Here is a 61,396-nt window from a genome sequence, read left to right as displayed (position 1 = left end):
ACAACATACTATACTTTGACTTTTTTATGATAATTTGAACAACATACTATGACTTTTTTATAATATTTTAGACGACATACTATACTATGACTTTTTTATGTTTTGGACGACATACTATACTATGACTTTTTTATGATATTTTGGACGACATACTATACTATGACATTTTTATGATATTTATAACGACACCCTATATTATGACTTCTTTATATTTTTGATCACATACTATACTATGACTTTTTTATGATATTTTGGACAACATGCTATACTATGACTTTTCTTAAATATTTTGGACCACATATTATACTATGACTTTTTTTATGACATTTTGGACCACATACTGTACTATGACTTTTTTATAATATTTTGGACCACATACTGTACTATGATTTTTTTATGATATTTATAACGACACCCTATATTATGACTTCTTTATATTTTTGATCACATACTATACTATTACTTTTTTTGTTTGATATTGATGGCATACTACATTGAAATAATCTCTTAAGCTACATCCCCTCCTAGTGGCTTGATGATGAATGAAAACATTTCGGTTGACCGTAATTTATTTGCCATTTGACAATGAAAACAACCCTATATATTATTTAAAAATGTGTGAAACAGTTAGAATTAAACACAATAAAAACGGCTTTTAAACATCTTTGTTCTTTCTCAATTCTCCAGTATTCATTTTTTTGTCATGTTTTTAACCATATCATATCTTACCTTTTGCTTCTTCTTCTTCTTCCTTTTGTTTTTTCATTTTTCCACTTCCTATACTGCTGTTGCTGCATGCCAATTTTTGTCTTCTGATTGTTACTTTTATTCTGACAAAGTTAAACCACTTCACTTGCAGTTTATTTCAGAACAACTGGCATGTGTTCAAACTTTATGGCACAAGAATTATATATCACAGTTGTACTACATCAATCCTCCACCAAAAAAAAACAAACAAACAAAAAAAAGAAATGTTCAAGGCCAAATAAGAACCAGGAGCCACTTTGTTGTGCTTTCAGAAATCCAGGCATCCTAACTGCTAAATTCTGTCAATGCTCATGGTTCTGGTTCATGTTTAAGAAAATACACTGATTGAGCAGAAAAATAGAAAGCTCCATACACTGTCATGGAAACAGTCCTGGTGTGCGTGTACATTTCTGGTAATGTGTTTTGTGATGCTGCAGTTTGTGACTTTGTGCTGGAATTTGGTGCTTAAGTTTCAACATTGTTTAAATATTGACTATAGATTGAATGAACTCTTCTCTTGCACGCTGCCAATGACATTAAAAACAGTATAAAGCCAATCATTACAATCATTGCATTTACAATTATAAAACTCTGGTCATTAAACCCATCAATCATCTGGAACAAGTCAAATAGCTGCACAAACAAGAGGAATCATCAGAGGAGACAAAATATCCCGAACAAGAATCCTTAATGATCCAAAGTGGCAAATACACTGATACTTACAGTATTTCCCAGCAGTACATACACTGATGGTTTAACTGGTGCTTCTTTCACTATGTAAATAACAGCACTCATACTGACAGGCACATTTCAATATATACACAACAGCCTTAGTTATTATCACAAGTGTCTGACAGAGTTCATCCCACAGTCCAGCACCACTGTCAGTCACTGTTCACCCGCTGACAGTCATTTCAATAAATGAGCTGAGACAGAATCTGTGACCACGCTGCGTCTTTGACTACATCGCTTCTTAATATCAGCAGCAGTGAAAATCTTCCATCATAAGTCAGTACTACAAGGACTCCTCCTCAGATTCACTGTCTGTGTTGGGCTTCGTCAGCAGCTCCAGCTCCTCGCCGTCCTGCGACAGAAAACATATGCAGAGCAGATCAGAGTGCTGCTGAAGAATCCTGTGGACAAACCTGCAGTATAAAACGTATCTGCAGCAGCCAAATGTACTGTTTCACCTAACCATGACTTTCTATAATTTCTTTTCCCTGCAAACTGACCTTTTCATGATATTTTTTACGGCAAACTATAGTTTGAATTTTTTGTGACAGTTTTATCACATACTATACTTTGACTTTTTGATCATTTATAAAGACATACTATAAATTTTTTTTAACTTGCTACAACGTGACTTTTTATTTCTACATATTTTTTGACATGCTGTACATTGACCTTTTTGATTTTGTTTCACATTGCTTTTTTTAAAAATATTTTTTCACCCACTATATTATGATTTTTTCACATGCTATACTATGCATATGGCAGAATTTTTTTTACTTACTATACTATGACTTTTTATGATATATTTGATGACATACTATACTATGACTTTTTTATGATATTTTTCACACACTTAACAATGACCATTTCATTTATTTATTTATATACTATACTATGATTTTTCATGTTTTTATGGCATGACCTTTTATGATATTTTTTTCATCATATTTCAGAAAAATGCTAATTTAACATATCTAAACACAGGAACTTCTGGTCTACCTCTGCCTCAAAGATTATTTTTTGTGTGTTATTGTGTGATTTTGGTGAATCTGAACTAACAGAAAAAAATACCAAAGTCACACAATAACACAGACAAACTAACTGATTGAGGCAGCGGTAGACCAGCAGCTCCTGTGTTCAGGATACCATTGTCAATGGAGTCTGTTGGCTTCGATAAGAGCACAGATAGGGAACTGAAGCTGTTAACTGCTTCCCTGTTGGAATGGGCCGTCTGACGGGAAGGTAAAGCAGTGAAAATACTCTCAACATATTGTATACTTAAACTGTTATAGACTATTAGGTGGGATTTGTTTTAGGCAGCTAAAATACATTTTGTTGCTGACCCCTCCACAGTAGTGCATTGCTCAGCCTCAGTGACAGCACTCCAGCCTGCTTCTCCAAACTGGGGGCATGCCAACTGACATCCACTGTTTGTATTACACTGACTATGGAGAAGTATCTCATACAAGTCCACTTTAAAAAGTCTGAACGATCCCTTGAACATCTCAGTATCTTCACTAAACACTAAAGGCTGATCCATTCAGTTTTGCGCCGATGCTCTGCCACTCACAAGCCCTTCTGTTAATGTCCTGATAGCTGTTTGGAAAACAGTTCTTTATTTCAGGGAACTCAAAATCTGCAAAGATGAGGGTTCTCATCCATTAATTTGCACTGCAGTGTGCAGAAAAAGTTAAAGACAATTGAACTCTGGCAGCAGGAGGGTGTGTGAGTAGGACGAGCACAACCGAGGCAGTTTCAGGGGATTGCATCTCCTTGTTGCTCCACCTGTCGGCTCATGCCCCTCCCTACCTGCCTCCTTACCTCTCACTGAAAATAATAATTTACTCTGCGGATCAATTGCTTCTTGTCTGAGAAGACCTTAACCTTCCAAGCTGGACACCACTCACGCTCCAGGTCCTGCTTACTCTAGCACAGTGTCCTCATAAGGACGCCACAGAGATCTGTCCTGTTTAATAGCTTCCTCTTTCAAAATCCAATAAACTACACTGACCTAATGAAATTACATGAGGTAATGCAGCGGCATGAGTCTGAATGCTGTTTTCATAGCAGGGAATCGGGTTTCCTCCTGAGCTGAAGAAATCACATTATAGAGCGCTGAGAGCCAAGCGTCCTACAGAGAGCTCGGTATGTGTGTGGGAGGAGAGGAAGGGGCTTACATGCACGTTAGGTGAGTGACACAGCTGTGAGAAAAGCTTGTGTGCGTGACAAGGGAAGATTTGTGTTTTACTCCCTACCCCTCTGGACCTCTCGAACACCTCTCCGTTGATGACCCGCAGCTTTTCCTGCTGCAGGCTGTACTCCAGGTCCTTGGGCCGGCTGGCGTTGTAGATAAAGATGGCCAGCAGGACTGTGGGAGCCTGGAGGAAGAAGTCCAGCGAGGGGCGGAAGTCAAAGAGGAAGAGGGAGAGGGCGGTTACCACCACGGTGGTGATCTGGCCCGTCAGCACGTGGAACATGTTGTCTCTGAATTTCAAGATGAAGGCCACAGATAGACCCAGGGCAGCTGAGGAGAAGACAGAGGAGAGGTTGTTTTTTTTTTTTTTTTACCTTATTCACACACACTCCTTGAAACTTGGTCATCCTTAAGGAAGTTTATTGATGTTCACAGCTCTGCAGATATTATTTGGAGACAGTTATTCAGTCACTGTCCTTACCACAAGAACAGCAGCATTGACCTTTGCTCAAAAGTTTGAACCTACAGTTTCCAGATAAATTATTTGTTGTTGGTAATGCAAGAAGTCACAAATGATGCCTGCAAAATATCCAGAAAATTTCAGCACTGCTTGTCTGTTTAAACAGCCTGCATTTACATTTAGTAGCCAGGGTGGACATAATGTGATTGTGCAACTAATTACAAACAGTTTTTTATGTTTTGTTTTTTTTGACAATTCTCTAATGGCAATTTTCATGCGTAAATTGGAGTTTTAATAGACTGAATCTAGAGGAGAAGGCAGAGAAAGAGGGAGGGACTATGGGAGAGAGGGAAAGTGAACAACGGAGCAATATAGTGGAGAACCAGGGGTGTGAAAGAGAGCGCAAGTCAGAGAGGGACAGAAAATGAGAGTTTCCTTCTGCCTCCCCAGCAGTGGGAGAGATGATTTTAACATGCAGCAAAGAGTGGTGATCATCATCTGCGCACATGCGCACTACACGGCCCAAGAGGCACAGGTTGCTTTGCCAAGCCTGTCGTGCATGAGACGACAGACTATCAACATAAGGAGGAGAAGAATGAGAAGTGGTGCGAGAACACACGTCAGCCCTTAGCTTGTACTCAATGTTTTAATATTAAGAAATATATAATATAGATTTCTTTTACAGCAGAAATTCAGTTTTTTTAATCAGGCACTGGAACAGAAACTGTGCAGGTTCATGTGGGTCGGGCTGATTTTTTGGGCCCAATCAGAGCCCTGGTGTGCTTAAGTCACAATGGTAATGACAAGCAACTGTAGGTTTTCAGTTCATTTGCTCCAAAATATGAAAACATGATTTTGAGCAGAATCACGTTTTCATCAATGATTTTACTTCACATTGTGTTTTGGCAGTGTTTGTGAAATATGATGTGAAACATGCTGTAACAATGTCATGGCTGCCATTTTTATTTTGTTGATTTGTGCTTGATAGAAGTCTTTGCCAGCATGTGTACCTCTGTCTCTGTCTCTGTCCACACCAAACAAATCCTCAAAACAACTTGATGCAACTGGCTGTGATGGTTCACACTGTTACGCTTGGCACCCAAATTAGATAAGCAAGACAGGTGACTTATTTTATACACTGTTTCTCTTCACTAATGGCGCTGTGGTCGTTGATTTAGGTCCTCTGACGATGCTTATGAAGCTCAGAGACTTGACTAATATCAGTTTGCTGCAGGCGTCCATGTTTCCCTGAGCAGCAAGTTGAAAACTTGCAATGGACGCAGCATCATATCTGTGTGCTACATATGAAGCTACAGCCAGAAGCTGGTTAGCTTAGCTTTGCATTAAGACTGAAAACAGGAGGAAACAGCTAGCTTGTTTCTGTCCAGAGCTAAAATAAAAATCCATCCACGAGCACCTCTAAGGCTCACTGACCTACATGAATAAATGTAACCATACTTATAGACTGTTAACTCACCAGTGACGAGCACCAGTAACAGGGAGTACATGTTATGTCCATGGAGGAGGCCACAGTGCACAGTGAGGCCTCGAGCCTCACTGCCCAGCCCGAGGGTCAGACCATTAAACACCACACCAAACGCGTACCTACAAAACCATGAAGCACATTATTCAGATTAGAACTGACTTCAGCCACACATCCTCTGCTTTATTATGTTCTTCACTGAGTCACTTCTCACAGTTTACTGTTCTGGATGAAGATGCTCTCAGTCAGCTGGTCTCCTTCTTTGAGGATCTTCTCATTGTAGATGTTGGCCATGGCGGAGATGAAGCACTGGAGGAGGAGCAGGATGTGACCCACACCCAGAGACTGAAGCTTCTGCACCACCCTGTCCCTCCAGGCCTGGCCGGGCAGGGACGACACCCACGACTCAGTGGCACTGTGGAGGGGGAAAGATATGAACAAGGATAACAGAACATAACTGAAGAATAAACCAGGCTGTGAACCTGGTGAAACTGGTATTTATAAAGGAAGAATGTGTGCACCTCAGGGGGGCGTCAGAGCAGCGTACACACAGTTTTAGCTGAGATAGCAGAGGGTGATGTGATGAGGAGGAGATTAAAAATAAATTAGGAAACAGTAACATTGTTTTCAGGTTGTTTGCCAGTGTCATGTTTCTTTCATTACTTTGCAGTCAGCACAGCATTCTGTAAAATCTCATTCAGAAGCGGTCATAAATTTAATTTTAAGGTACTTCTGAGAGATGAATTTCATCATTTTTTATTTACACTTGAGCATCATTCACGTGTGAATTATCTTTAATTTGATCCTAAACTGACAGGCACTTTGTAGAGTCAGTGATGGTTGAGATTTTATCTCAACGATGTTTGCAGAACCATGTGATGAATTAATGGTACGGACGTTATAAACAGCCTCAGCCTTGCAGCTGCTTGAAGAGACCCACCATGCAACATAATATTGTTGCTTAAATTGTACTTACTTTGCTGTACTTCTCATTAACGGGTCTAACGGGTGGAGCAGGAACAACTATCAATATGCAAACAGATGTTTGAAGGCCATTTATGGCAACCCTGGTGGTAAAAATGAGGCTCAAGCATGTTCACCCTACGCCCACAATGACTGAGATTTAGAAAACAGAATCAAGCGTGCGTGTGCCTTTATAAATCTGACGAAATCCTTATGTGCGTACACAAAGAATGTTGTGAATCTACAGTTTTTTGCATCTGGCCTCAGGTCTTGACAAGAAAGAAACACATGGAATAAAAAAAATTGATATCTCTGGTTCTGCTGCATCAATTCTGATCCTCAGGACATCTACAGGTATCACACACAGTTCATGCTTTTAAGACCTTTTCAGGATAATTTTAACCTGATTTAAATTTTATTTTTGGACAAATCATCTGTTTCTTATTCAAGCATGACAGGTAAGTATAAATGTAAGTAATGTGTCCCTGTGCAGAGGCAGATTATTAGCAGGTACAAAAGATAAGATTTTTTGGTGGGTTTAAAGATTAGACTTTCACAAAAATAAATTAAAATATAGACAAGTTAAATAAGATCAAATGTTTTTGGCAATTCAGACCTCGCAAATTCAAATTTAAGACCATTTAGCGCCTTCTGAGGCTCAAAATTTATAAATTAAATTTAAGGAATTTGGAGACTTTTTAAGGACCTGCAGTCACTCTGGATCTTTCTTTTTAAACTGTCCATCATGAGTCTGACAACATTATATGAGAGCACTCTTTTCATCCATCTGCCGTTCATCATGTTACCTGCTGTTCCTCATCTGCTCCAGCAGCTGTGTGTAGAGGAGGCAGGAGTTGGAGGGGGTGGAGAGGGGGTTTGAGTGGAGACCTGGAACAGCCACAGAGTTTTGGCTGCTCCCTGATCCCGTCGTCAAGGAAACAATGGACAGGAAGAGGATGAATAACGCTGCCCACTGAACCCAGGACAGGCGCCTCCTACAGGAGAAGGTGAGAAGTGAAAATGTTAGTTTCTTCTGTGGTTAACATGAGCTGTGTTTAAAGTTTTAAATATACAGAATTAAAAGGTGTTGTGTATGAAGGGATGCACAAGATGTCGAACTTGATGAGATTGTGCACCAGTAAAAAAGGCAACTTTGAGTATTTCACTCAGCTTAAGTGTTACTATTGCAGTGGAACAAGTACAGTACATTCAGTAATATTGTCCAACAGATTACAAAGCTCACTTTAAAGCCACTTAAAGCACATTTTTAGAAACAAAATGTTAAAATATTTGGATAAACTTGAAGACATCTCTTCTAGACGAGTCACAAAAAATAAACATGGGATGGAAAAGCAGCAGCATAACACCAGGAAATGAGATAAAGTGTCAACAGATGCACACTCAGCACCTCTCAGCTACAGTCAAACTCACAATAACAGACACAGCGTCCTGCTGAAGACAAAACATTACAGGCTCGTTGACACTTACTTCAGAACAATTCTGAAGAGCACAGCTGTGGTCAGGATGACGAAGTTGGAGAACAACACTGCCATGGCCTGGGGACAAGAGGAAGAACAGCTGGTTCAGAGATAAAACAGAGAGACTCAGTGCAGGATGTTTTGTAAAAGCTGGAATGAGAAGTTTAAATCTGCATTTAGAGAATTTCCACTGGAGGTAAAAGAGGTTTTCAGGTGTGGTTTGCATGTTAATAGGGGTTGGATAACTGGAATGCATTTACATTTTCCAAATGTAAAGCTTTCACACACAAAATTCAATTAATATAAATGGTCCTATAACAAAATATGGAAGTCTTTACTAACAGGCTGCAGGTAAGTCATCACATAGAAGATGATGAGGTTGTCGAGGAAGTAGAGGAAAGCAGGCACAGCCCACTTTAGGGAGGTGAGGAAGGAGGAGCTGGAGGAGCACCCCAGCTCTCTGCACGATCGTCCCTCTGAGGAAACAGACAAAAAGAGCAGATAAACAAACCTTAAAGATACACTATGCAGGATTATACCAAAAACACCGATTACAAATTCCACTTCTGTTCCAATATGACAATATTCTGAATTTGATACGGGTCACATAAACAGCTTATTTCGCTTGGATTTTGTGTATTATGTCTTTTTCCAAATGTAGCATTTTCCGATTAAGACATGTGGGTTATGCCAATATTATTCTGGTTTTAGGGGCATTCTTCTGACAACGTATACAATGCAATCAGAATATGTGTCTCAATTCAGGTTTTTACGCCAATTTGTGTCACACGGCCTGTTTATGTTCGGCTGTGTGGGCACTTATTGATGCAGTGACACACAAACCAACTCTCCAACAGTCTGTAAGGCTGAGGCAGAGATGCATGCGCAAAAGAAAAGCCCACATTTCTGGTCGGAGGAAGAAACACACCTCCTATAAACGCTGTGAAAGACTTGCATATCAACACGATTTTGAATATGTACAAATATGGCTACACCGTCCTTTTCAATAAGGTGGACGAAAGAGGCAGGATGTGTTTGCATGGTCAAACAAGTCCACCACCGGAAGAAACCTTTGAGCAAAATGGCACAGGCAGCTCCAGCTGTTCCAATTCCTCCAATTTTTACATAATAAACGTCATATTAGAGGACGTTAATCTGAGTATTTACAGCTGCACATAACTGGGAATATTAGTGGAATAGGGTTTTATTTATTAGGCATGTAAACAACTCAGTTGGAATACTGTCTTTTTGGAATAAGAGCAAAAACTGGAATATTTTGTGCATGTAAACTTAGTTAGTGTATAGACTTACACTAAAGTAAACCCTCTCATCATCACTCATGACCCACAGGAAGTGTGTGGCAGTGTATTTATCTGTAGAGACTCTGCCCTCTGCCTGTTTTGTTTTGTTGTGTTTTTATTTTGCTGTGGTCAGGACATTTATAAGTTTGCAGCCAGTAAGAACTTGCAGGTGAGGTCGGGACTTTAGAAAAGCAGGTAGCTATCAGGTAACGCTAATAGCAGCACGCATCCAAGAGGAAGCTACGAAAGTCACCAACAAGGTGCCAAAAAACCCACAAATACAGTGAGGCGAAGCAACAAGTGGAGAAAGCTTGTTTCAAACAACAGTAAATCTGGGGTCAGCTTTCACTTTCCATGCGAGCACTGAAGGAGAGGATGGGGATGAAGAGCAGCATGGAGCTGGCCCGTGTTCGGTTGGACAGGTTGGTGCTGGCATTTAGCTTACTTAGCTACCTAAAGTGTCGGCTCTTCCATTATAACTAATGTAACATTCCTATGACAGTACAGTAGCTTGCTGTGTATGAATAAGCAGTGCAGGCAGGAGGGCCCAAATTTAAATGTTCAAACTGGTTGAACCAACAATTCCTGGATAATGTACCTTTAACATCACATACGCAAACACACTGAGACAACTTCAACGTTTACCTCGGACGATCACTCTGACTGACATAGCCAGGCAGAAGAGCAGTTTGAGCGCCTCAGCGAGTAGATTGACGGATGCAGGGAGGAAGTCATACTTGTTCTCTGCAGATTGACCACAAATGGAGACACAACGCGTCAGTGGAAAAAACATCTTATAGCATGTTTATCTAAATGTGTGCTGACTTAAATACAAAATTGACATGTCATGTTAACTCTCTGTGGGAAATAAAAAATAGCATCCAGTGAGTCACCAGCATTGGCGGAGAATTTGAGGAGCACGATGCGACTGGTCCCCAAAGTTACAAAGCCCAGGCCGAGGGCCAGAGTGTAGGCCGACGAGCGGGAGCACAGCCTGCTGCAGCAGTGGCAGCCCATCATGATCGGGACTGGAGCTCAGAGCAGTCAGACCTGTTGTAACGCAAACACAAACACAAACACACACACACACACACACACACACACACACACACACACACACACACACACACAAATAGTGGTAGTATCAGACTGCTGCCCAGTATGTTTGATACTCAGAGTTTCAGTTGCAGAATTGGCATCACTAAAGAACTGGAAGGCTTGGTGTGTCTCTGTCCAACACTACTGAGATCAACATGGTCACTGTCAACAGCTCAAAGTTCCTGTGGCTAAAAATCACCTGGTCTCTGCTGTATGAGCTGTTTAGAATTTGTTTTTAATTCTTTATTGGTTTTTAAATCACTAAATGGATCTGTCTGACACGGTCAAGATATACCGGTATGTGCCTGCTAGGTCCCTGAGATCCTCTGACTCAAACCTTTAGATCGTTTCAGAGGTCAGAACTAGAAGACATGGAGACGCAGCCTTTGTTAATTACGCCCCGAAACTCTGCAACAGTCTGTCTGAAGGTCTTAGAAGCTCTACATCTGTTGAATCTCAAGTCAGATCTTTTTACCATTGCTTTCTCCTGAAATGTATTTTTAACTGATGGTTGTTTTTCTCTTGTATTAGCCTGTAGTTTTACTTTATCTTTTATCATACGTTTTTATCATCTTTTTTTCCAGACAATAAAATAATTTAAAAAGAACAACAACAACTATCAAACAAACAAAAAAATTATAATTAAACGTCTATCGAATAAAAAGAAAATAAATAAATAGAGTAAAAATAAACAGCAGGGATAAAATACGGGAAAAACAATGATTACAATGAAAGTTAAGACTAATGTAACTCCAAATAAAAAGCCAGATTAACAAGGTAGGTTGAGTTAAGAGGGGCATAAACAACAGAAAGCACTCTCACTGGTACTTTTATAGGTCACACATGAGGAACATGTCAAAGTAAAGCAGTGGAGGACCTCAGTGATCTGGCGGGAACATAAAATGAAAGAAAATCTCTGATGTATGAAGGAGAAAGGTCATTTAAAGCTTTAAATAAAAGGAAAAGAACTTTAAAATCAATCTGAAAAGACACAGGTAGCCAGTTTAGGGACTTCAGCAATGGGGGGTGTGATCCAGTTCTTAGTTAGTACTGTAGCTGCTGCATTCTGGACCAAAGTAAGTACACACTATCTTACTGCTCGTCCTCTAACAAAACACTCTGCCTTCTGTTTCAGGCCCTGCAACAAAAAAGTTCCACCTTTAAAACAGGTCATATTTTTCATGGTCAACTGAGAGAAGTCAACGTACGCTGAGGTCACTTCACTGTCTTTGTAAGCAGGACAGTAAAACAAAAAATGAACCTCTTTTACACAATGAACAAGCTCTGTCCTCCTGAACCTGTGAGCCCCTCAGGCTAATAATGTTCCTGAGTGTAACTGTGCACACAGGGATCTTTGTCTTTTGTTTAGATTATACTTCATATAAGGTTCTTCACTGTAGCTTTTCTCTGTGAGACAGTACTGTAAGTTAATGATTTGGGTTAATACCACATATCAATGGACCATTGTTCTGTACATAAGGAACATTTTGCTGCTAATCCACTGGGTTTAGTTGTTCGAAAGTAATCTGATCGGATTTCAGCTATCAATAGGATAAAATCTTAAAAATAGGTTGTTCAAATGAAAGATTCTGAAATCGGTTGAGATCACATCATCCAGTCTTGGTTTTGTTGTTCAAAACTTTTAAGTAGGATTGGGATTCCTTTGATCCAAAAAAGGGTTTATTCTGATCCCAACAGGAGGCTGGATTCAGGCTGGATTTCAGGAACAGAATGTAATAAAACTTTTTACAAAAATAAAATAAAATAAAAAAAATACACATTTATATATATCTTGCATTTAAGATGTCAAACAGTTACTGTAACAAAATAAATAAGTAGAATTTACACTATCCATTTAATACTTTTTGTTTGATATTAACAGCTATTTGGGGGGTTATTTTATGTATGGGGACAACACCCTTTTTTAAAACTCTACTGGGCTGAAAGGCTTACAGTTTACAAGTTACAGTTTCTAACAACTCTATTTCATTCTCTTTGGTAGAACCTATGGTGATAAGTGGTAATTGCGTGTGTTTGTTGGCAGACTGCGTACACTGTGATATGTATGTGGTTGGTAATCTTGAAAAGTCTGTTTCTGGATCAGGGTGATCTGATCCAACGTTGCTTTGAGAAATCAGCACAAAAGTAAAATGGCTCAGCTGATCCTGGGCAGCAAAATACGGGATTTCAAAATCTGGATCTTTCTGATCTAGACTGAATTTTCTGAACAATTGGACTCTGAATATCATCTGGAAAATAAAAGACAAGTTGTTCAAATAATATAAGAATTTTTTCAGCTTTATCTTAATCTGTTTAATAGAGAGGTGTTAATTCAATTTAATGATCATTTTAAGAGGCTGACAGATATGATGCTGCTCTGTCCTGGTCTGACTTCTTCTAGCTTTTTAGGAACTCCCTTCTGCTGGATAATGAGACATGTTAGGGTTATAAATAGCAGCAACAACCAGTCACATACACAAGAGCCCTTTGGTTTGGTCTCCAGTCACATTTGATTAAGTTACAGTTGTCAGTAAACTGTTTACTGTGCAACACAAACCTCCAGTAACTCACTGAATTAAATCAATCTGAGCAGGATGGTGAGCTGCAGGGTCTGGCTATTTAAACTTTAAAAACTCATTGTCAGTCCCAGCTTCTCAAATGTCACATATTGCTGCTTCTTTGTAAATTAAATATGTCTGTGGTTTGAACTGTTGGTGAGACAAAACAAACAATTTAAAGACGTCATAATGGACATTATCGACTATTTTCTGATATTTAAAACACTAAAGGACGAATAAAACGATAAAACAAACGAGACATTGATGAATGAAAGTCACATTTTTGTCAGGGACGTAAATTAATCTGCTCACACACAGAATTGAACTGTTACAATTGAACCTAACGAGCAAAGTCTGAGAGCTCGGAGCTAATTTAGCATCACTGTCACCACAAACCGTCTCGTTTCTGCGAACAAACACCTTCAATAAAACAACACGAGCGTTTATTTAAACATTATTACACGTACTATCTGAGGACGTCACAGATATGGTGTGAAAATGAGACAAAGCTCTGTGAGACTTACTTGTTATTCCTCTTTCTTCCAAAACATAACTGAACCATTGCTCTTCCTGGTTTATCCGCGCAGGCGCACTGGAGCAGGTGCCGCGCTGACGTCATCCCAAACGCACTGCACATCCGTGTGAATCAGCTGTTAATGAACGTGTGAAGGAGGAGGAGGGTTTAGATGCTGTTAGCTCAGATCAAATTAATGGTACAATTAAATTAAAATATTTAAAAAGTTTCTTTAGAAAAGGTGAAAAGTTTCTGGTTTCATTTTCCTTCTAAAATCTTGTGACTTTTAAATTTCTAAACTACTTATTAAGCTCTGCTTTTCATCAGCAAGTCATGCATCATTGGAAATTGATACAAAAGCATGACTTTACCTCACAGATGGTCCCTATTTGGGATAATAGAAGTATATTAATTAAGAGAAAATCCTGTTGTTATTATAAGGAATGAATGGACAGAGGTATCTGGTATTATTCATTTATTAGATTTTAACATATAATACTTTTGTGGGAAAATACAATCTTACAGGCATTTCCACAAGCAATGATTCAGTTAGTTACAGGCATCCTGATTTATTCTACAGTTATTCCACACAAGCCTTCAGTAGCTATGAATAGATGTAGTTAATTAGATAAAATAAATGCAATAATACATTTGTGAGGAGTGTTGTCACTTCAGTTTGTTTTCCATCACCCTTGATGCAAACACACAGTATGTTCCAAGGATACAGCAGTAATTTGACAGTCAAAATAAGAACCAGATAGCTCTTTTTTTCCCAACTCCACCTCAGGCTAAAGAAGCTCACTTAAAAATATTGAATGTTAAATTTACAGATCAGACATTTTATATTCTCTGCCTGCAAGTTTCCTGACTATAAGTATGTTAGGAGCACTCTTGACCTTCTTCTCATTCCAAATATTACAAAAAAGTTTATTTCCATTTTTTAGCAGAAGCTACAGTCCTTGGACAAATATAACATTGATAAAATTATTAGTACATGGGAGAAGGACCTAGGAATCCAATCTAGCCAAGAAGAGTGGTCTAAGATATTTTCATTGTCAAGTAAAATATTCTTATGTAATCGGTTAAATGAGAGCCAATACCGAATAGTTCACAGGCTACAACGTACACCCCAGTTTCTCAATAAATGCAACTCCAATATATCTCCCATGTGTAAAAAATGTAAGAAAGAGTTGGAAATGCCCTTTTATTGCACATTTTTGGAAAAATATTAAAAAAGAGCTTTGTACAATCTTGGGCATGGACATTAAAAGGGAACCTGCATTGTTTCTGTTGGGATTCTCTCTAGAAGGTCTCGATCTTAACCCCTCTCAGTACACTCTTATAACAAAACTCCTGTTACTAGCTAGACGATGTATTTTGTTCTAATGGATTAAAGACAAACCCCCAACAGTAACGCTGTGGTACAGAGAAATTTATAAGGTCTTACCAATGGAAAGCCTCTCTGCTACCTTAGGGGGGAACAATACATTTTGTTTTTTAAATCTGGCAACCAATTTTAGAGCATCTGCCATATGAAATTTCAGACTTACTACAGAGGGGTGGATTAACTTTCAGAATGAATTCAAATTGATAGTTATTCCCTTCTTCTTCTTTTTTTTGTTTGTAATTTTATTTTAAGAATGTGTCTTCTCATCAACCCCCTTTTCCTTGAAAACTTGTGACCTAACACAGGAATGGAGTAAATTTTCCTTTTGTGCTGTGCTTGTCCTGTGATGTATATTGTCGATGCTGCCATTTTGCTATGATTTGTGATTCAGGTGCTGTCATGCTTGTTTGTTTGTTTGTTTTTCTTTTTGTTGTCCTGTTTTGTTTTTCTGTTTCCTTTTGCATTCTGAAAATTAAAATCAATAAAATATATAATAAAATAAATAAATATTGAATGAGATTTACACATTTAGTGACTTCTGACGCCAAAGGTTTAATTTGGATTTAAATATTTGTACTTTGTGTAACTCAGATATTGACACCTTAGATCATCATTTCTCCTCTTTCTAATCTTACGACTCTAAATTATGAAAATATAAGAGTTGGTATCCAACTGGAGGACAAAGCAGAGTTTAGGATTAATAATTTCATTATTTTGGGAATATATTTTATTCACAAATGTCTTTTTTTCCCATAAAATTAGCCCCAGCTTTCCTGCAAATGAGACTGTTCCTTTAAAAAATGTGTGAAATGCTGTGAAATTAGACAGACCCCACAGCTGTATGAATATCTGTGTACCTTAATTCCTGAATGCCCACTTGTATTTTGTTTTTTATTTCATTTTTGTTCATTATTATTTATTTATGTTTTGTAGTTTAGCTCAGTTATATTAATACTGTAACCTGTATTTAAATGTCATATGATGAGCCTTTTTGATTGTAAATAAAATTCATAAAAAAATGCTGTAAATGTACATGGACTATGGATGATCCACCTGAGAAGATCTGTGGCCAGCAGGCACTGTAATGCTTCTTAGGAATGTAATTAGACCTACACCCAGATCTGGACCTTTACCCAGTGCAGCTGACTCCCCAGGAAGAAAAATCTGTTTCTCGCCACGTCTCCAAAATAATAATACCAGAGCTACACATGCCCTTTTTGTCATATTGGAATCATTCAAAAGGACAGTACAGACTTTTTGAAGTGGGGTTGTATGGGGTCCCATAGACTGTCTTTTACATACAGTAGATGTCAGCCAGCACGTCCCCAGTTTGGAGAAGCAGGCTGAAGGTCCACATGGAAGCTAAGTAATGTGCTGCTGTGGAGGAGTCAGCAACAAAATTAAATTTAGCCACCTTAAAAAAGTCCTAACAAAAAAAAAAAAGAAAAATCAATATGAGGTTAACTGTATACTTTATTTAGGATATATTTTCACTGCTTTACCTTAATGTCAGACACTGATTTCCAACTAAAAAGGAAGCTGTTATATCACTCTCATCAAAGCCAGTCATTTAACATTGCCTAACACAGGAGCTGCTGGTCTACTGCTGCCTCAAACAATTATATTGTTTGTGTTATTGTGTGACTTTGGTGTTTAGAATAGTTAGTTCAGATTAACTAAAGTCACAATCACAAACTAACTAACTGATCGAAGCAGCAGTAGACCAGCAGCTCCTGTGTCCTGTGTGCTAAAATTACTGTATCTTTGGAACGCGCTGTCTGATAAACAGCTACAGTAATGAAAATACTCTCGATATAGCGCACACTTGAACTGACACTGATGGCTAAAATACATTTTGCTGCTACTCCCCTCCACAGCAGTGGATTCCTTAGCTTCTGTGTTGACCTCCAGCCTGCTTCTCCAAACCGGGGGCGTGCTGACAAACGTATTGCATATAATATACTGTCTATGGGTAAGTACCCCATACAACCCAACTTCAAAAAAACTGAACTGTCCCTTTAACAGTGACTAGTTTCATTGCAGATTGACTTCATGTCCAGATGTACTTCTACTGTATAAAGTTAAAACTGGCTCCACACTAGCCGACATCCCAACTCTTCTTACGTTAAAGGGTAACTTCCCCAGACAGCTTGCTTTCTCCACATCCTGTGCAGCAGTAATGTTTGTGTGTGGCAATAGAGCCATACATCACAGACGGGTGTGGTCACAATTACCACAGATCACAGAGCACTCACAGCTATGACGTGCTGTGTGTGGTCGGACGTTCAAGAGACTGATGACTTCTAACCCCCAGACAAAACAACTTTGCTTTTACTCATTTTAAAATCACAAGTGGACATACCCCTTAATGCATCAGTAATATTGATCCACTATACAAAAATAAAGGGGAAAATGGTGCTTTAAAAACAAATAAAACGATGAATTCACTGATACTGACAGGAGGCCAGAACAGGGAAGATGTGCTGTGTTCTTGGTACAAGTTCGGAGTCTGTGTGATGCATTGTGGGTGAACTCCAGGTGAGACGAGGCTGACAGCTGATGCCATAACGAGAATTTCAATATTCAAAATGAGAGGTGATGAATCTTTTTTTGTACCACACATTTTATACAACAGGGCAATTCAAAGTACATAACATATAGAACAAAATAAAGGATACAGATAACAATAAAAGATTAAAGACACCAAAGATAAATAGAATAAATACGATAAAGTTAATTCATGAAACATTTTGCCTAGATATAATCTTATAAAAATCCAGCGTCCATCATCTCCATGGTCATAAAGAGCTGAAGCTGCCCATTCCCTTGATGATATATATACATAGTCTTTTAAACAATCATCTATATTAAAACAATTGATGGACAGAATGATGAACACTGAGATATTTTCACATCCAGGATAGAGGACAAACTTAATATCATCTTGTCCCAAAAACATCTCACTGGGGAGTAATGCCACGGCAGATGCATGAGTGATTCAACATAAATGTGAAAGGGAGTGTATCTGCACGGTGTAATATACACCACCCTATGCAACACTTTTATTTGTAAAAGTCTGTAAAAAGAGCAAAAGTGCAGGAGAGAGGTGCAACGATAAAATTATTGTCTAAAATGATTTAAAATCAAGTTTAAAAATAAGTTTGCATTCATTACAGGGAGGAGTAGAGGAAAATTTCAGCTTTGACGTAAAAGTGGTCAGAGTTGGGGCTTGTCATCATCTGGGGGGTTATTCCAGGTTGGTGATGCATGATAACAAAAAGGAGAAGTGTTCTTAAATTTAGAATTATTTCTGAATGAATGAATATTGGTAACAGAGTTGTTTTGCTGTTTATGGCAACAGAAGTTATTATAATTAAAAACACCTATTCTCATACATCAGTTTGATAAGTGCTCATGATGAAATAATGTACGCAGAGACGTTTTAATTACATGTAAGAATGTGTCAGTTACGCAAAGTTTGGGATGAGCTGCCACTAATCATACATGTTTATCTCCTGAATTATGGCGTGTTTCTACGGGGTGACTTTCCTGGGACATTTTGAGGTCAGAGAAATTATCAACGTGATTTTCAACACTGTTTTTTCAGAGATGATGGGAATATGCACACCCTCGGGGATGACTCACAGCAAAACACATGAGGTTTCAATTACAAGAGAGACGGGGGGGAAAAAATGCCGAGACACAGTTCATTGCCCTGGGACATGATGTTTAAACGAGCCTGTGTGTCAGTGACAGATAAAGCACTGAGCGGACCTCTCTGACAGATCACAGCCTCTTCACTTGCAGAACAGACCGCTCTCACCTGGAGGACTGATCCCAGACATGAGGCTCTGTGTCCGGCCTGGAGCTTGGTGTCTCCTGCCTGTCCTGGTTCTTCTGACTGTCCTTCATGTCAAAGCTGAGGAGCAGCAACCAAAGGAGAGACACTATTATATCGCAGCTGTCGAGATAGACTGGGACTACTCTGGCAATGACGCACAAAGGTAGGATACTGCTGGTTGGAGACTTAGACAAGAATTAAGGCAAACATTTTACATGCAGCAGGTGGTAAAGGCTATATTTCAATTATTCTCATTCTGTTATTATAATGAATAATTATTTAAATTATGATTTCTGTCCACCTAAGCTCATCAAAAAGTCTTGACGCGCTGTTATTTAAGTTGTTGGTGCTTTGTAAAAACATTCCAGTCTGTCCTTGTTTCATTCCTCAGGCAGCCTGTTCTTCCTCCTATGATTAAATAATCATTACTACAACACACACACATTTACACACACACTGGGTCACACACATTAGTTGCAACACGTAGGGAAACTTGTGCCTTCATATCTCAAAGTCCATATCTGGTTGATAATGCTGCACTGCTGTGTTTGACTTGTGCTTCTCTGGTGTGCTGATTCATGTTTTGTGTTTTTCCGTTATTCCTCAGGTCGGGTCCCACCTATAAGAAAGTGGTCTTTCGGGAGTATGACAAAGACTTCAAACAGGCTAAGACTCATCCCTCCTGGTTAGGTAAACCTCCCGTAGGGTTTCCACGAAGACACTGTCTGACTCTGATTCCTAGGAAACACTTCTCCTGTCCTCAGATCCCCTTTACACTCAGATGGTATCTTTCGTTTTCCAATTAATTCCCAGAATGTGTACTTAACAGATATTTCTCAAGAGGTTTCTTTAAAGGAACGATGTACTTTGGTACTAATTAGAGGGGTATTAAGGATGTGTTTAACTGGTACACATAGTAAGTGCCTGCGGATTTCTTTCAGTTTGTAAATTAAAAAAATAGATGGATTTGTTGGGCTGATCTGAACGCTTCAAAGTTTCAGGCGTTGCCACGATAATCAATGTTCAAATCAGTATTTAAATGCTCTATTTTTCTATACCATTACCCTCAAAAATAGATAGAATAGCCCATAAAGTAATATATAGCAATTCAATATTACTCGTTATGCATCAGTGTTAATTATTAGTTATTCTCAGACACGGACATTTAAACTGAGCAACAGGCCTAGTTTTGTGAGTACATCAGTCTGACCACCCGTGACAGGCTCACAGATACACTAGCATGATGTTGAAAAAGTCTAAATTTCAAAAGCTGGGCAAATTTAGGAAACTTTGATTCATCACAGATATTGCCTCAAAACTGGTATTCAGCCCTGGTAATCAGACAGATTATACAGATGGGTGGGAAACTGAAGTATAAATCTGAAATAAGTGTTGAATCAAAACAAATGCAGATGCGTCCTCACAGGCAACCCTATCGCCAGGAAAAATGTTAGCATTGTACGTTTCTGCAAACCATGGACACGTTACATTTGTACATCAGTATGTAACAGATACATTGAAACTTAACAACGCTTGTGTTAAATTGTGGTAAGAGATTTAGGTCCAAAAATGCTTGGTTCTGGTTAGGACAAGATCATGTTTCTGCATAAAACAAACATTGGTGGCACGATCCAGGCAGGAAGCACAGCGATGTTTTGGTGAAAAAACGACAGCTTTTTGTTGCACTATTCCCCGCTGGAAACACAGCGAAGGGTCTCGAAAAAACACCCAGGTTTGTTGGCACACATATATTGCATTACTTTAGAAATGCTAACATGATACATATGAAACGTGCAGATGTAACACATTTGTGGTTTGCAGAGACGTGCATTTTCTTCTGGCGCCTGCCTGATACAAGGCATGAGGAGTCAAAGATTCACCTGTGGGAGATTTTGTAGACGTGTCAGGCAGCACTCTCCAATGCCGTAATTAAAACACCAAATTAGGGAATTGTATTTTGGATAAATGCTGTTCTATGTTAAGAATTATTAAAGCTGCACTGTAAAATATTTGACTGTACGTTTACAGTAAATTACTGGCTTCTTGTTACTTTACTTTCGCAGTAAATTACTGTGTCATTTTCACAGTAAATTGTTGTGAAATAACAGCTGTCTACTGTGATCCCACTGTGGCCATGCCTGCATATTACTGTGATTTAGGAGAATTTACTACATTTAACTGTAACCTCACAGTTAAAGCCTGTTACATTACTGTGATATTACAGTATGTTCCTGTAAATTCCTCAATTTAACTGTAACTTCACAGTTTGTGTACATCTGATTACTGTGATTTATCAGTATGCTTGTGTAAAATTTACTATATTTACCTGTATGATTTTCACAGTAAAATTCTGAATCTGGTCAAATATCACAGTAAAAGCCAATAATGTAATTTATTGTGAACTATTACAGTTACATATTATAACTTCCTAGAAATAATTTGCAGTGTGTTCTGTAGACTCGTCGTGGCCCAACACCTTAATAAGACCAAAAAGAAAATATTCTTCAGGAGCAGGAAAATATTACTAACGTTTATACAGTTGGGCATATCTTTCCTTTAATGTGTCACCAGTGTCTAGAACAGCATAGTTAATGGGGTTTATAAGCAGCATGCAATTTTGAAGAATTGTAAAATTGTTAATAACTCTAACTACTGTTTCACTTGTGTCTGTTTTTTTTGTTTTTTTACAAACGCTAATAAATCAGCAGCTTTTTAACGACTGCTTCTATGAATTTTTTTCCCTCTTTTCCCTTCTAATTAGTGCCACAGTATATTTAGCTCTCCAGGACCATTCCTAGTTACATATTAATTCCTTTCCAGGAAAGTATCAGATGAATAAGAGAACATTACATTACCACGTATATAGGACATTGGTGATTTATATTTGCTGGTCAACAACAGTGTATAAACAACAGAAAAACAGTTTGACTTTATTTGACTTGTTCCGGTGTGTCATGGTGGTGTGCCAAAATACACACGTGATGCAGACTCCACGTAACCCTAATTATGTGTTTCTCTGCAGGTCTGCTCGGACCCATACTGAGGGCCGAGGAGGGCGAGACCATTGTCGTCACTTTCAGAAACATGGCCACCGGACCGCACAGCATGCACCCACACGGGGTCGCTTACGGGAAACAGTCAGAGGGTGGGTGCCTGTAAACGCAGCTGCGGATGAGTCTGACAGATGTGGCAAACCCAAAGACACCAGTAACATTCTCCCATACAGGCTGTCTGTCAGGGTCACTGCGGGGGCTCATGATGTTACACAAGATTGGCCAACACAACAAACAACCTTGTTTGTCTTTTTCTAAAATATTAACCAGGACAGGCCGATTATCAAAGTAGACGGTACTGAAGTCCAACAGGAAGCACTGCTAAGCCTTAGGAAATCACTGTCTGAGTCCAGGAGAGAGAAATAACAGGACATCAGCAGAGTGCAGAGGAATTCAAAATTAACGACTAGCTTGCAGCAAACTCTTCATCCAAGTGGAATTCATCTCACAAATTTTGTTGGGAAAGTCAGTAACCTCCTCAGACCCCTGCTCGGCAATGGGATTTCATTAATCTGACCGTTCCAATATGATTAAACCTCTCTGTGTATCCATAATGAAAGGTCTAATTCAGACTGATTTCTTTCTGCAGGAGCTAACTACTTTGACAACACATCCCTGAAAGAGAAAGAGGATGACATCGTGCAGCCAAACTGCCAGCACGTTTACTACTGGGAGGTGACGTCAGATGTTTCTCCGCAGCTAAATGACCCCACCTGTCTCACCTACACCTACATCTCCCACAGAAATGTTGTGGAGGACTACAACGCAGGCCTCATTGGTGCTTTACTCATCTGCAAGCCCGGTAAGCAGTGGAACGTGGCTGTGTTTCAAATCACAAAATATCAATCGTCACTGCATTTACATGAATTGTTTTTTTGTTTTTTTTATCTCTGTCCTCTCTCTGCAGGCAGTCTGGATGAGACGGGGCAGCAGGTCAACTTCCACCACGAGTTTGTCTTCCTCTTTGGGGTCTTCGATGAGACAGAGAGCAAGTACAAACCAAACGGCCACGCCAACCACGTCAAATACACCATCAACGGATACACAATGGGATCACTGCCTGGTGAGTCTGTCCAGTCATTCTGTTATTCATTGAGTCACAGAGTCAGTCGGTCGTTCAGGTATCCCTGGATATATTTTAAAACATGATATGCAGGTGACACATCAGGACGCCTCAGACTGAATTCTAGTTAATAGATGAATGTCTGCTCTGAGTCAGTGCAGAGTTTATTAACCTTATGTAGTCATGACAACAGTGTTGATGCTTCACGCTGCCATTGGTTACACTGACTGCAAAGACACTGATGACTTAAAGCCAGGTCTGTCCTTTTGTTACATAAGTATAAGGCTGGAGGACATGACTTTTCAAGCAATGGTAAAACTACCTTTCACAGTCTCCCATCACTCAAATTCAGATATCTTGTTTTCTCTGACCAAAAGATATCCAGTTCACTTTTACTGAAGACAAAGAGAAGCAGTAGATTTTCACACTTGAGAAGCTACAAACATCAAACTTAAAGGGGACCTATTCTTCTCATTTCAGGTTCAGATTTGTATTTTGGGTCTCTACTAGAACAAGTTTACATGTTTCAGTGGTCAAAAAGCACTTTATTTCCCTCATACTCTCTGTGCTGGAACACTTCTTTCACCCTCCGTTTAAATCGCTCCATTTTAGTGCCTGTCTCCTTAAAGGCCCTGACACTCCAAGCTGACGGTCAGCCGTCGACCAAAGTCGGGCCGTCGGTGAGTGTCTGTCGCCCTAGTTTTTCGGTGTGTCCTGCACCGTCGGCACCGCCGGGCAATTGAGCATGTTGAATTGGCAGCAGAGCTTGTCGGTGAGAGAGATCACTCTGATTGGCTGTTCAGGTTTTATTTCCTCGCCCCTGTAGCAAGTGAATCTGCCTGTAGTGAAACTGGGGCTAACCAGTTAACCTATTCAGGTTAAAGTGGGAAGAAGCAGCGGGTTTATCGGGCAGCTGAGTGAAGTGGAGCCTGCGGAGGAAACACCGGGACCGTCTGGATGTAATAGTCCGTGGAGGTGCTGCGGTGCTCGGCTGCACAGATAGGTGATTGATGTCGGTTTGGTGTGTCCGCACCTTAAGACCCCCTCCTTTCTGTAACTCAGTGTCTCTTCGCAAAAGTGCAGCAAAGATGACATTAATTTGTAGGCCAGCCCGGACGTTAACATCGACCTGGTTCCCTCCACGAAAAGTCAACAAGATTTTTACCCTGGATTTTGGATTATTGCAGAATATAAGCTCTGTGGCAAACAAAAGCTAATGACACATATAACCTTCACAATAAACAAATTACACTACAGTTGCGCGACTTTAACGTCACCATCACAATGAGTCTTTGGACTGTGGGAGGAAGCTGGAGCACCTGGAGGAAGCCCACGCTGACACAGGGAGAACATGCAAACTCTGCACAGAAGGGCTCCCCGACCCTGGGTTCGAACCCTCCTCTCCCGATTAGAGCCAGGAGCCCTCTTGCTGTGAGGCGACAATCCTAACCACTGAACCACCGTGTCACCTGCATTCATTCATTCATTCATTCATTTTTCGTAACAGCTTTTCTTGCTGGAAACAGAGTATTCAGAGGGGTTGGATGTTTTTTACTTAAAGAGATTACTTTTACTTAAAACTCTGGTCACGTTTAATTTGAACATCTGACATTTAATATTATATATATGACAGACAATAAGAAAAAGCATAATGGCTCCCCTTTAAACTGTCTACAAATACACTTTAAAATAGGGCTACAGTACAATTAGCAGTAGTAGTAAAACCTCTCATCACAGTTTCCTCAAGTCCAAGATGACGTCCTCAGAAACAGAGTTTTATTAATTATGTATTACGTCACTGTTATAACTACTGTTACTGAAATGAATGATCTGAATGCCTCTATCACCACTGCTCATACTGAAGGTACAGGTTTATGGTGGTGGTGTTAAACGTCATGGTGTACAGTGTGTGGTGCACAGTCAGTGAAAAGACATTCACCAGATGTTCTTCATAAACAACACGGTTCAAAGATAAATACACAGAGTGACCAACAGTCTCCTCCTTCCTGTCCAGATGTCAGCATGTGTGCCTACGCCCCCGTGAGCCTGCACCTGGTGGGTATGAGCTCAGAGGCGGAGGTGTTCACAGTGCACATGAACGGCCAGGTTCTACAGCAGAATGGCCACAAAATGTCATCAGTGGGTCTGATCAGCGGCTCCACCGCCACTGCCAGCATGGTGGCGCTCCACATGGGCCGCTGGCTGCTCTCCTCACACACCAACAAGCACATGGAGGGTATGTGTTTTTTCTACTCGTGAAATAAACTGATCCATGCGGAAGCATATTGCATTCACTTGACAAATAAAAAAAAAAATCTGTTTTATTGAGTAATTTTTTCTGTTTTTCGGAGTAATTTTTTTTAATTATTTTTTTCGTGGTAATATTTTTTCCGTTTTTCGTGGTAATATTTTTTCCGTTTTTCGTGGTAATTTTTTTTTCTGTTTTTCGTGGTAATAGTTTTTCATGGTAATTTTGTTTCTGTTTTTCGTGGAATTTTTTTTTGTTTGTTTTTCGGGGGAATTTTTTTCTGAGTTAAGAGAGCAATAGAACAACAGACACTTTCATTCCTTACTTGAGAGCTCGATATAATGGAAGCAAACATGACCCGCTTGTTTAGTTTAATCCAGTTTTACTTTGTTTTGAGATTGAGGGTTTTCTCTTAACTCAGAAAAAAATACTCAGAAAAACTGAAAAAATTACCCCGAAAAACAAAAAACTGATCAATGCGGAAGCATATTGCATTCACTTGACAAATTAATAAAAAAATCTGTTTTGTTGAGTAATTTTTTCTGTTTTTTGGAGTAATTTTTTTATTTTTATTTTTTTCTGTTTTTCGTGGTAATAGTTTTTTGTGGTAATTTTGTTTCTGTTTTTCGTGGAATTTTTTGTCTTTGTTTTTCATGGTAATTTTGTTTCTGTTTTTCGTGGAATTTTTTGTTTGTTTTTTGTTTTGTTTTTTGTTTTTTTGTAATTGTTTAAAATACCCTGAAAAACAGAAACATAATTACCACGAAAAACTATTACCACGAAAAACAGAAAAAAAAATTACCACGAAAAACAGAAAAAATACTAGCACGAAAAACAGGAAAAAAAATTACCACGAAAAACAGAAAAAATATTACCACGAAAAACAGGAAAAATTGCTCAATAAAACAGATTTTTTTTTTAATTTGTCAAGCGAATGCAATACGCTTCCGTAGATCCAACATCCACCATGAATACATACATTTTACCAGTGTAACTACATTTACAAGTGTGTTTCTGCCATTGCAGCTGGCATGCACGGTTTCGTGGACGTGAAAAAGTGTGATGGCTTCACAGCACCACGGCGGAGGATGACCATTGAGCAGAAACGATACAGCAGGGAGTGGACGTACTACATAGCTGCTGAGGAAATTGTCTGGGACTATGCACCTAATATGCCAGAACACGTTGACCAGTAAGCAGCATTTACAGACACGTCAGAGCATTTCATATGTTTCAGAGCATTTTTAAAAGTGTACATGCAAACTAATGAAACACCCCCCTGCAGCAAATATAACCTTTGTATTTATGATTTATTTAAAGGGAAACTTTGACATTTTTCAACCTGGATCCTATGTTTCCATGTTTTTTTGTCTAAGTGACTAATTAGGACAGCATTTTTTAAAACTGGTCCAGTATTGGGAGAGAGCTCTGCAGCTAGCTGCCGCGAAACCAGCTGCCATGTTACCACTCAGGGCATTTGTGCACCATCAATATATGTCCACTACAAATGTTTGTTTTTGTCACAGACAGGCTCACAGTGTGTTCACACCGGGCGCGAATAAAATATTCACCTCGTTCTACTTGCGCGAGTTTGACCGCTGGAATATTTGTTTTTACTCGCGGCATTCACGCGAGTCATTCGCGCAAGTAACAGTGTGTTCACACCGCTAGTAAATCAGACAAGTATGCCGGCCGGCTGGTTAAACAAAAAGGATCTTACTCTTAAACAAAAAGCTCTATCTCTGTAGGGACCCTTCCCATAATGTTGTCAGACACTTAAAACAATCTGAGCCTGTCAGTGGCAAAAACAAGCACTTATAGTAGATGTAAATTCATGGTGCACAAAATCCCTGTGTGGTTACATTTCAGTCTGTTTACCAGAGGCCGGCTGCAGCGGTCTCCTCTATACTGGACCAGTTTCAAAAACAGTTTTTCCCATTAATCACACAAAAAAATGGGTCCAGTTTAAAAAATACTGAAGTTACCCTTTAAGTGCTACTTTTGATTTGATATACATTGCTCTGTTGTCAAAGGGAGACATAATAGTGCTGCTGATTAACATGTCTCTACCAATTAAACCTGCCTCTCTTTTCACTTTTGCTTTAAGCTAAACATATTATTTCCCATCTTTCACTCTTTCACTTCCATCTTTTCCATCTTCTGACTCTATTTGATCTTGAGAAACAGTCTTACACTGATTAAACACACTGGTGCCACACAGTTTGAAATGCAGTGCAGTCAAAATTAAATAAAATGTTATCTCTTTGTGCAGGGACTTTAAGTTGCAGTACCTGACACAGTCACCAACACGCATAGGCACAAAGTACAAGAAGGCCGTCTACACGATGTACACAGACGAGTCATTCACTCAAAGGTTGGAGTCCAAGCAGAGGAAAAATGAGCTGGGGATCTTGGGCCCAGTGATCAGAGCGCAGATCAGAGATGTCATCAAGGTGAGATCATATTCCATTCAATTAAATTTGTAGCACCTTACCAGCAGGATTATATTTCATAGTTCTTTACATAACACAAGATCAGAGAAATCAGAATTTAAGTTTGTGTTCATGCTAGCTTTAATAACTGTGTCCTAGAACTGGGGAATTATGTATGAAAATGGCTGCAGTTCATATTTAAACACTATCCAATTAAAGGTATACTATGCAGGATTTACCTACAGACTCAAACAGAAGTAATCCCTCTCAGTCATTTCTTACAACACAATGAAAGTGTGTGTTGGTGTATTTATCTGCAGAGTCTGCCCTCTGCCTGGACTTTATTTTTTATGTTGCTGTTAGGACTTTTTAGACACAGCTCTCAGGGTGAGGTTGTGATTAAAAGGTAGCGAATAGGTGCACACATCCAAGAGGAAGCTACAATAATCACAGACACAGCACTGAAAAAAAAAACACATAGTGAGGCAAAAAACCAAGCAGACAAAACTCAAGAATGAACCAGGCATTGGCTTTCACTTTACAGCTGGTAACGCTGTTTACAAACAGTAACCAACATTTCCTGCACAGTATACCCTTAATAAAGCTGAAAGTCTGCACTTACTGTCAATCAGTGACTGTGAGCACACAGAGCGAAAAGACAAATCATGTGTCACTCTCATAGTTTCATTCTAGACTTCAGGTCATCAGGGATAATATTAATCATTGTCTACCAGAGGTGTGGAATTGAGTCACATGACCTGGACTTGAGTCATACTCGAGTCACAAATTTTAATCACTTAGGATTCGACTTCACAAAATCAAATCAAATCAATTTTGACTTGAATATACTTGATACCTTCCACCAAACCCAAAGATTAAAAAGTACGATATTTAAAAAGTGTGACATGAATCAATAAATTTTTTTGTATTTCCTGAGCTGAATCTACTCATGTTAACATAAACAATTTTATTTCATTTAAACATGCAACGACATACAATATTACTTTTAAGAAAAAAAAATTCTTACAGAAAATGTCGGGAAGAGAAAGTTATCAATATTTTTCCAATATGACATGAGTTTACAACAAAACAGGACAGAAACACACAGAATTCATTCGGTCGTGGTAAACTACTGGTTAATCCTTTGGGTCCTAGGCGTTTTTGGGGTATTTTTACTACCTTTACTTTTAAGCTCATATCACAGTCATTATAAAGGCNCATCTTGAAAGCTGGACTACAAATGTGGATAGACAGGGAGAAACACACGCAAGCCTAAGACGTGGTAAGATACGATATTCCTCACTATATGAAGTGACTGATAACAAGATCTGTATAATGGATTGTAAAGAACTTCGTCAGGTTTTTATTTTGTAGACAATGAATCTGGATTTATAGCATGATGTGATGACAGCACAATGATGTGTGTGGTGTCAGTGGAAAGCTCTGCTCCTGTGCTTTCATGTGATGCGTGGCATTTCTGTGCGAGCCTGCATTCGCGAGTAATCCATCCAAGAGTAATGTGTGTGCAGAGCTGTATGAAAAGCTCTGCTATACATAATTTTAGTGTAACTTTATCCATTTTTTTCACTGTGAAAATATTGGACTACCGACAAGTGCTTGGCGGTCGGAAAGCTACGATTCTGCTTTTTCACGTGATATGCGTGGCTTCTCGCTATGACGCACGCGGAGAAAATCAATAGAGAAGAATAGGTGTGAATTTGGACGCACTATGCGTCATTCGGGCCCATAGGGTTAATAGCGCTATATGCTATGAAAGTGTGATGTCAGCACTACTTCTTTTATTATTAAGTTCAGTTGCGCTTGTTTTAACAAGTAAATGCTAATTTAGAAAAGCATTCATTATATTTGTGGATTTATTTTATTACTTAGTTATTAAAATCAACCCGGTCTTACTCCAAAGTTGCTTGGGCAGTGACTTCTTCCGGCATGATACGCCGCTGGTCGTATTATTATATATGTGAGTAGGACGGTCGGAAGGAGTGGTGGATGGATCCAACAAACACCGACTTTCACCCAAGAGGCCACTGTTTGCTCCCCGTAAGACTGTAAAGCCAAACCCTGTTCTTTTTTCTAAACACAACTACGTTTGTGTTTGCAAACGTAACCACATGCCTTTGGTGTTGAAGGAAAAAAAAAAAAAAACGTCAATTCACGGTCTTGTACCAACGTAGTGCTTTTATTTTGAAAACGACTGTATGCAAACTGTACATTTCCTGTGAAAACAGAAGTGTATTATGACAACAGACAATGCATGAAACAGGCTAAAGTTAACAAGGCGTCCTAGAACATCAACAACCAACACACCCAGGGTACCTTGGACGTCATACGTGGACGTGGAAAGTCCATGACTTGGGTGCAAAGACCTTCGACTTCCTTGTGACTTGAAAGACATAAGCCCTTTTTAAACAGGAATTGTGCAAATTTGCAGGAAAGCCCAATCAGTCTTTTTTCAGCATTGGCAGTATAAAAACAAAATCGGGGAGTGCAGCAAAATGCCGTCTACCTACTTTTGTTTATACAGAATGCGCCTTTTTCGGGGCAATGGGGGGCGTGAGCAAGTAACAAAATGTGTAGCTCAGCGTGTGACGTAAACAGTGCCGTGGGAGGGAAGCCGCGGCTGGTCAGTCCTTCGGCGATTCTCTTGGAAGTCGGCCCGTCCTTCACCGTCCCCGTCATCTGACGGTTCGTTTGCGAGGACAAGGAGGGCGTGCAATTCCTTGTTTCCTGTTAGTCCACCGCCAGTGGGTCCCAGTGCAGCATCATCAACAGCTCCTCCCACAAGTCATCAACAGCCCCTCCCGTGGCGGAAGGGCGCCTCTGTCTGTTTAAACTAAAAGGGTTCCACCAATATGTCTACCCTACGAGGCGGAAAATTGGGCACCTCGGATCAACTCGCCAACCGGCTCTGTGTGTCTAAACACTCGCAGCTTGCCGGCAAAACGGCCCAACATTCATCGAAAATCTGGCAGTGTAAAAGGGGCTAATGACTTGATCTCACCTCTGTTGTCTACTGTTGTCAAACCTCTTCCTGTCCTGTTACAGATTGTTTTTAAGAACAAGGCCTCCAGGCCCTACAGCATCTATCCACATGGACTGACCATAGAGAAGTCAGATGAGGGAGTCAACTACCCAGCAGGAGGTACTAAATCTCTCCTCACAGTAAAACAGATGGATTTCTGTGGTGGTATGATGTACCCACTCTGGTTTCACCATATAAAAAGATTACAGTCAAACTGATGAGGTAAATCTGTATGTGTTTGCCAGGCAACCAATCTCATGGTGTTCAGCCAGGTGAGACACACACCTACATATGGAAAGTGGTCGACGAGGATGAGCCTTTTGACGCAGATTCTCGATGTCTGACACGACTGTACCACAGCGCAGTGGACACACCGCGGGACATCGCCTCAGGACTGATAGGACCAATCCTCATCTGCAAGAGTCGCTCCCTCAATATCAGGGGTGTGCAGGTAAAGACACTCATTCATTTTTAGGCATGCTTGCATATGTATAACAAATGTACATATTTCTACTCAATCCATTGAGAAAACAGCTGTTAAAATTAAAAGTCGTAAATGAAACAATCAAAAATATTCTTCTGGTTTCTCTCCACAGCTGAAAGCAGACAAGGAGCAGCATGCCATGTTGGCTGTATTTGATGAGAACAAGAGTTGGTACCTGGATGACAACATTCGCCAATATTGCGATCGAAGCAAAGTCAACAAGGCAGACCCCAACTTTTATAAATCCAATGTCATGCACAGTACGTTTTTGCTATAATCAGACTGAAACTAATGAAAGCTCATTCTTTAAAAGATATGACATATTCACTAAAATTCATTAATATTCATGTAAATCTCCTTACAGCAATTAACGGTTATGTGTTTGAGAGCGGACCGCTCTTGGGTTTCTGCAATGGTGAGGTGGCAACATGGCACGTGTCCAGCATAGGAGCACCAGACTTCATCCAGACAGCTACTTTCTACGGCCATCCGTTTGAGCTGAATGGACGAACGGAGGACTTTCTCAGCCTCTACCCTATGACTGGAGAGACAATCACTATGAACATGAACAACATCGGTCAGTCAGGGCTTACAATGCCTCTTTTAATGTCAAATTATATATCGTGTAGGGAAACCTTTAACTTGAGAAAATACTGTGACAACAGAAAGTCAGTATGGTACCATCTGAAACGTCTGCGTGTGAAATGCTGCAGCTTTGTATTTTAATAGATGATTTTTTTGTGTCCCTCTCAAACCAGGTTTCTGGCTCATGGCTACTCTGAATTCCCATGAGACAACCAAGGGAATGCGTGTAAAGTTTCAGGATGTTGAGTGCTTTCGCGACCGCCAGTATGAGTACAGTGACGATGACGATAATGAAGAATTCACAGAATTTACTTTGTGGAACCCTCTCAGCTTGGATGAAATCAAAAAGGAAGAGGAGAAGCAAATACCTGAGAAAAAGAAGCCAGTGGAGTCAGATTTTTACACGGAAATGTTAGCAGCTGAATTAGGTCTCAGGTCTCTGAAGAACCAATCTACTATATCAGATGTGGAGCTGCTTGACCTCTCCATCCTCGAATATGATACTATCGATGTGCCTGACGGAGATACTCATGTAACCGTTAATTTCACTGAGACAAGGAATAAAAACAAAACATCTACTCCAAAACCAAATGCTCTAAATGACACATTATTATCAAATGGGAAAGAAGAGGATGGACTAAACCTGACAGCAGTTAATTTGCTGAAGCAAAGCATGAGCGAGAATACAATACATTTGCAGAACAGTAGTGCACCATCAACTTCTGACAATTCTTCTGTGCATAAAACAGAAAACACAACAGCTCACAATGCTACGTTGTTATCAGATCTAATGAACGCAACCCTGACTGATGCCAACAAGACTTCTGTGGGTGGGGTCTTGGTGGAGGACTCCGAGGAGACAATCACCAGAGGGGACGTGTTTTCTTACTCTACGCCTTTGTCCAATTCCAGCACCAACAATCTCCACAGTGTACCAGAGGGCAACGCCACAAAACAGGAAGATAAGAATAACACTGCAGTGGCTGAGGTTGAAGAGGTCGACATCAGCAGCCTTATCAGAAGCATCTTGAACATCTTAGAGCTGAGGTTGGAGAGCACAGATGACAAAATCAGTGGCAAGGACTCGCTGACCACCACAACAGAGCCGGACAATGACCTTCAAATGAACTCCTCTGACATTATCCCCACCAATTCCAGCCTTGAAAATGTAACACACGATTTACTCCAAAATGGGTCCTTACAGAATGTCACGGTGGATATGTCCAAATCAAATTCATCAGGGAAGATTAGTTTAGAAAGTAAGAAGAACACCTCAAATCTTCTTGGTGAATTGAGCCATGCATCTACTGCAACAAGTGGCAATGACTCCCTGATCACCACTGCAGAGCCAAAGAATGACCTCCAGCATTCCAGCATTGAAAATGTAACACACAAGTTGCACCAAACTGGGCCTTTACAGAATATATCGACATTAAATTCATCAGCAGAGATTATTTCAGAGAGACGGAAGAATGCCTCTAATCTTCTTGGTGAGTTCAACCACACATCGTCTGCAAAAAGCTTCTCCAATGACACTTCTGAGGAGCCAACAGAGCCGGACAGCATTGAAGAAGAAGTGCATATCTACCTCACAGAAAACAGTACGCAGGTGATTAAAACCACCTCCATCAAAACACAGGGCCACAACTGGACTTATGATGGAACTCACCAACTGGAACCCGGGGATATTCCTGACTACATGATGAAATATCTCGGAAAAGAAACCCCCAAAACGACGCCAACTCCAAAAAAGAAGGTCAGGAGGGTGAACCTCCGACAGTGGCCGCAGAAGGGTCAGGGCATGAAAACAAAGAGGAGGAAGGAGTACAAGCCTCAAGCCAGGAGTGGCTTACCGTTCTCTCCTCGTGGGTTCCATCCAGGCATGACCCCGCGAGGGTCACGACCCCTTGCACTGCAGCCTGTCTCTGATGAAGCGGAGCTCATTAACATGCCCGTGGTCATTGGTGTGCCCCGGCCTGATTTCAGTGACTACGAGCTGTACATTCCTGGGGACGAACCACATCATCTAGAGCCAGTTACCGAAGATTTGAATCGAGATGAATATGAATATGTGACCTATGTAGACCCCTACAGCAGTCATGAAGCCATAAAGAATATCAACCTAGATGACACCACCAAATACTACTTAAAAAACTCAGGCCCGAATGTTCGGACTTATTTCATCGCTGCAGAGGAGGTTGAGTGGGACTATAGTGGCTACGGACAGAGGTAAGCTCAGAGATATGAAGAGCTCACACAACATTTGAAAAGACATGATTGTTACGATTTTTTGGAGAATTGTACAGCAGGTACACATTGGTACACAAAGCTGAAATATGTCCTGTTCTCACCACAGGAGGCAAGACAAGTCGCAGCAGAACAGCCGAGAAACTAAGTTCACAAAGGTGGTTTTCCGAGGATACTTGGACAGCAGCTTCAGCACACCTGATATCCGTGGAGAGATGGACGAGCATCTAGGCATCCTGGGACCTGTCATTAAGGCAGAGGTCGGACAAAGCATCATGGTAAGACTGTCAGCTTCTGATTCTTCTGGGATCTCACATTTTCTTATTTTATTTCCTGTGTTAAGCTTCCCTTTCATCACTACCTCTGTCGAGGAGGTTTTGTTTTGGTTCAGTTTGTTTCTTTGTCAACAAGACTTTGTAAAATCTACTGGCACCACTTTAGTGAAACTTGGCGAAAGGGTGTAGCGTTAGCCAAAAAAGAACCCTTGAAATTTTGGACCAGATTCAACTTTTAGATTTAGATTTAATATTTAGATTTGGCATTTAACATTTATATTTAATTTGTCACTTGTATGTAATATACTGTCTTTCATGAAATTTATGAAATGTGAGGAGAAGGAGCTGAATTTCAGGAAAGTGAGCTAAATATAATCAAAATATATCAGCTAGAAAATTGTAACCTAATTTTTAAATCAGGCGCCCTACGAGGGACGAGCTGTTTCACCGTATTTACAGTCTTTGTGCTAAACTAAAATAACTGTCCAAAGTTTTCATCAAACTTTTTGCAAGAAAATTAATAAGAGTATTTTCCAAAATATTAAACTATTCCTTTACAGCCATGATTACCCAACCACAGGATGTGTCTGTTTGTCTTGCAGGTGGTGTTCAGGAACAACGCCAAGCGTCCTTACTCTTTACATCCAAACGGAGTTTCCTACACGAAGAACACAGAGGGTCTGTCCTACGAGGATGGCTCCAGGTACTGGCATAAATATGACAATGAGGTTAAGCCCAACACCACCTTCGCATATATGTGGAAGACCAGTTCTATGGTTGGGCCATCGCCAGGAGAGTCTCACTGTCGGACCTGGGCCTACTATTCAGGCGTTAATCCTGTGAGTAATCTGAATTTTGTGGACAATTATTGAATAAATGCTATTTACAAATAGAAATTAAAGAAACATTATGCAAATTTTAGTTGATTGTTGAGTCTCAGAGTTTTAGACCTGGTATTGACACATGATACGTGATCCAAACACAAGTGAACAGTGGAGACACGCCTCTGTTCACACCTGTGTCTATCATGTGTCTCCAGCTGACCGTGTGTGTTCAGATTTCATTACTGCCCCACGCACACGTTATTAGCTGGCTTTTAAAAGAAATCACAGAGTCAGCGGATCGTGAGGGTCGTGAGACATTCCAAGATGTAGGTGCTACGGTCGCAAAAGCTAAATCACCTCGTGTCTTAAGATGAGTGCGAGGGACAGACAACAAATGTAGTGTAGTCTGACCGAGTAATGCTCTGTAAGCAAGGATGAGAATTTTAAACTGGATCCTGAACCCAACAGGGCGCCAGTGAGGGGATTTTAGTGTAGGCACTAGTGGACCATTTCTATTGCAGAGTTCAAAGGGTCAAAACCACTGTGTATAGAGTTGGAGTTTCTGACTGTGGCACCTCCTAGTGGCAGCATAAAAACATTCAACAGGCTGAAAGTAACTCACACTGCAACGATTTTCAACAGGACTGTGTAATTTTTCTACAAACACAAACTCACACACAGATGTGTTTGGGTTGAGCACGGTGGAGTGTATTCACTTTAGGGTATGTTCTGTCTCTTAGGAGAAGGATATCCACACTGGATTGATTGGGCCTTTGCTGGTGTGTCGAGAAGGAACCCTGACCAAGAAGTTATCAGACATGAGGGAGTTCACGCTGCTTTTCATGACCTTTGATGAGTCGCAGAGCTGGTACTACGAGGACAACCGTGAGAAGATACAGAGGAGAAGCCGAAGGAGATTTATGGACCCCGACTTCAAGGACAACCTCAAGTTCCACTGTAATGCATTATACACCTTCAGCTAGCCTGGTTTAACTGATCCTCCTCCCCAAATCTTTTGATCATAAGATATAACATGCAAATTTAAACACATTTAGTATGTAAATCCACTGTTAATAATCTAAGTCCACAGTATCTGTAGGTAGAATTCACTGAGTTGCATTAACTTTTTTCCGTGCATTCAAGAGTTATCAGTTACACAACAGAAAAACAAAGTCACCTGACCAAACATCATCAAAATGTCTTCTTGTCTGTTTTTTTCTTCAGCCATCAATGGCATCATATACAACCTGAAGGGCCTGAGGATGTACACCAACCAGCTGGTGTGCTGGCACCTGATCAACATGGGCTCTCCCGAAGACTTTCAGAGTATCCACTTCCACGGACAGACGTTCCTCCACAAGAAGCTCACCAGCTACAGACAGGCCGTTTATCCTCTGCTGCCAGGTGAGCAACATACTGTCTGTTTCTTAAAGGGACAGTTCACCCTCGAAGCCCCTCTATGCAGAGTTTGCATGTTCTCCCTGTGTCAGCGTGGGTTTCCTCCAGGTGCCTCCAGCTTCCTCCCACAGTCCAAAGACATGCAGGTTAATTGGTGACTCTAAATTGTCCGTAGGTGTGAATGTGAGCGTGAATGGTTGTCTGTCTCTATGTGTCAGCCCTGTGATAGTCTGGTGACCTGTCCAGGGTGAACCCTGCCTCTTGCCCAATGTCATCCAGGATAGACTCCAGCCCAAGTGGTTACAGAAAATGAATGACTGAATGTATTTGGTGTCGACAGCGTAGCAGAGACAAGATGTTTCAACTAAATCACTGAATCAAACTGTGTTTGCAGGAAGCTTTGCTACTCTGGAGATGAATTCATCCAAACCTGGCCTTTGGCAGCTGGAGACAGAAATTGGTTTGAACCAACAGAAGGGCATGCAGACCCTGTTCCTGGTTCTAGATAACGGTACAAACAACTACACAACCCTGCAGCATTAAGACATACTGTCATGTTGTGTTTTCATATTGAGCTTTTGCTTTTGTCTCCTTCAAGACTGCTACCATCCACTGGGTTTAGAATCAAGCAGCGTGAAAGACAACCAGATCACAGCAATCAACACGAGAGGTAGCCATGCCTCCTTCTGTCTGCACCCATCTGTTTTACCAAATGCACCGTGTACCGCAGTAAAGTTCTGTGTCACTGGAGGAATGACAATATTTTAATCTTTGTAGGATACTGGGAGCCATTTCTGGCCAGACTGAACAATCAGGGTAAATACAACGCATGGAGCACAGAGCAGAACCACAGCTGGATTCAGGTATGGTGTTATAAGTGTGAATGTGTGTTTGTGTTTAACTATATTTGCATGTGTGCGCTTGCTTTCCACGTGACAACAATCTGCTACCTGTGGACTTCCCCCTGTACAGGTGGACTTCCAGCGGCCAGTTGTGATCAGCCAGGTGGCCACGCAGGGAGCCAAGCAGATGTTCTACTCCCAATACACGACGAAGTACATGATCTCCTACAGCAACGACCGCAGGAAGTGGATCTTCTACAAGGGCGACAGCAGGGACCTCAGGAAGGTGGGGGTTTGATCACTTTGGATCAATGCAGCTACAAACTAAGTGAGGCGTGTGCGATCGCTTATTTTTCTTCTTGCTGTCTCTTTCACCAGATATTCACTGGGAACCAGAACGCCTATGATCCAAAAACAAACACCTTCTTTCCTCCTATGGTTGGACGGTTCATTAGGCTCCACCCCATCGAATGGTACAACTCGGCTACAGTGCGCATGGAGTTCTACGGCTGTGAGCTCGACGGTAAGATGTTACTGTATTAGTTTTTCATTTCATTAACCTTTATTTAAACAGGAAGTCCACAAGAGTTCACAAAATATGCAAAATACATTTTTTGGTGCGGTTACATAGGTTATGTAGGTTAGGTTTAGAAAAATAAGGTTACGTAGGTTAGGTTTAGGTAGGTAAAGTTATGTAGGTTAGGTTTAGGTAGGTAAAGTTACGTAGGTTAGGCTTAGGAAGGTAAAGTTACGTAGGTTAGGTTTAGAAAAATAAGGTTACGTAGGTTAGGTTTAGGTAGGTAAAGTTATGTAGGTTAGGTTTAGGAAGGTAAAGTTACGTAGTTTAAGTTTAGAAAAATAAAGTTACGTAGGTTAGGTTTAGGTAGGTAAAGTTACGTAGGTTAGGTTTAGAAAAATAAAGTTACGTAGGTTAGGTTTAGAAAATAAAGTTATGTAGGTTAGGTTCAGAAAATAAAGTTACGTAGGTTAGGTTCAGAAAAATAAAGTTACGTAGGTTAGGTTTAGAAAAATAAAGCTATACTGTATATGTTAGGTTTAGGGAAAAGAATAATGGCTGGCCATTGTTACATTACGTACTTAACATAAGGTTCTGTACTTGGTGTAACATGTTCGCTCGACCCATTCACCTCTATCTCCTCATGCAGACTTTCACTCTTAATACAACTTCCTTCTTTACTCCCGTCAGCACATTGGTAATATGATCGCAAGCTTTAAGATAACGTGGGTTACATATGAATACTGGTGCATTAGTTTTGATAGGTTTGAGCAACATTTAGATTGATAGATTGAGAGTTGATCAATTTGCAAATCTGACCAAAGGTGGCATTGTGACAGTATTTTGTATATTTTATGATAACTACAAATACTTTAGTTATGACATGACACCTAAATGTATGTGCACATGCACTATGTGCTCCAGTATTGTCATAGAGTTTGGGTTCCTGTAAACGTGACATTTCTTACCTGCTGCCTCAGGCTGCTCGGTGCCTCTGGGGATGGAGAGCAGACTGATAGAAGACCGTCACATCACAGCGAGCTCCACAGCCTCCAGCTGGTACTCTGGACCCTGGAGGGCCTCCCTTGCACGTCTCAACACACAGGGCACCGTCAATGCATGGCAGGCTAAGGTAAAATCCTATTAGTGACATGACCGGTCTAAATTAAAGGGATAGGTCTGATTCTTAGAAGTGGGGGTGCAGGAGGCACGTATCCATAATCAGTGAATTACATACAGTAGATGTCAGTCAGCACGCCCCCAGTTTGGAGAAGCAGGCAGGAGTGCCAACATGAAACTCTAGCAGTGGACTCTGCAGGCAAAACGTTTTAGCCACTTTTAAAAAGTTCTACCTTAAAAAATCAATATCAGTTTACGTGTACACTTTGTTGAGAGTATTTCTAATCACTTTACCTCTCTGTCAGACGGCCCCTTACAACAGGGAACCCGTTAACAGCTTCAGTTTCCAGTATCTCACTGAAAATATATCAAACAACCCCACACACAAAAATCCAGACTATCCCTCTAATGCATTTAAATTCATATTGAACATCAGGTAGAACGTCTCAGGATCTGAGTGACCTGCAGTATACACACACCTGCTTCTCCAAAATGTGTGTGCATGCTAAATTACAAGGCAAAGCTACCATCTCTCTGTGTCCTCTCCTCCACAGTATAGTGACATGCGTCAGTGGCTTCAGGTGGAGCTGCCCCAAATAAAGAAGATCACAGGTATCATTACACAAGGAGCCAAGTCTCTGGGGACAGAGATGTATGTCATGTCCTACTCTCTGCAGTACAGCGACAACGGGATACACTGGACCCACTACACAGATGATGAGAACATCTCTTTCAAGGTGAGCTGAGGCAAAAAAAAAATACTTTAGTAAAACATTTTGTAATTAACCAGCTCACAGGCGGCTGGAGTTTTCTTTCACGGTCACATAGACGTGATTCTAAACAATGTCATTCTCTTTCTCATCAAACGCAGACTTTTTTGGGAAATAAAGACAACAACGACCACATGAGGAACTACATCTACCCTCCGATTTTCTCCCGCTTCATCCGCATCCTCCCCAGAAGATGGAGGAACTCCATCACCATGAGAGTAGAGCTACTGGGCTGTGATTTTGAGTGATGATACACAAAGACACAAATCCATAGCAAATGATGTCAGGTCAGGTCAACCGTGCACATGCAGACTGAAACACTCAAAGTGTACCCCCAGACTAATGCACTTCAACTTCCACACATACGGTCATGTATGAAGGATACTACATATATAAAGTAACTAAATCACGGCCAACACATGCAGACATTTGTTGCTTAGGCTGTCTGTAAAGCTCCTCCTATACAGTGTTTTATCATACAAATATATGGCCGGTTAGAATGAGTTAAAGGAGCAGTGTGTAAGATTTGAGGAGATTTAGTGACATCTAGTGGTGAGGACTGCAAATTGCAACCAGCTGAAACTTCTCCTGGTCAGAATTCCTTCAGTGTTCAATGTTTAGGAGGTTTTTACCATGAGCTGAATTATCCACAGAGGTCTCTTCCTCGCCGAAATTAACGGACCAGGTGATTTAAACCGGTAAAAATATTGAATAAAGTAGTTTCATGTTTAGATATCGGTGTTTTTCATACACTCTCGTCGACAGTGGCCGACACGATAATGCAATGAAACGTGATTTCAAAATGTCCCTATCCAGAGCCAGTGTTTGTGTTTGTCTATTATGGACTACTGCAGAAACATAGCGGTGCAACATGGCGATCGCTGTAGAGAAGGATCCACTTGCCTAGTGCCTGCTTTGTGTCTTCATGTATTCACAAAGATTCTGAGAATCCTCTCTGAGAGCTCCTAACTTAGCCTTAAAATTTAAGGAGTCCTAGCTAAGGAGTGATTTGGAAAGTTCTCAGAGCATCTCTGAGCAAGGAAGAGACAGAAACTTTGACTTCAGTGAGGAGGTGTGTTCGACCCTGTTGCTAGGTGTGATGTGTGCTTTTAACAGATCAATCAATCAATCAATTTTATTTATAAAGCCCAATATCACAAATCACAATTTGCCTCACAGGGCTTTACAGCATACGACATCCCTCTGTCCTTATGACCCTCACAGCAGATAAGGAAAAACTCCCCCAAAAAACCCTTTAACGGGGGAAAAAAAAATGGTAGAAACCTCAGGAAGAGCAACTGAGGAGGGATCCCTCTTCCAGGACGGACAGACGTGCAATAGATGTCAGATGTGATTGGTTGTCACAGACACCCCCTTCGTAAGCCTGTAAGGTATGAGGACACCCAGTGGAAATTAAACGAACTGCTGACTGTGAAAGTGTTGGAAGGTTGAGACAGACAAAAGTCATCACTGCTGCACTGTTGCATTTTTCCAGTTTTCCAAATATTTTAGTGTTGTGATCATTTTGTTTCTGGCATTATAGCATTAGGTGAGAAATGTGTGCGCATCCCTAATGACATCACCCACACAAATTCTCCCTGCATGAATTAATCTGTAGCGTTTAATTTACTCACTGTCATCCAGCGTTTGGAGAATATTCCTTATACCTCTTTGTGTTTTCACCATTTTCTCCTCTGATTAAGAAACTCTTAAACTTCTTAAAAGTCCTCCTCCCTGCTCCGTACAGTTTTTACCTTAAGGTCTGAGATGCTCTGTGAATAACTTATCTTTACAAGGACCTAACTTAAAGAGGAAATACTAAGAAAGGAATTTTCCTAGAATTTTTCTCACGCAGAGGAACTCTTTGTACTAGGAAGCTTTGTGAGTACAGCCTCAAATTTTCAGGAGGTCTTTACCAGGAGCCACATTATTCACAGGGGTCTCTTTGTCTCCGTAATAAACCGACCCGCTGATTAAAACCTGTAAAAACACTGAATGGAGCAGTTTCATGTTAAAAAAAAAGGTTTTTCAATGCTCCCATCGTGGAGGGGCTTCTTCCTACAGTGGCTGACATGAAAACATAAAAATGTGAATATCCCTATCTAGAGCCAGTGTTTGATTTGTCCGTTCTGGGCTACTGTAGAAACGTGACGGTGCAACATTGTGATCTCCGTAGACGAGGACCTGCTCCCTATGTAAATATAAACAGCTCATTCTAAGGCAACAAAAACCCAACGATCCTTATTTTCAGGTGATCATACACCACAGAAAACAATATTATTATTCCATTTCTGCCAATAAATCCCCCTGAATCGTACACACTGCACCTTTAAAAGAACTTATTCATATGTGCATTAGTGTGAGTAATCTTAAATGCTTTGTCAATATTTTAATGTGTTTTTGAAATGCTACTTTCAGCTGATATACGACACCTTGTCCTTCAGAAATGACTTTAAATGAATGTAAATATGTAAGTAGAGATCATGTAATTTATTTTTCAATAAATATGATTGTCATTCTTATATCTGGTGTCGGGCTCAGTGATGTATGGCCGCTCTAAGTATGTGAACTCTGGTATCTTCTCATGGTGTCCTATGTAAGGGTGTCACTTTTAGCACCTCTGCTGAGGCCAGGCCCCTCGTTAAGCAGCACCTCGGAGCCTCCAGAGTCAACAGACACGTGCAGCTGCAAACACATGGCATGTTTGTCCATTTGCTGATCATGTTAGAGCGGGCACTGGAGGTGTGAAAGTCTCAGCATGGCTGCCCTGCGTGCTACTGATCTCACAGATAGCTTTATTGGACGACTCAGCTGGCTGTCTTGGGCTTTGGGAATACTGTCACTCCACCTCTGAGAAACAAGTGACACCGAGATGAAATAATTTAAGAAAAAACGAACAATACTGCACAACTATATCCAGGGAAATGCAGGTGAGGTAAATCCTCAGTTACATTGGTAACAGTGTGTATCCACTTCCTCTGGATGAAGAAGATGCTGTAAATGTTTGCTTCATTTACCACATTCATTACTCAGAATATTACAGTTATTAATTACTTAAACTTGGATCCACTTGCTCTTAATCATCACCTTTCTGGTGCAGAAATCTGCTCTTGCAGATGTGTTTACACAGATCTCATAGACAGACCCCAAACTCTTCTGATGTAACTGTGTAAACAAAAGGAAAACATCTGTTCACAGCTGATAGAAATTACTTGAATAATTATGAAAGGACAGATGTGTTCAGGCAGATGAGAGAAAGCGTAAAGCAAAGGTTTGACTAATTCAAAGGTTCAAAACATCAGATGCAATGGAGACAATTCGCCACCAGATGTCGCCCCAACTTCACCTTTGCTGAAAATCAGGCCAGGCCTGAATAGTTTCCTGTCACTGTGATTAAGTTCTGTCTGATGGACGTCCACCTGATGAGATAACTGGTGATCATGTTGCAGAGGTTGATGACTTCAGACTTGAAGATCCTGTCTTACAGAGAGCAGAGCAGTTCTTAGACTCTGAGCTTCAAATATTTGAAATAAATCCTAAATATATAAACAAACACTGTGGTTTTTAAAAATTATGAACACATAATTCTACACTCACAGGGTCATGAATATGTGCGTAATGATAGCATGTAAATTCTCATTCATATCTGCTACAGTACAAATATGCTAATGAAAAAATAATGTGTTATAATTCCTCGTTTTGCTGGGACTCACAGGTTCTTTATGTTTGCAAGGATTTACACTTAATGAGTGAAAATCATCACTTTCTAACTGAGGCTGGGCCCATGTTTACCATCCTGATCAGATATTTAAAAACTTTATTTAATGTAGAAATACTCCATCACAGGCAAAATACTACAATCAAAATGTTACTTCAGTAAGAGAAGAGAATTAACCAAAGGTAAAAGTACTCTTTATGAAGGTAGAATGACTTTTTATTACTGTATCCACTCATGGATGGATTACTGAGTACAACTGAGCACAGGCCCTAAAGTGTCAAATGACAAATTAACACATAACGACCAGGAAGAGACTCAAAATGACCAAAAAAGAGATGTAAAGAATCCATGAAGAGACGTAAAATAAGTACAAAAAATAGCAGAACAAAGCAACACAAAACAACAAAAAAATACCAAACAATCACCTCAAAGAGACAGTAACCCACCAAAAAACTTACAAAATTACTTCAAAAAGACGCAACACGACCATAAAGAGACATGAAACCACAAAGGGATGCAAAAGAACTGCAAACTATAAAAAAAATGGCAAATTTGCAGGAAAGCCCAATCAGTCTTTTTTCAGCATTGGCAGTATAAAAACAAAATCGGGGAGTGCAGCAAAATGCCGCCTACCTACTTTTGTTTATACAGAATGTGCCTTTTTCGGGGCAATGGGGGGCGTGAGCAAGTAACAAAACGTGTAGCTCAGCGTGTGACGTAAACAGTGACGTGGGAGGGAAGCCGCGGCTGGTCAGTCCTTCGGCGATTCTCTCGTAAGTCGGCCCGTTCTTCACCGTCCCCGTCATCTGACGGTTAATGGCCTCTTCGTTTGCGAGGACAAGGAGGGCGCGCAATTCCTTGTCTCCCCAGTTGCTCATCTTTACAGTGTCTGTCAGGTTTGTGTTTCCCTCTTGCTACTAGCTGCTCGCTAATTCCTGCTATCAGCTGTTTCCTGTTTATCCACCGCCAGTGGCTCGCACGTGCGGCGTCATCAACAGCTCCTCCCACAAGTCTTCAACAGCCCCTCCCGTTGCGGAAGGCCGCCTCGGTTTGTTTAAACCAAAGGGTTCCACCAATATGTCTACCCTATGTGGCGGAAAATTGGGCACGTTGGATCAACTCACCAACCCAACCCTGTGTGTCTAAACGCTCGCAGCTGGCCGGCAAAACGGCCCAACATTTGCCAAAAATCTGGCAGTGTAAAAGGGGCTAAAGAGATGCAAAACCACCACAGAGTCTGTGAGTACTTGCCTCTGTGTAGGAGAAGTGGGGGGCCCCTTTGCATATCTGTGCTGAGAGGCGCATTTACTCATGATCCGCCCATGTATCCTCCCCATATGAGCTGAACTGTAGTGTTTATCTGGCCAAGATGAAACTTATTTTATTGTTTCCTCATACTGTTGGGTAGTAAAACCTGTATCAAAATGTAATGTTTTATACGCTGATCACATGCTTTATGTGTTAAGTAATTATTTGTAACAGTGACTGTTACTGTTAGGTAAATGTAGAGGATATAAAAAGTACAATATTTGTTTGATTAGTTAGTTGAGTTAGAAGTAAAATTGTTTTACCTTAAAATAATAGTGACTACTCGGCTTTACTTCCTACTGCTGCTACAGTACACTCAGTCTGATCAACTTTAACATAAAAAACAATAACAATCATACAGAACGTCCAGACACTGTTGTTTCCTACATGATGTGTCAGTCTGTGTGTCACAGTTTGGCCTGGTTCTGTCCTGATCTGCCCGGTGACACAGTCTGAAAGCTGTGGGTCATGATTATTAATATCTGTGTGTTACACCTCTGCCTGGCAGGAGACACACAAGTTGTTTACAAACACACTTTTATGAGGGAGACGTCACACACACACACACACACACACACACACACACACACACACACACACACACACCCCTCCCCGCTCCACTCGTCCCGCCTCCACCGAGCAGGGCTCATAAAAAGGCGGCAGCTCCTCAGCCTGGAGGTTAGTTCAAGACCCGCAGGAGGCAGGAGGTTTCTCACAGGAGGACACAGAGGGACTTTTCTCTGAGGGACATACTCACACATCTACAGATATATAACGCAGATTTTGGATAATCTCAAACCTGATTTCTGGAATTATGAAGTCTCCAAAGCTGAAACCTCAAGGTAAATATAACTTTGTTTTTATATCCTGTAGCTTGTTATTTTTATTTGTAATAAAGCTTGGTGCACTGTTGATGCTGTCATTGTTTTTCTATAGGCTCATACTCCAATAACATTTATGTATTTAGATATATTTTAATATTGTTTTATGATCCTGCATTTAATAGTTTCTCATATATTCATACTATACTGGATATATATACTTCATAATATGAGGCTCCACTGTTTATCTACTGGTAGGTCTACTTTCAGTCCCTCAGCTGAGATCTCAAGAAATTCATAGTGACGTTTTCTTGCAGCGAAGATCGTGAACGAGGAGGACCTGAGCGACGTCCTGTGCGAGTTCGACGCGGTGATGGAAGACTTCACGTCGCCGGTGGAGAAGCGACACTTCAGGTACTACGACGAACACCTGAAGACCATGAAGAGGAGGAGCAGCGCGAGCGTCAGCGACAGCGGCATCAGCGACTCAGAGAGTGAGTTGGAGATGAATTATTAACTGTGTTTTCAGCAGATTTGGGGAGAACTGTCCCTGCATGTTGGAGTGTGTTTCCTAAATATGACAACAAATAATTCTCTTTGGATCATGCAATGACAAATGTGACTTATGATCTGTAACATGGAGCAATGCAAGAGGATAAAGCAGTCATAAATGTTGGTGTGTTAAAGCAGGGAAGGTTACAGAGAGTATCTTTAACTTGGGAAATAAAAAGTGCAAACTGTGACACCTGAGACTCCAGAATGGAGATCAGGTCTGCAGAAATTATGCAGTTATGATCTGTTTTCTGCATCTGTCACTTATGGATAACCGTCTCGAGAAGTTTTGCCCACTTTGCCTCCAGATAAAGTCTCAAGAAGTCGGTCATATCACCTCTATTTATTGAACTTTGCCTCATGAATGCTCCTTCTCTCCTGGAGTCAGCGTTACTCCTCCTCCTCCTCTGCACTGCAATATTTTGGGTGCAGTTTCTTATCATGTGCCATCAGGAGGGCGGCTTTGTAGACTGGCAAACTGTTGCACATGCATGCATCCGTGCATGAATGCTCACATACACACGGAGCGGGAGAAAGATTTGATCAGAGTCCAGAGATCTGGGCGTCAGATCGAGCCACCGCTGCATATTTTGGCACACTCGCCCCACTATTGTGGCTGCTTCTCTAACATTTTACCGTCATATATTACTCCAGCATACAGTGTTTTAAAAGTCTGCGTCCCCAGCAGGAGAGCTGGAGAGCAGGAGAGCTGGAGAGCTGGAGAGCTGGCCCCGGGCAGCGTCTTACCCAAAATGTGATCGCCTCTGACATACGGAGAAAAATATGCTCCGGGTCCCCAGGAGCAAAGATAGTTTCCCAGACACGTGTGAGTGGGTTGGGACTTATGAGTGAAGATGTGGAAAATCTTTAGAGTCTTCATTTTTCTGGAGAGGCTGAGTGAAGAGAGGACGTTCAGATAACTGCAGACACATGCATGATGGACTCCAGAGAGATTCACGCTGTAGTGCTAGACATCGTTTTGGTAACTGCATAATAAGTGGGGTTCCAGTGGTTTTGCTAGTGTATCATCAGTGCCCACAGTGTTTACTAACCCAGCTAAACTTTATGTAATCACCACTGAGGGTCTCGCATTAAGCAACATCACAGCAGGAGGGAGGGTGTTCGAACCTGTGTCTCTGGTGCTAATGAGGGTGTTGATTTGCTCAAGAGATCAGATTCCTGCGTGAGCTCTGTCCTCTCCATGGCAGTCTAATGAAGAGGGACCTGTCCCACGTAGGAACAAGCTATTGTGTTGCAGGCTGATGGATGGATGGACCGATGAACGTGCAGATAAATGACGCAAACTGTGCAGGGTCTTAAAGAGCCGCCCTGGAGCTCAAACTCATGTTTGAGTGAGGAGCAGAGAAAACTAAATATAGAAAACTGAGAAATGGGATAGATTCACGTCAAAGTCAAATGCTGATATTAAGGCCACAGCTCTGTGTGTGTGCCCGGCTGCTCCCCATTGTGTGTGGCGTCTCCTATCTCATGCTGTGTGTTCATTGCTGAGTGGTGGGAGTGGTGCAGGTCAGAGAGGGGGTGAGTAAGTAAGTGGTCGACATCTGAGACACTGTTAAGGTCCGATGGAGACCTGCACAGAGGAGTGAGATAGACAGGAGCAGCTTTAAGTGCTGCCTAATCTTCTTTCTGTCACACACACTTACTTCATACTCACACAGCCAGGAAGGTTGACACGTTTACCAGGAGTCTACACTTCTACAACCAGATGGGGATGACGAAAGAAGTTGCTTTTAGTGAGGGAAGTTGGACGAGCTGTACCAATCCAGCAGCTTTCTTCTGTCTTCCTCTTTTTCTTGCCAGACAGTGAGAACGTGTTATGTTATGTGGTGGCTTGAAATATGGATCTGGCAGAAACAAAGTGGTCATTATATCATTTATGTAACCATCCGTTTAGAGTTTGGGTGGTACAGGGGACGAGAACGTGCCCTGCTCTAAACGTGTCAGAGATAAATCTTACATAAGAGCAGGGGAAGAGCTGCATGACTTTCGAGATGTCTCTTCCCAAGACAACCTGTTATATTGCTGTCACTAGCTGCCACAATGGAGATTCAGTCGCCGAGTTCAGGTTACATGTGGTATTTTTTGCGTTGGGGTCGTCCACCGTAGCAGAGCACAAACTTCTGCTTCTGGTAATGTTTCTTCTCAGGGTCAGCGTTGGCGCTGAAGCAGCAGAGACGTGTACGCTTTGTGTGTATCCGCAGCTCGGAGTGTGCAAATACAAGCGCATGCATGTGTTTGACAGGCCGTAGAAGAAAGGCTGTCATTAGAGGAGAATGCAGTGATTACACCCTGAAGCTGCTCCACTGACACAGATCAGATCTGAATGCGTTACGTGGGGAACACTGAAGCAAATCTAAGTCGTCTGCATTTTGTCTTGTGTCTCGTTCTGACAGGTGCAGAGTCGCTCAACAGAAACAGCTTCAGCTTCAGTGATGAGAGGCTCAACTCCCCCACCGTGCAGTCGCCTACCACCAGCTCACCCCCTCTTATGTCACCAAAACGTGAGTTACACTCCTCCTTCTTACACTCACACACAACTGTGACCTTTCTTACCAAAAAAAATAAGATAAATCCAGGTTTACTTACTCTGGCAGAGCTCTGGGCTGCAGACAGATTCAAATCTCTCTAATGAAAAATGGGTCAAAGTGAGATGTATTAAAGGTCCAGTGTGTCGGATTTAGGGGAATATATTGGCAGAAATGGAGTGTAATATAAGAAATATATTTTCTTTAGTGTTTAATCACCTGAAAAAAAGAATTGTTGTGTTTTCGTTACCTTAGAATGAGCTGCTTATATCTACACAGGGAGCAGGTCCTCGTTTGTGGAGATCACCATGTTGCACCATCATGTTTCTGCAGTAGCAAGTAGTAACACTGGCACTAGATAGGGCATTCATGTTAGCATTTTCACATCGGCCACCATAGTTAGCAGCCCATCTGTGATGAGAGTGTTTGTGACACTGCTTTATTCAGTGTTTTTACCTGTTTAAATCACCAGTCCATTTGTTTTAGAGAGGAGGAGACCTCTGTGGATAATTTGGCTCCTGGTAAAAACCTCCTCAACATCTTGATCTTAAGTTATCGGAAAAAAACACTGAGCAAAGATGAGCAGGTGCCAAGCGAGCATCCCGTCTCGGACGTGCCAAAAAGTGTTGTAGAAACACAAATTTGGAACACAAAACTGCTTTATTCAGTGTTTTTACCAGTTTAAATCACCTGGTCTGGAAGAGACCTCTGTGGATAATTCAGCTCCAGATAAAAACCTTCTGAACAATGAACACTGAAGGAATTCTAACCAGAAGAAGTTTCAGCTGGTTGCAATCTGTAATCCTCACTGCTAGACGCCACTAAATCCTTTTAAATCTTACACACTGGACCTGTCTTATAATGTGTAACTGAAGATGCTTATGAAAGAACTCTTCACTCTTCATAGTTTAAAATCTGAATCTCTTTCTTTTCTCCGCAGCCAAACTGGGCGACACTAAAGAACTGGAGGACTTCATCGCCGACCTTGACAGGACATTAGAGAGTAAGTGCTAATGCAGCCTCGCTGTCTGATGAATAAGCCCGTGCGCTGGCGCCGCCCGCTACTCGGGATTAACTGGCGCATTTGTTCCCTGTGTCAGCTATGCTAACGACCACTCATAAAGTGACACAGGAGTCACTCCCCTTAGAATTCTAAGAAACGAGGATGTGTGAGGACTATGGAGGAGTTGGGGCATGTTATGTGGACCATGAGGCCTCTGGGGTTACACTGGGGAGAAAGGCAGCGTATCCCTTTTCAGAAAGTGCTTCTACAAACACCATGCAGAAGTCCCGACTATTAAATGCCATCATTTTCCCCCAGAGCTCTGTACATGCATGAAAATGTAACCTAAGAGGGCACCAGGGCGTCTTTAAGTAGCTTACAGAACGTCATAGGTAATACACACACATGGTTAATTTGCGTTGGACCGTTTCTTTACTACGAGGCGAGTGAGTGTTTGAACTTGCATCAGAGTATCAGGAATGTGTGCTGCTGCAAACCTGGGCTGAAACTCCAACTGTAAATGTCAGGAATGGAATGAGACAGAAGTGGGAGTTGAAACGCTTTTTTCCTTCCACCATCACCGCCCCGCTCTGTTCTGTGTTTTGGCCACTGAATGTCCGTCTTTCACAGCACGCAGGCGTCCAGTCGCTCTGCAAAGCTGGACACGCAGTCAGGCAGTCAGCCAGCCTCCTGTTAGCCCCGCAGAATTGCAAATTTATGAGGGCCACCAGTGTTTACGATGACCAGCCTGTAAAACAGAACGTCCGCCGCTCTGAGAATAGAGCTGGCAGCCAAGGAGCCACGGAGTCCTGTTCTAATCTGTCTGTCTCTGTCTCTTCTTAGGCATGTGACACGGAGGCTCACAGTCATCTTGGAGTGTAGCCATGAGGGAAGGAGGGAGTGGATGTCTGGACCCCCCCTGAGCAGCTAACATGCGCCCCGGCCCCCACACCGAAAAAACCACCCAACAGGATACAGCTGGATGGCACAGCAAGTGGCTCCACCACGGCATCAACAAGCTCCTAAAGTTAACCCAGCAGTGCTCCACTGACTCCAGGCCACCTGGCTACTGGGCTGTAAGGACTGCAAGACGGGTCAAAATTAGCATTGTAGCAACCTGAGGACGAGAATACTTCAGCCGCCATGATATAAAGGACTCCATGAGACGCTGTGAGGAATGAAGACGCGGGATATACGCTGCAGAGTCACTGGAACATTTATTGTCACAAATCACAGACCAGGTTTCACTCCCTCATCCAAAACTTGAGCTGGAAGAGTATTTAAAAAATGGCTTTTTATAATAGAAATATATTTGTAATTTTATAGAGCTTCTTATTGTAAATTTATCAGTTGTTTTTTTTTGGGGAAATATATTTTTGTATCATATGTAAATAGTAATTGTTCCAAATTCTATTTGCCTTGGTATTAACAGGACGGTCAGATTAAGATTTGACGCTCGTTGACTGGAATAAAGTTGGTTACATGCTTAAATGTGAACTGGAAACTTAATCCCTTCTGAGAAATAACTGGAAAGCAATTTATGTATTTAATACAGCTAATGCCTGCCAGAGGTGATATTAAAGTATGAAATATTGTTCTTTTATTAACACACGCCTCTCTTCTTTATTTTGGACTTCTGCTTCTCCGGGCTTCTGCCAGGTTGTTTCAGTAATCTGAATTTAATGTGCAGTCTTTAACTTGAAAGGTTCTGCATGCAACATTGAGAGCAATAATATGCATAGCCATGGGCACATTATGAGAAAATGGGCCCCTGGGCACAGACATGCAAAAGGCCCCACCACCTCTTGTACACTGGAGCAAGACACACAGACTTTGTGGTGGTTTTGCCTCTTTTCTTGTTGTTGTTTTGAATCTTTGTGGTCTTTTTGTGTCTCTTCCTTTGAGGGACATTTTGCAGGTGATAGCCAGGGAGGCCCCTTACACTTTGGGCCCCTGGTCCTGTGCCTGGCAAGCCTGTTCAGGAATCCATCCATGTGCATAGCAAACCACTATTTCCCATGTAAAGATCTCATAGGCGTAGATTTAGGCGAGTGCAGGGCACTTGCCCCCTTCAATATTTACAACACTTGCATTTTACCACCTTACATAAAAACGTGAAAACAGCCGAGGACTTCTATTTTGATGAACCGTGTGTTTTCATTTATGCACTAAAGCAGGTGGTGGTATGATGCAATGTCAAAAGCAACAGTTGAAATCTAAAACAGAAAGAAGCAGCAGTAACTAAATGCATGATTGAAGCAGGAAGTGCTTCAACATTTCCACCATAAACTGATTTGGTGCACAAAATTCACCACAATTCTTGGACTGCTGGGAAAAACCGCCACACCCCCACTTATTATGTGTCCCTTCCAAATGTTGAATCAAAACCTACGCCCTTGGAAGATGTAGTGGAACAATGGCATCCTGAGCACAAACTGAGGTCATGCTCTGCTCTGTGTGTTGTAATCCAAGCTGGGAAGCCTACACGTGCATGTTCGTGCATGCAAGTATCACACTTGTTAGCTTACTGTCGCTGCTTTGCACTGTTGCCATTTAGCACTGTTTACAAGTTAGCACTGTTAGCTGCTAGCTGATGACTAAGCTGCTCCCATGTTGATGTCATGTGCAGACAATTCATATGCTTTTTTTAAGCCTAATTGCAGGTGCCAGAGGTAAAAAGCTAATGTTAGGCTATAAAGAAACTAAACCACAGTCGCATGACTTAATGTAAAGGCTGTCTCATGTCGCTGCATGTTTGTAACCGCCTTTTTTAGGACATGTAAAAGCTTCTGAATTCAAAAGTGGGTATTTGTTTTTATGTGGTAGAAGAAAATGTAAATGTCTCTTGAGCTTGTTTTAACAACAGACCTTATTTCAGGCGTCAAATGAAAAACCCACTGACTCCGAGACGAGGGAACCAGGAGAGCTAAAATGCTAACTCATTTCCATGTTTTAGGAATCATTCCTGCAGCGCTCTGTTTGCTTCCTCTCTGTTGCCGTTACAACCTGCCGAGGCAATGTGCATTCTGCCCCAGTTTAGAATAACAGATGTAAAATTGAATCTAAAAGCACATTTCATGTTGAAATCCCAACTTTTTCATTAAGTTCTAATACCTTCACTTAAATCAAATCACACCAGAAGGTATTAAATTCCTCTCGACGCCGTGGAGCACAGTAGGTGAGGAGCTGCTGACTGGTTAAATTGGAGCGGTAACGCAGCAGGATCTTTGAGTGACAGCTGGCTCTTCACCACCTCGGCACTTTATTAACCCACCAACACCACTTCCCTGGTGTGTCCTTCTCCCCGTGTGTGTTTCAGTGCTGATCTCCCTCTGAGTTTTTGGCTTCCCTGAAAGACAGAGTGCAGCGAACACAGTCAGGCAAACCAAGAGCGCTCTATATTTAACTGTTAACAAAATATTTAGGCATTACAGTTATTTAAGTTAAGAGAGCAATATTGTAGGAAGTGGTAAATACAGTAAATACATGCAACAACAAACTGAAATAGATATGAAACGTCTCTTAAATTCTGTGCTCATTAATCAACCACTCAACAAAGCAGCAGCTTATGTAACTTCTGTAGCAACAGGGTCTATTTCCAGAGGTGGAGGGAGACAGGAGGGTGAGACCCTTTCCTTGCCCAGCAGCAGGTGTGGCTGAAGTATGTAAGAGGCACCCCTCTGTCTGCTGACCACCAGGGGTCAAAGGTCACTAGCTCTGGTCAGATACACTTCCATACTGGTTCCATGGTGGCAGAGCAGCAGGTGCAGACACACTTGGGACTACTCTGTTTTATGTGTTTAAAGGGAAACTGCAGCAGTTTATTATAGTTTGGGTACCTGCAGCAGACAGATTGAAAAAAGAATGGTCAAAAACTGAGCAGAAGAGGCCAAGATATCTTGTCATTTACAGCCTAAAAGGGGCCACACAATCAAAAATGCTGTTTTTTTTATATTTCCCATTATGCAAGTATGTGGCTCTTTCTCTCTGCCTGGTCAACATATCCTCACACAACAGTTAATATAATGTCTGATGAAAAGTAGAGTTACTGTGGTAAGGTTTTGGAAAACAAACATGGTGACGGCGTATCATAAAATGACTCAAAGTTCACATGGTTGCGAACACTGGTCACCAGGAGGAAGTCCAGTTTTGAGATCCCAACCTTCCTCCTTACGAGTCTACTTCCCTCTTTGTTCTTTTCTTCCCTTCAGTGAATTGGTGATGTAATTACACTCTTCCAAAATATGTGAGTTATAGAAGAATCACTGGCTCGTGATTATGTAAGATATGTGCAAATTTTGGTGCATTACTTTTCCTAGGAAAATGCATGAACAATATAAGCAGCTCGGCGTGATAAAGACAGTCTTTGAAACTCCATCCTTTTATTTGTAATGCAGCAACCCAGTCGCCAGATAAAATGTTGGCAAGTTTCTGCAAACTATGGATATGTTACATTTGCATGTTATTATGTAGCAGGTACATTGAAACTGTGGTTAATGTGTGTTTAGGTTAGGCACCAAAACCGCTTGGTTATGGTTAGAAAAAGATCCTGGTTTGGTTTGAAATACTGTAAAAAACGACAGCTTTTCATGCAACTATCCCCAGTATAAAAACAGCACCAGGTTGCTACAAAACACCTCACGTTTGGTGCCTAAAAAGCCTCTGGCAACAAAGCAATGACGAAATCACAACTGTTTTTTAAAGACTTTTTTGGCTTTTTGCCTTTATTGGATAGGACTGTCTGGGTGTGAGGGTGGGAGGGTGAGAGGGAATGGCATGCATCAAGGGACCGAAATCGAGGCAGGCTGAAATAGAGCTTGCACTGCTGCAGCAAGGACATTCCCTTCATATATGGGACGCCAGCTCTACTCACTAAGCCACCCAGTGGCCCAGTCACAACTGGTTTTGTTGTTCGTTGGCCTTGAACACTGATCTACAGCTTGGCAGGAGTCTTGTCTAGGTGACACACCATCAACCATCTCCTCCAAGTCACTTTAAAACATTGATGCGTACGAAACTCACAAATGTAACATATTTGTGGTTTGCAGAAAAGTATGATGCCTATGTTTACCTCTGGTGTCTGAGCTGGATGCAGACTTTGTTTGTTGAATTCTTGGTCTCTAAGTCGAGACATCCCTGCTTGCATCACTATGACATCATCAAACTTATTGTCTCAGACTTCACAAACTCCTTCCAGAGCCACAAAGACATTACACAGCAGTTTTCCTAGGCTCAGTGGGTCTCCTTTACACTTTGCTGGACTTTAATGTGGCTCTTCGTCCTCACTTGGCCGCTATCTGTATGTAAAGAGAGACATCATGCCCCTCCTTCCCTTCAGCCAGTCACTGATCGCATCTGCACTGATTTGTTCTGCAGCCTTTGATTTTATTCCCTATGAAGTCTCATGTTTGAAGAGCTTAAATGAGACCTCAGCCCACAAGCTGAGAGTCCCCTACAGCTGTTCACAGTCTGTGGATCCAGCCGCCGTACTGTCAGTGCATGCCAGACTGTGTTAATCTGATGGCAGGAAGCTGGCATGGAGACACTCGTCTCCGTGTTGTTTCTTCACTACAGTTGGCAGAGGGAAGCTGTGGGCACTATCCCACTGTGAGTCTACCTATCTGCACTGTTCTGCACCATGGATCAGCTGGCACTGATCGGAGAGACCGTGTTGACACAACACATGATCCCCTGAGGGTGAGGGTGGACTGCCCTCACCTCTAAAACAACTTTCCCACTTGGCAGAGTCGGGCATCTTTTTGGCAGCGTGAGTCAGTCCTGTAGAGGTGTTGGCTTTTACAGTGGACAGCCCGTATGCGCACAGTCCTGGAAGTGTGGGAAAGTAAGAGACTCGATTAGACTGAAGATAAGAGAACACAGAGGGAAGAAGGGATCAGGAGCCTTCATATAAGATGCTAAGGTGAATGAAGGAATGGGAGGACAGATGGAGAAATGTTTGAAGAAAGACAAACACTTAATACTGCGACCATGTGTCAGTCTGAACATGAAGATGGATGCCTATGGGAGGCCCCTCAAGACTGCTGAAGTGGTCGTTCTATGAATAGGCTGGGCAGAGACACACAGATGTGTGTCCACATCACAAAGAGACAGAAATACACAGAGCCAAATATCAGGTTCAGCTTTCCACAGGGTCTTCATCACTGGTGTCCAGATGTCCCTGCTGCAGTGCAACCAGAGGGGAACATTAATGAGTGTGTGTGTGTGTGTGTTTATGTTGGTCTCTGCAGCACATGATAGAGCTGTGCTGTTTGCACATTAATATACACTATATGTATGCATGTAAGTGTGTACTGAAGCGTAGAGACTGGTGTGTGTGAGCATGTCTGTGCCTGTTCACCATGTTGAGGTGTGTGTGTGTGTCTTTGCCTTCCCGCTCATTGTTGTTTGAACTGTTGCCTCACAGAGGGAAGGTCCAAGCTTTGACTCCTCCTTGTGTTAAGTGAGGTCATTTATTTTTCAAAGTGTCACACACCAAAAGGCACCCAGCCTGCATGGGATTACAACACACTGCAAACATAACAAACAGAAATATGATATAATGAGAGTGAAAGAACAAATGTAGCAAACCTTCATGTCAAACAATGTCAAAGCAGGTATGAATAAAGTCCTGCTCCTGAACACATCACAGCAATACGATGTAACTTAAGTCAGCTGAATCGCCACATGAAAATGTTGGTATTGTAAGTTCCTGCCATCCATGAATGTGTTACATTTGTACATTTCACAATCCTTCAACGTTCCTAAAGTCACGTAGTGTATGGGCTGACTTTGTCATCCGGAGGTGGAGATTGTTGATGGTGGGACAGTGCCGACCACCGTTCAAGACCAACAAACAGCAGAAATGGTTGTTCCTGTCAGGATAGTGCCATGAAAAGTGGCAGTTTTTTACCTTGACATTGATCTGATTGTTTCTTGCCAGCATAGTGCCACAAAAAACAATTGTTTTGTACAGAGACGTCGCTGTGTTTTCTCCTGGGCTAGTCCAACATAAAGTAGTTGTTTTTTATTGAGACATTGCTGCGTCTCCTGCAGGGATAGTGCCGCACAAAGTGGTTGTTTTTTACCAAGATATCGCAGCATTTGCAGTTGTTTTACACCAAGACATCCCTGCATGTCCTGCCTGGATAGTAGCATGAAAATCGATTGTTTTATACTGAGACATCACTACATTTCCTGCCATTATAGTGCTCTTAAAAGCAGTAGTTTTGTACCTTGACATTAATGCGTTTCATGCTGAACTAGTGCCATGAAACACAGTTGTTTTTTACAGAGACATTGCTGCATTTTCTACCAGGATAGTATCAAGAAAAGCCTTGACTGATGTATTTCCTGCTGACATAGCGCAACAAAGACAATTGTTTTTCACAGACACATCACTGCATTTTCTGCTGGGATTGCACCACTTTGTGACTAGACCTAACCACAGGTCAGCCATGTTGTTCAAATGTAAAGAAACATTCAAGCGTAACATATCTGTGGTTTGCAGAAACTTTTCATGCCAACATTTTTTATGGCGATTGGCTTACTGATGCACATCTGAGGCACAGACTGTGCTGCCAAGTGCTCAAAGAGGTGAAACACTTTGTCTGTAAACAGGTACTGAGGTCTGCAATCATCAGATATGGAAAACAAATCAGGACACTGTCGGTGAAGATTATCAGTCATCCAGGTTATGGTAATCATAAGTGCTATATATATATATATATATATATATATATATAGTCCAGTTGCCTATGATGCAGCACTTACAATCCGGACATTCTGCAGACATTTTAAGGAACTGTCGTTATCTTAGACTGATGTAATGCACAATAGAACAACAAGTGCATTTCATTTTGGACCTCTCACAGGTGACACTTTCTGTTCTCTTCTAGATATGACTGAAAGCGTCCAGTTTCCACCGCCACATCTCATCTGGGCACAGACAGACCTCTGTGCTGTGGTCAGGTAAAGGAGTGACACAGTGCTCTGGATGGTAACTGCACTTTATCAGACTGTGTTCATGACGCTTTCCTTAAGTTGTTCTGATTTCCCTCCACAGTCCAAAGACAGGTAAGCCAACTCAACTGCAGGTTTAATTTGCACACGTGTGAGTAAGATTTCTTGCCTCTAATCCAAGAAGTTCATCTACCTTAGGTTGCCTAAAGCGTGTCAGCGCTGTAAAGTGGTTCAAACCTTGACAGAAAGGGTTCAAAATGATTATCAGAAGTATAATTTGTCATAGATGTTCAAGGATTTGGGGGATAAAAGGAAGATAAAAATGTTTCATATGCACAGCCAAAAACCTCCGCGCTCACTGCCTGTCACTGACAAGCTTTCAGCAATATGACAGATGACTTAAGACTCAAATTAGGTTTAACAGGCACATTTGGCTGTCATGGAGGTAATTATTATCACCTCTTCCTGACCTCATGCAGCCCCTTAAATTGCACATCCATTAAGACCTCCATCATCACTATCTGATTGACTTCTCTGTGACCTGTCTGACAGTATTTGTGACCTTTCCAGACCGAAGCTGAAGTATAACCTCGACTCGTGATGCTATCTCTGTCTGAAAATGTAAAAACAACACTGGAGGATGAAGTATTCGATGCTAATGCCTGTTACTGCTAATAACGACACCTCCCTGTGTCCGTGTTAACGTCACACAACTTAGGACTAAAATTACTCAAAGTATGATGAAATCTGGCCTCATCTCCAGCTTGGGAATGAGGTCACACTGTTCCAAGACAGATGCTTCACACTCACACACTCAGACACACACACAGTCCAGCGACTGTGGCCGCTGGGAAGTCTGAACAATGTGTGGGAGTGTTGGGACTGACAGAGCGGTGGATTTACTGCTGAGGACATCCATGCAGCTGAACAGAAAGCTCAGTAGCAGGTGCTAGATGGTTGTCTAAAGACTCATTCCTTCAGGGAAAAACGTCACACGTGACTTTTTGGCGTGTTTGGTAGCTGAGAAACAATGTCTAATGTGTGCACTGAGAAGAGAAATGGCTATCTACTACTGGTAAATGGACCTGTATTTGTATAGAGCCGCTTTAGTCTTCTCTACATGCTTTAACATGCATGCCACATTCATCCATTCACACATACATTCATACACTGGTGGCCGAGGCTACCATACAAGGTGCCACCTGCTTACATACACTCATACACCAATAGCACAGCCATCGGGAGCAATTTGGGGTTCAGTATCTTAACCAAAGATGATTCAACATGGGGGCTGGAGGAGTCGGGGATCTTGTGATCAGTGGACGACTCACTCTACCTCCTGAGGCACAGCCGCCTCATGTCCTGGGCAGTCAATTTGGGTGGGTGTAGCTTAAGTAATAGAGTGAATCAGCCATTAACTGCAGGGTTGTTAGTTTGATCCCAGTCTCCATTTGTAGGAGTTTCCTTGAAATAAACACTGAATACCACCATTCCTCCAAAAGTCTATGCAACAGGAAAAATGTTAGCAAAACTAAATGGATGGTATCTTTGTATGAATGCATCTGGTAAACAAACACACATTTAAACACTATTATTTTCTCATTATGTGAGCGAAAAATGTGTCATTGTGCTTACGATCTGTAAGAACACCTGAACACCGTCCACCCATTCATTTTCACCCGCGTATCCAGGGCCGGGTCAAGGGGGCAGTGGGATTCGAGGCATGTTCTAGGTCTACCTCGGTGACCTCCTGCCAGGAAGACGTGCTGATCAGATGCCCGAACTATCTCAACTGGCCCCTTTTGATGCAAAGGAGCAGTGGCTCTACACAAAGGCAATGTCCTCGCCGCAGCGGCCATGGGCTCGATTCCAGCCTGCAGCCCACCGCTGCATGTCATTTGCCCCTCTATCCCCCCTTTACACTTCAACTGTCCTATCTGATAAAGAAAAAAAAGCCAAAATAATAAGAAGAATCCTTCAGACATTCACGTTGCTGCTGCCAAACTTTAAATCTGTTCCCCTCTCTGCTCCTGTCAGCTGTGATTTTAGGCAGAGTTGTTGCGTCCTCCTCCACCCTGTTCACCTCCAGTCACCTCATCCAGAGCCCAGGACGAGCTCATCAAAGCCCACTCCTCTTCACATCCAGATCCTCAGCTCCCTCTCCATCTCATCTCATCACCACCACCAGCGTCTAGACTCCACACGTGGGGTTCCCTTAACTACTACATCTTTACCACCATCCTGGATTATATGACGTCACAATGGGGTCAAACCACCAAAGACTTTTCACATTTCTCATACTTAGGTGCACATGCAGATAAACGTTCTTTTCTCTCAGACTGACATTACACCAGTGGAGCAACACTGCAGCTTTTCCAAGTGGCTGTAGCAGATGATGCAGATGGGAGATGCTGGCGTGTGCTTTGTGAGGAGAGGTGCTGATATCACTGGGCTTTGAGCCTGCTGTGCTTCCAGCCAGTGTTTAGACACAGCTGTCTCCCCTGGAAACGCTTAACTCAGCCTGCACTTCCTCTGAGCTTGGCTGTGTCAAACTGGACCGGTTTAAACGAGGAGAAACTGGGACACCGGTGTCCCCTGTTAGAATTTTCCATGAAGAAAATGTTAACATGTTACAGTAAAGAGAGGAACACCTAAAGGAAACGGGACAGAGAAGGAGAGTGTTATCTGTAGCTTATTTATCAGACTAATGTTTGATTAAAGATAACAAAGAAAGACCATTTAACAAATGTACTCTGCATTAGCCCGAGAACGTATGAACCCACTGTTAGCTTTGGAAAATCAAATCCAGATCGTCTTGATTTGTGTGAATCATGCAGGACGTCTACGTGGCCGAGTGACCAGCTCTCAGACAGACTGAGTCAGAGTGCACGGTCTATTAGTATAAAGGGAGAGTGACCCTGTATTTCCAAACTGATGATGAGTCACACGAGTGTTGCACATATGATGAATGTGGTAACCCCGAGAGGACCTGCAGGAGCTGTGGTGACTGCAGCCAGCGTGTCAGTTCACTGAGCAAACAGAAACATGCACATTTGTGAGACATGAAGTTCACACAATTCTAAAAATCATTGAACACACACACACACACACACACACACACACACACACACACACACACACACACAGTCATGATGTAGAACAGGGTCAGTATGTTCAATCACCTGATTTGCACAACAAATTACTTCCTCTTTTCATTAGTCTGCAGCCTAAAACCCAGAGCTAAACCACATTTCTGTGAGTGAGTGTGTATGTGAGTGTGTATGTGAGTGTGTATGTGAGTGTAGCACCAGGCTGATCCCAGATGGCTCAGCGCTGTCATGGTCCTCCTTCCTATTGTCAGACGGGGCTGTCTGGTTCCCATCTGTTGCTCTCTCCATTTCCTCCCAGTGATCCTTCTGTCTTTCTGCATCTTAATAGCTCCTGAAAAACAGATCCATAACGTCAGTGTCCAACACGCGTCTCTGTCTGAGCTGTGAGTTGGCACTTTTACATGGATAAAGCCATCTTAAAAGAAAAGATGTAAAATTAGCTGGCACCAGATGTCAATGTGACGTCAGAGAGAAGCTGGTCTCTTTTGTTGTATGGACGTTGAAAATTAGGTTGCGGATATGTTTAAATGTCTACGTTATGTCAGAATTTTAAGCTATGTGGATATCTTACTATATAATGACGAAAACTCTGTGTGTGTGTGTCTGTTCCACGTTTTTCTCCTCACTGACTTGGTCAGTCCATGTGAAATTTGGCACAGTGGTAGAGGGACATGGGAGGATGCCAATGAAGCAATATTACATCAATTGGCCAAAGGGGGGCGCTAT

At 41.5% G+C, this 61,396-nt stretch overlaps 3 protein-coding genes across 3 annotated transcripts; 2 read left to right on the top strand and 1 right to left on the bottom strand.

Annotated features, from left to right (window-relative positions):
* Positions 1-843: 843 nt before the first annotated feature.
* Positions 844-13,628, bottom strand: slc35a5 (solute carrier family 35 member A5). The gene is made up of 10 exons (XM_050049414.1): positions 13,539-13,628; positions 10,252-10,408; positions 10,004-10,102; positions 8,400-8,533; positions 8,068-8,135; positions 7,386-7,574; positions 5,831-6,031; positions 5,611-5,738; positions 3,735-4,003; positions 844-1,831 (listed from the first exon to the last, which is right to left on the bottom strand). The coding sequence occupies exons 2-10, from the start codon at positions 10,376-10,378 to the stop codon at positions 1,763-1,765; spliced, it is 1,284 nt and encodes a 427-aa protein (XP_049905371.1). The 5' UTR covers positions 10,379-10,408; positions 13,539-13,628; the 3' UTR covers positions 844-1,762.
* A 5,011-nt stretch (positions 13,629-18,639) lies between these two features.
* f5 (coagulation factor V) lies at positions 18,640-42,175 on the top strand. The gene is made up of 25 exons (XM_050049412.1): positions 18,640-18,919; positions 19,364-19,446; positions 21,779-21,901; positions 22,399-22,611; positions 22,717-22,872; positions 24,887-25,108; positions 26,147-26,312; positions 27,393-27,573; positions 30,616-30,712; positions 30,838-31,043; positions 31,189-31,336; positions 31,441-31,653; positions 31,835-33,890; positions 34,018-34,186; positions 34,786-35,022; positions 35,748-35,964; positions 36,232-36,411; positions 36,800-36,916; positions 37,004-37,075; positions 37,183-37,268; positions 37,378-37,533; positions 37,626-37,770; positions 38,745-38,896; positions 39,438-39,620; positions 39,755-42,175. The coding sequence occupies exons 1-25, from the start codon at positions 18,759-18,761 to the stop codon at positions 39,899-39,901; spliced, it is 5,886 nt and encodes a 1,961-aa protein (XP_049905369.1). The 5' UTR covers positions 18,640-18,758; the 3' UTR covers positions 39,902-42,175.
* A 3,181-nt stretch (positions 42,176-45,356) lies between these two features.
* Positions 45,357-51,208, top strand: rgcc (regulator of cell cycle). Its single transcript, XM_050049415.1, has 5 exons — positions 45,357-45,521; positions 45,818-45,994; positions 48,467-48,574; positions 49,539-49,601; positions 50,445-51,208. Exons 1-5 carry the CDS (start codon positions 45,494-45,496, stop codon positions 50,450-50,452), a joined length of 384 nt encoding a protein of 127 aa, XP_049905372.1. The 5' UTR covers positions 45,357-45,493; the 3' UTR covers positions 50,453-51,208.
* Positions 51,209-61,396: the final 10,188 nt, after the last annotated feature.

Source organism: Epinephelus moara, chromosome 7 (genome assembly GCF_006386435.1).
Source record: "Epinephelus moara isolate mb chromosome 7, YSFRI_EMoa_1.0, whole genome shotgun sequence".
NCBI lineage: Eukaryota > Metazoa > Chordata > Actinopteri > Perciformes > Serranidae > Epinephelus > Epinephelus moara.
The sequence above is the reverse complement of the archived record's forward strand: the minus strand, read 5'-3'. Positions and strand labels throughout refer to the sequence as shown.

Bases quoted from the DNA above. Each gene is read 5' to 3' on its own strand.
- slc35a5 (XM_050049414.1), bottom strand. From the start codon at position 10,378: ATGATGGGCTGCCACTGCTGCAGCAGGCTGTGCTCCCGCTCGTCGGCC. The intron at 8,136-8,399 runs GTTAGTAAAGAC...TCTTGTCCCCAG, and splicing joins TGATGACTTACCTGCAGCCT to GCCATGGCAGTGTTGTTCTC. The intron at 5,739-5,830 runs GTGAGAAGTGAC...ATGGTTTTGTAG, and splicing joins TTCATCCAGAACAGTAAACT to GTACGCGTTTGGTGTGGTGT.
- f5 (XM_050049412.1), top strand. From the start codon at position 18,759: ATGAGGCTCTGTGTCCGGCCTGGAGCTTGGTGTCTCCTGCCTGTCCTG. The intron at 21,902-22,398 runs GTGGGTGCCTGT...TTCTTTCTGCAG, and splicing joins TTACGGGAAACAGTCAGAGG to GAGCTAACTACTTTGACAAC. The intron at 37,269-37,377 runs GTATGGTGTTAT...CCCCCTGTACAG, and splicing joins AGAACCACAGCTGGATTCAG to GTGGACTTCCAGCGGCCAGT.
- rgcc (XM_050049415.1), top strand. From the start codon at position 45,494: ATGAAGTCTCCAAAGCTGAAACCTCAAG. The intron at 45,522-45,817 runs GTAAATATAACT...GTTTTCTTGCAG, and splicing joins TCCAAAGCTGAAACCTCAAG to CGAAGATCGTGAACGAGGAG. The intron at 45,995-48,466 runs GTGAGTTGGAGA...TCGTTCTGACAG, and splicing joins CGGCATCAGCGACTCAGAGA to GTGCAGAGTCGCTCAACAGA.